Raw genomic sequence first — 51,466 nt, forward strand, 5'->3', positions numbered from 1 at the left:
TGGCTATGGCTTTGTTTGTCCGCCTTAGAGTGCAGAAGCTATGGCAGTTTGGGAGAAGACGCAGACGCAAATAACGAGGAAAGCAAAAAGTCTGTGATGGCCAATTAACCGTTTGGTAATTGACGGATTGAGACGCTGCCGGCTGTTTTATGAACTGGGTGATATACTGCATTTCCTGAACGTTACAATGGACTTGCTTCCTTTTGCCAGTTTTGGTATGTCAGTCTGCCTGCCTTGCGGATTTGTAATCCCTTGCCGCGTCTGCCGGTGTTGGTCTATCAGGATCGCCGCCCCGTTTGTTCGCTCGCTGTTCAGTGACCAGAACCCTTGTAAGGCGACGTAACTAGTGAATTTTGTTTCGTGAAACACACACATACACACACAAACAAACACACACACAGAGACTGTGGTCAGGACACGTCACCTTATTTTCTTATTTTCTTTAAATTATCCATACTGTTATCATTGTCGACATAATTATGCGCCTTGGCAAAATTATGATGTTTATAGAACGTCGGCCTAGCGGTCTTTGAAGTAAACGGACAAACCAGATAAAATGGTATAATGAATAGAAAATGGACGTGGTGCTCTGAGGCATTTTTACCTTGATCTAAGGAATGGTGAGAGTATTTCAATGTTTATTTTTGGAACGTTAGCAGTCTATCTGGCTCGGATTGCTGGTTACACTTTCGGTTTCATAGCCACATGCACACCGGCTATGTCCAACTTCTCTCCAACCCAGGAAAGCAAGACAAGAAAGGGAAATGAAGCTGTAGATTGAGACAGCCAGACAGACAGACAAACAAGAAAAAGAAAGAGGGTTGCTATATAATCCACCACTGAGAGTATCAATTGAAAATTCCTCACACGTCCTAGAGAAGGATGCCAACCCTGATTGCCAGACTCCCTTGCAACCAGACAGCTGCATAGACGGCTTCAATAGCAGGTCTTTAAACTTTCATGCATTTTCTCTATTCTCGGACCCAGAGGGCAGTAATTGTATAGACATTTTTTATGATTGGGGCCAACAGGGTGCCCATTCAAACTGGGGAGAAGCAGCGCGGTGTATCGATGTAGCAAGTGTGTGGAGAGAGGGATTCTATAGTTTATCAAACACGATTTGGTTTGGAGGTTGGAAAGTGGGGTGGTAAACTGTATGTAGGAAAAGTAGAAAAATGGGGGTTGTGTGTGTGTGTGTGTGTGTGTGTGTGTGTGTGTGTGTGTGTGTGTGTGTGTGTGTGTGTGTGTGTGTGTGTGTGTGTGTGTGTGTGTGTATGTGTGTGTCGATGTGTGTGTCGGTGTGTGTGTGTGTGTGTGTGTGTGTGTGTGTGTGAGTGTGTGTGCGTGCAAATGTCGGCCTTGATTTGTGAGCCTGACTGTATTGTATGCCAAAGGTCACAAGCATCATTTAACTGGAACATGTTTAACACGAGTCTTATCGTGAAAAAACGATGTACTATTTCCTTCAGTATTTTAATTGTATTTGTTGCCATAATTTTGCACTACGGGTTTCTTTTTCTCTCCCCGGGAAATGGTCTCATTCTCAACTGCTGTAAGCATCAGTTTTATTTTCAGTTTGTTTCGTAAATATGTTCTGTAATAACTATATATCTTTTGCAATTACAAGTAGAACTTTAGTATGTTATACGAAAGAGGAGATTTTAATGCAACACTCTGTGACACTGGTTCTCAAGGCTAGAACGCAACTTACGTCAGCGAAAGCGCTACATATAACCCCTAAAGTATAGAACTGTTTACAGGACTGAGGAAACAGTCCACAGCTTTCTAGCGGGTTGTATACAGTCTGTTCCCAATCCATAAACACCTTCGTTTCAAAGGATTGCGCCGTTTTTAAAGTATGGTTGTCGAGCTGCTCGTTGAAAAGTCACGATAAAAAACGAAAACGGCTTTTGTAATGTAAATTACCTTATGTATATCGGGTTCGGGTGGGTCTGTTACTCTTGTCGACAATAGAATTTTCAAATTGACTCAGCGGTTCAAAGCTATTACACACAGGAAAGGACGACACTGAGACACATGGCAACAACAGATTTGAAAAGGATATGACACAATGGTTTTTAAAAAAAAGCACGCATAAACATGGCAAACAAGAAAAGAAACACGGAAGAGAGAGAGAGAGAGAGAGAGAGAGAGAGAGCGAGAGAGAGAGAGGGAGAGAGTGAGAGAGAGAGAGTGAGAGAGAGAGGGGGAGAGAGAGGGAGAGAGAGGTAGAGAGAGAGGGAGAGAGAGAGAGAGAGGGGAGAGAGAGATAGGGAGAGAGAGAGAGAGGGAGAGGGGGAGAGAGAGAGATAGGGAGAGAGAGAGAGGGGGAGAGAGAAAGATAGGGAGAGAGAGATAGGGAGAGAGAGAGAGACAGACAGACAGACAGACATACAGACAGACAGACAGACACAGACAGACAGACAGACAGACAGACAGACAGAGAGAGCTGCCAGCAGCGTACATTTCATGCATACAGAAAAATACACTTTTATTCGTGTCATCGTCCGCGCCCAGTACAGGGAATACTTTTTTTTAACATGAATGTGAGCTAACAACTCTATGCCTAAAATGACATCCGCTGGCTGGGTCCACGTCTGCCATCATTGTGCCACTGCAAAGAAGTCTATTTCCTCTGAGACACAGAACGTGGACTCACTGAGTTCTGAGGATTTGTCATCTGCTCCGCTCTCCGGAAGAATCCCGGAAGCGAGAAGCTCAGAAAAACCAGGGCTTTGTGGGGCGGAGGAGACCATGCAACTTCAGAAAGTAAGGACCAATTATTGCGCGCTATGCTCTTGCTTGCATGGTGGTGGTTGTTATTGTTGTTGTTGTTGTTGTTGTTGTTGTTGTTGTTGTTGTTGTTGTTGTTGTTTGTTGTTGTTGTTGTTGTGGTTGTTGCTGCTGCTGCTGATGTTAATGTTAATTTCCTTTACTTTAACTTTCATAATGAATAAACCTTGTACATATCCGTGATTTCTGACGTTTTCTTGTTAAAGCATTTGCTATTTTCTTTGCTATTATTTTTTTTAAATGCGCGTTGAGGGCTTTTAGTGTTGAGCGGAACCGTAATACCTTACTCATGATCCTTACTCTCTCCTTTTTGTTCCGCGTCCAACTAATGGGTTTTTTTCTCCCAGGTTTTCCCGGTTTTCTCATCCATCATACTGTTGTCTGGATTGAATATAATAACTGATACTTTCAGTTTCAAGGTTAGACATCATGCCATCGGTGTATAGATGATATATATTACCTTCATTCAGCCTTAGCTCTCTTTTCTTTTCTTTCGTCCATCCGTTCTGAGGCTCAAACAAAAAGGATGAAGCTTTCACTTCAATTAATAAACTAGAAACCACCAATCACCAACATCGAGAATTTTGTCAGGAACGGGCGCTGTGACAACACCACACCAAGCTGGGACGACGACGAGTCGGGAAATCGAAAGTTCACCACACTTCGATGTTTTCCGCTCTTAGTCCGCTCTCAAAGGTTTTGCACATTTTGTGTATGTGTGTGAGCCTCATGCGTATGGGAATATGGTGCTAAAAACGATTTAGAACGCTTGAAACGGAGCGAATCAGCATTGCCAGGTTCCATGTGTCATATATAATAGTAGTAACAGTACCGTAAGGATAAAGGAGTAGGGTACGTAAATCGACCGGCGCTTTGATACAAGCTCCCGTGGTTCTATTTCACCTATTGAACACGCTTTCGATGCTGACGTTCTTTTCTCAAGTAACTAGTTCTGTTTGTCTGTCCCTTCCGCCTTCTTGAATCTATTCCGATCTTGACTCTTTGCGTCTCTTCATCTCTCTATGCATTCTATGGACCATTTGATGTGTCCAATTTCTCTCTCTCTCTCTCTCTCTCTCTCTCTCTCTCTCTCTCTCTCTCTCTCTCTCTCTCTCTCTCTCTCTCTCTCTCTCTCTCTCTTTCTGTATCTTCCCATAACGTATTTTTCTCTCCACACGTTGATGTGTGCATACGCGCTCTCTCTCTCTCTCTCTCTCTCTCTCTCTCTCTCTCTCTCTCTCTCTCTCTCTCTCTCTCTCTCTCTCTCTCTCTCTCTCTCTCTCTCTCTCTCTCTCTCTCTCTTCCGGGGCATTCGGCTTCTGTCCCCCAACCTACCTTTTGACCCAAAACACCCCTTCCTCAGTGATCAATGCATAGTATTCCAGACTTCCAGGCCTTTCCGCCTGTGTTTGTTGCCCCAGGCAAGCGCGACAATGAACACTACAGGTGGAGCATCCGGGAACCTTGGTCCTCTTCGGTGCGTCTAGGGTAGCATCGCATTCTTCTCTCCCTTTGTTCGTGTTTGATGTCTGACCTACTTACCTGCTTGCTTCTCTTCCCTTTGTGTGATCTCCCTTTTGTTTCGGAATTTGTCTTTGTAGGTCTTACAGTCAGCGGTATGGGAAGCTGCTGAGAAGGAAAGAAGAGAATGTTGTTGTGAAAACATCACAGCGTCGAGGAAGAGAGAGTGGGGGAGACATAACGAAGCCAAAAAAGAAGGGGTGTGTGTGTTTGTGGGGGGGGGGGGGGGGGGGGGGCAGGGAAGAAGAAAACGAAATAAGCAGAGGAGTGACATGAACAGGATAATACAAGTTTTAAAGATTACTATAAACGCGCCGAAAGGGCGTCATTCTTCCATCGCTTAAGATTGAATAACGGCATATCGGTAAAAAGTGTATTTTTATTTTTTGTCTATTTTGTTGTCTCTTTCTTTCCTTGAATGTAGGTCATTTTCGTTTGCTCCATCAGATTCCTTTGCCAAAATAGGAACTACGCGGAGTGGAAGAGGAAACTAGATCGCAAAGTCTGTCCTTCCAACGACTTGTATGGTCCTTGCTTTATCGTGATGTAGGGGTCTTACGAGGATGGTTATCGTCACTAATTGAAGTCTATTGGCTTTGAGTTGTTCACTGCATTACAGAAAATGTCTGTGAGCGAAAAGTGCGTCATGGCTGGAACTTGACCAATCTTTACTATTGAACTGAATGCAATCAGCCAATTCATATTTACCGTTATTTTAGCACACACACTAAACACAGAGACAGACACACAGACAAAGAGACAGACACGCGGACAAAGAGAGAAACACATAAAGACATAGGCAGACAGAACGAGAGCAAGAAGGAAACCAAAAAAAACGAAGACCCCGTAGTTTCAGGTCTCAGCCGTCGTCCATCACTCTGCTGTCACATAGCCTGGGCCAACGATCCAGACCGGAACATTTTCAATGCCAGAGATTTTTTCCGTATCTGACAGCTAAATGTTACCGCCGTCTGGCCAGGGGAGGTTAATCAGCCTGTTATCTGTCAAAGAGTAGTCTCCCGTCCGCCCCTGCCAATTAGGATTTGTCCATCTGTGTGATGGCCTTTGGGAGACATACACGGTTAATCTGCTTTTACCAGTCAACGCCTTGATGTCCTTTTGTCTTTTGCTGTCTACCCCAGGATTGGTCGTTTACGCCCGTCCATTATTTTGCAGTTCAAGGTGGAGAGATGGCTCAGGTGTTAGTGCGCTTGCTTTCAAACCAGTTAATCCGTATCGGCTTGGGTTTGACCTTGGGCTCGGTCAGGCATTTTTTTTTGGTTCCAGAATCAACTTTTTAAAGTCTCCCTTCGATGTTCCAACACCTCCGTGTGCACGCATGTGGAAAAATTAAGTTTTTAATGTCACAGCAAAAGACCAAGGACTTGGAAGACACGAACATAATTCATTGCGCGTCTCTAAACCGTAAAACAGACTAATCAGTCTCCCCGTAGTTCAACATTTAGTTACAGCTGAGATGACATTCGATGATTGACTGGTGGTTTTCATATCGAAGCCTCGGAACGTTGGCCTTTTTTTAATTTATTTTTTTATTGTACGACCTAAAGCCTGATTTGTCGTGTAAACCTCGTTTGAACAATCAAGTATCATTTATAGGCCTTCAATCTTTACTAGTTTACTTTGTTTCGCGTTTTATCATCTTCAAAAGAGAAGAACAGGTGAAAGCGAAAAGAAAGATTTGGAAGCACCATCAAGACAACAACAACAACAACAACAACAACAACAACAACAACAACAACAACAACAACAACAACTGTACAACAACATCATCACCAACAGCATGGCCTACCTAATGGTTTTAACAAATCAAGATCATTGTGTTCTTTGCTGGCATACGGCCAACGTGCAAGGGCAACGAACGAAAGGACTGCTGACGCAACGGCCAATACCGCTGGTTTTATGACCTGTGCATTGCTCTACATCATTGCTGATTATAAACCAGTCGTACGTGCTCGGTGTACCGAAATCATCGACCGTCTGTCTTGTGAAGGTCTGCAAGGCGCACTCACAACTTCCCGAGGGCAAATTAGCGGCGAGTACTTTTGACATTTACGACTGACGCACTTTTTCCGAGGCGTGAGCGTTTTGGCGCCAGCGTTATCGTTTGCACTGTCACCTGGTGAGGTCTGTGCTTGTCTGTTGTACAAAACACGGGTATTTCATCCTTCTGGAGTGGGAGGATTGTTGGCGTGCGTGCGTGTGTGTGCGTGATGGTGAGTGTCAAGGAGACAAACTGCTTCAACGGGGGAGTAGATTGTGTGAAATAAGTGCCGGGACACGATTCGACGAATGAGCTACAGAATTTGTCGAGGTTTCCTGCTCACTCTGGGCTGGATACTCGAGGTTTCCGGCTCACTCTGGGCTGGATACTCGAGGTTTCCGGCTCGCTCTGGGCTGGATACTCGAGGTTTCTGGCTCACTCTGGGCTGGATAATCGAGGTTTTCGGCTTACTCTGGGGTGGATACTCGAGGTTTTCGGCTCGCTCTGGGCCAGCTGGATACTCGAGGTTTCCGGTTCACTCTGGGCTGGATAATCGAGGTTTCCGGCTCACTCTGGGCTGAATAATCGAGGTTTCCGGCTCACTCTGGGGTGGATAATCGAGGTTTCCGTCTCACTCTGGGGTGGATAATCGAGGTTTTCGGCTTACTCTGGGGTGGATAATCAAGGTTGCCGGCTCACTCTGGACTAGATAATCGAGGTTTCCTGCTCACTCTTGGCTGATATTTCATCGCAATTTGTACTCACTCCGAAGAAAGTGAACAATGCATTGTACATGCGTATAAGGCTTTTCACACTCTCCGTCCACTTAGGCAGCTTTTAGCACACGTACAGCAGTGGAAATGTACAATTTTAAGTCAGTAATTACTAAAGAGTATTTTGTTTTCCAGAGACTTTTGTTGTAAATAGTTTTTGAAGGTAGTTAAAATCTCCGTTGAGACAAGGTGGTCAAAGACTACCTCACCTTGAACAAACGTTTCTCTGAACCCACACATAAATTGTTCCATATTTGAGATGGCGGCTTGAGTAAATTCTTACAACGGCTCCTTCCATAGTGGGACTTCCTGAATGAAGTTGGCTTTGGATTAAACCCAGACACTTTTTTGTGTAGATACATACGCCTCCTCAGTGTTCAGAGTACCCTGGCTCTTATTATCATGTGCTGTCACGCAGCCCCCAACAAACATTTATCCTCGTCTTTCATACGGTGTAAGGGGCGTATGTACATTCTCTGACATTTCCATAACATCTTCACTGCAGACAAAACTTTCCGGCTTGGCGCCGCTGGCATTGTTGCCTTTGTCATCCCGACCGCACTATAACAACGGGAGAGATGCAATCCTGTGGTAGAGCACTCGGAGAATAATAGATCTTATCCACAGTGCCAAGGTCTTGGTTATTAACGACACTAGACTAAACTGGATTAGAGACGGTCGTATGTGCGCCGCAGGACCTGGTGCGGGTGTGTGTGTGTGTGTGTGTGTGGTTTGGGGGAGGGAGTGTGTGTGGGTGCCTGTGTGTGTCACTGTGTGGTGTGTGTGTGGTAGGTGGGAGGGTGTGACTGTGTGGGGAGGGTGTGTGGATGTCTGTGTGTGTGTGTCACTATGTGTGTGTCATTGTGTGTGTGTGTGTGTGTGTGTGTGTGTGTGAATAGAATAGAATAGAATATAGAATAGAATAGAATAGAATAATGTTTATTGTCATGAACCAGTAAAGTTATTGACACAACAAACAACAAATAATGCATTATACAATGCTAAAACAATCCGTAACAAATTTGCCAAGACGAACTTGAACTTCGTCTTCTAAGAATAAGTTACTTGGATTTTTGTTAGCATATTTCATATTGATATGTGAAGCATCTTCTTTAAATTCATCCCTTAATTCGATGTGTGTAGGTGCGCGCGATTTCATCGGCTTGTTATTCTTCCGTTCACTTTTTTCTATAGATGATTTGTTATCCAAAATATACTTACACATGCATCCATCGTTGTGTGTTTTATGTGTTGGAATGCGTGTGGTCACATGTAATACGTCCGCTCAAACACATGCCTATTGACATCGAAGATGTGTCAGCCACTCATTCGCTGGCACGTGCAACATAAGTGTAGCTTAAACCTGCACCCATATTGAAAACACGCTAATCTAAAGCTCGTGGCAAATAAACAGAAAACAAGAGGCGAAGCCTTCAAGGCTCCCGTAAGAAATCAACAAACAGTAACATAACACAAACTCACTCACTCCGTAACACACACACACAAACACACACACACACACACACACACACACACACACACACACACACACACACACACACACACACACACACACGCACACGCACACACACACACAGTTAAAACTAACGCATCATATCAACTCCATGTATAATTTTCAAAAGAAGGCAAACAGATAAAATGACTAGGGTAATAGGTTAGGTACCTGCCATGTGGGCACTTTTTCCACTGCTGTCCTCAGTCCTATACTTTTCATCAAGACTTGTCACCATGCCGAGTAGATCTAAATTCGGAAGTCTTCATGTGGCTGAGGCATATATCTGACATAGCGTCGATCTTGTTGTAGGTTAACCTCCTTTCTGAAACAAATGGCAAAATGCGATTAGTTATGATGACTACAACCTACACAAATATAAACAGTGTTTTGAAACAGAATAGTCAGGTTATACAAGCCACTTTACCTATGCAGCATGGTAACCCTACAATATGCGAAACATGTCGACTGCAGCAGCCTGGTTCTTAAAATAATTCTGACGGTCAACACAGCCAGAAATGCCAACAAAGACAAGAAAGCTGTGGCAAGGTAAGCTTACCAAACGTTACATAGCGAATCATATGATAGTGCGTAAACAGCAAACAGTAGATCTACAATCAAAGAGAGGATCGAGTCTGGAATGAAACGCGATACAGATCTAGCATTCAAAACCTGTCTTTCACGTTCAAGGAAGTTGTTGCAAAGTACTTAAGACTTACTAAATTGTACAGACAAAACCATGACAGTGCATGTTTTGAATCTGAGGAAAAAATCGTGATCATTTTGACTTTGAGAACAGATTCATTCCGTTTCCTTATATCTGCATGTTCAAGTAAATGGTGGACAGTTTTTTTCGGGCAGAGTAAACTTAACTTGAGACTCTACTGCAAGTCTTGAAATTCACATAAATCGAACCACGAGCAAAGACATCCAAACATTACAGGCACTTTAGATCAACTCATTTCACTAGAGGTGACTGCCTAGCACTGTGTTTGACATCCGTGTCTGCTGAAATAAAAAGAAATTAAAACAAAACGGATTAACAGTAGGTGACACGTTATCAGAGTGGGAGACACTAGATCTGTCTCTGAACTTACCGGGATACGGCTGCAAGATCGACACTGACTGCCGCGCTTTCGACAGCTCTTCCTCGCGTGGACATTGGAAACACGCTGTGCAGATCAAATTGTAGGAAATTTCCCTTTGGTATCTTCTTTATTTACTTTTCTGGAGCTTAGAAACCGAACAACATGAAATCGTCTTCCCCGGCGAATCGGCGAGGTGAGAACTGGACCACAATCCTTCGCGCGACCCCTGACCTGATCTTGACACCTGACCTGCCGTCTACATGCCAAACACGACACAAATCAGTCAACTGCTTGTACCCCTTCAAAACCCCCCACCACCCGTTTTCTTTGGATACACGCTTTAACTACACACATGCCGACACAATGTTGATCATTGCTTCAATAATTTGAAGATGGTGCTTGAAAATTAACCACGTGAAATGAGTATTTCGGTGTTTAGCCAAAAATGTTAAAGTTTCTACCACAGACATACACACATACATACATACATACGCACGCACGCACGCACAGACAGACAAAGTTTACCATCGCATAGGCTACACTTACGTGAGCCAACAAAACTGTCATGTTTATGTGCTTGGAGCACATTGCAGTTCCTGGCGTATAATGTTAGCCCACACATGAACAAGTCGCAAAACAAAGCAAAAATTGCATATCCATTTTCGCCCCAAAGTGAAAGATGTTTTCATTTCCGCTCGTGTAAAACCATCTCGGATCTATGGAGGTTGTGGCATTGGATAAGCGTATATATACTTCCGCTTGGACGCATGCCAAACGTCAAAAGCATGACACCTTCCTGTGCAAAATGGGAATTTTTCGGAGCAGCTATATTCTACACACACACACACACACACACACATATACGGACACACACACACACGAATGCGCGCATACGCACGTAAACACACACACACACATACACTCACACACTCACACACACACACACATACACACACACACACACACACACACACACACACACGCACACACACGCATACACGCACACGCACAGACACACACACACACACACACGCACACACACACACGCACACACACATACACACACACACACACACACACACACACACACACACACACACACACACACACACACGCACACTGCTTCTCCTCCAGGCTGCTGATCTTTGGGTCGAAGGTGAACACTTCAGTGGTACTGGTAGCTTACATGACGCTGTACACTGGATGGAACCTGTCTCAACCTAATAAGGTCTATTTTCCATCACGTCATCTAGGTAGATTTGATTCTGCTATCAATCTCACATCTTTCACGTGGAAATCACGGGGGCAGAGCGGGAACATAAGATCATGACATCCGTTAATGTTTCCTTGCCGGCTTTTCTTCGGCGTGTAATCAATATTCATATCATGCTTTACCAAGGCGTTCCTTGTGTTGTTTGCATGACCTGATCTGAATCGCACGGAATCAGAATTGAACAATGGTGACTGCGCGAGAGCGATAAATAACAAGTCGCATGAAGTGAAATTAATACTTTTAGTCAATCTGTCAAACTCACAGAATGATACTGAACTCAGTGCATTTCTCGAAGATAATGCTTTGCCGATACCCCGCGACCTAGACTGAAAGCGCTGACATATTCACGTGAAACACGTAATCGCTTGAAGTGACAAGCCAGTATAGCGCACTAGCGTTCAGTGCGTCACGGGAAAGCGTGCTCTTTTTTTCCTTTTTTTTCTTTCCTAAGCTTGATTTTAATCCGAACATAACATATCTTATATTTTTTGGAATCAGAAAAATATAAAGAACAAGATGATATCATTTTTGGATCGAATTACTAAAATTTTAATTGAAATTAGAATGTTAAGATTTTTAATGACCAAATCCATCAATCAAGTTAATTAGTAGGCTTCCAAGCTGAAATTCAATCCCATAGTCTAATTTTCGTCGAAGATTGCTTGACCCACATTTCAATCAATGTGATCAAAAAATGAGGGCGTGCCAGTGCCGCCTCAACTATCACCAAAACCCGGATATGACGTCTATATAGGGATGTCATCCGCAGGATCTTTTATGTAAAGTTTCATGAAGATCGGTCCAGTAATTTTCTCGGAATCGCTTTTCGCCTACTACACACACACACACACACACATACACCACACACACACACACACACACACACACACACACACACACACACACACACACACACACACACACACACACAGACAATCACGTATACACACACACCACAACCCTCGTCTCGATTCCCAGTCTATGTTAAAACATTTCGCCAAAACTTGATTACATTTTAAAAAAAATTAAAAAAATAGAAAGGGCAAACAGTACTGTACGCACGGTTTGAGAAACCGAGACAGCATGGTGTTCACCGGTAAGTTATTATAATCACAGGGTCACAAGTAAAACCATCTCTGTCGTCAAAGCGTTTTACTCTTTTTTTCCAGAAAAGATAACGACAGTGTTGTTAAAATAACCTTACTAAGAGTTTTACGAGTAGCAAACTTTGCTTTTGTCACAGTGCTTCTCCACTGTATACAAGTGTACCATCCAGAATTATTTCACGGCGGGAACGTAAAGCGCATTCGCAGATCGAACGAAGAGCTACATGCGCAACATATACTTTCGTAAAAAGTTCATCATTGTAGACGTTCTTCTTTCTTGTGCGACTGTTTATCTGAATGTTGTTTGGCTTGAAAACTCCATGTTGTTGAAATTGCAGAGATGCTGGTAAGGTGCAAATTACATCTGCGCAGAGTCAGCGGCACAGACGACGCACTGCAGATTATTGAGGTAATTCTTCTTTTTTGTCCAGCCCGTTACACGTTGCGTGAAAAGAAAACAGGCCAAGTACTCGTCAAAATCCTTATCGCAGCATGCAGCACCGCTGACTCTGCGTAGGTATAATTTGCCCCAAAGGGACTCCGCTCACAAATGTAACTTCAGCAGGACCGACGACGCACTGCAGATTATCCCAGCCCGCTACACGTTGCATGAAAGGAAAACAGGCCTGGTACTCGTCATAATCCCTATCGCGGCATAAATAATATGCAGTGCGTCGTCTGTGCCGCCGAAACTGCGCAGGTATAATTTGCCCCAAATGATGATTGTTATTGTGAACAGAATACGTGCATTACCATGACTGAAAGAGAACACCCAAAACGTGGCATAAAATGTGGCAATAATCAACCTTACTATCACCAACCCAAAGCAAAACAGTCAAATACCATGAGTACACTACCTTCTCCCAACTCCCTCATCAAAGGCCGCAGAAAGGGGAATAACTCCGGTGGTCCTACAACGCCGGTTATTGTGTTGAGCAATGATCATGGGTCTCAAAGCGATTCCTTAGATCACTCCGCGCTTTTTCGCATTAAAAGATGTGAAGGTTAAAATAAGTCCCCCAAACACCGCGACTTTCGTTAGCTGCGGCGATTGTAAAGGTCGAAGCCAAAATAAACTGCGAAGAAAGTTTATTGCACCCAAGAAAAAGAAAAGAAACGGGAAGAGAGGAAATAGAGAAGAGAAAAAGGCAGGGTACATGTTTTCTTTTAGATAGATTAAACAAGAGCGATTCTCATGAAATATTCACGACGGTTTTCGGAATGTACGGTTTTAGTAGAGCAAAAAGCGAATCAATAGGGAAATCAGGAGATAAAAAGAGCCATTTCTGTTGGGAATTCCTGGGTGCTTCCCCGTGGTTTCAAAGGGTTGGACGGGAAAATCAACAAAGGTTGTTCAATTTGAAGAAAACATTAGTTTTCCAAATGAAATGGAAAAAAATGTAGGAGAAGAAGGTTTGGGCAATCAGTTCCGCGCACTGAAAATAAATGATTACATAAATTAATAAGACGAAATCACAAGTAAAACGGAGAATACAAGCACATACACGCATTCAGTTAAAACGAGACGTGAGAATAAATGTCAGATTCAAGTCCATACATTTCAGACACTTCTTGTGTGGTTTTCGCAAATATCCAAACACAAACGTTGCTCATATTCACAATTCAGGAACAAATATTCATAAAAAGCAAATTTCAACAAATGTTTGTATACAGAAAAACAAGAAAGGGAAATTAAAACATTTGTTCTTGCATTATTTCAACGAGAACAGTTTCTCTTAAAGTAAACGTTTCGTTATTTAAAACAAATGTTGATGGAGACTAAATGCAAATTTAGGTGTTACCATCGGAGAAAAAAAAATCCGAATATCAAAAAATAATAACGAACAAAAACACATTGGAGCTGGGCAGCTGAAAAAATAAATCTGAATCCTATTTTTACCACTGTCGTCATTGCTTTTAAACGATAACGTCTAATCTATAAAATAAAAAATAAATTAAAAAAATAAATCATAAAAAAGAACATATCTAGTGATCTGTACGCACGCCGGCTGAAGTACTAAGCGTATCGAGAGAACCGAAAAACACCACACCTTGAGATTCCAAGCTAAAAGCCCTATCTTTTCTGCACAAGGGTCATCGCACTAAAGTCTCCTTTAATTGACACCAGCATCCGCAAGGATGAATCCAGATGGCTTGCACGTGCCGAGACCATCACCTCTCACCTGCCTGTCCTTTCAAAAGCCACTAGAAGCTGTTGCTTTCAGATTTCCTTAATCGAGCTGCTTTGAAGTCCAGGAATTGTAGCGAAAGAGTGAGCCCCTATCGGTCTTGGGCGTTAAAGGCATGTGCAAGGGCAGGTGAACGGTAAGGAGGCTTGGCGATTGAGAGAAAGAGAGAGAGGGAGAGGGAGACGGGAAGAGACGCAGAGACAGAGATACAGAGAGAGAGAGAGAGAGAGAGAGAGAGAGAGAGAGAGAGAGAGAGAGAGAGAGAGAGAGAGAGAGAGAGAGAGAGAGAGAGAGAGAGAGAGAGAGAGAGAGAGAGAGAATGAGAGAATGAGAGAGGTTGAGAGAGAGAATAATATTATTACATAGACAGTGGGAAAATGTGTGAGTGTGTATGTATGTATGTGCGTTTGCGTGTGAGAGGGAAAGAGTGAGAGACACTGACAGACAAAGAGAGAGAGAGAGAGGGACAGAGAGAGAGAGAGATAGAGAGAGAGAGAGAGAGGGGGACAGAGAGAGAGAGAGAGAGAGAGAGAGAGAGAGAGAGAGAGAGAGAGAGAAAACATACTGAACTGGTCTTGAACCTCCAACGATGCGTAATGTTTTTAAAGAAAATGAAACGAATGGTTATCCTTATGATGTTTGATATTTTTTGTGTATACATATGTGCAAGCAAGAGCAGACTAAACAGATGCCTTCTATGTGCAACAGTCAAACCATTTTGTTTTCAGTTTACACACAATGAAAATTTGAATGTGCGACGAAAACTAGTAACAATAATGCAAAAATACTTAACACGAATTATAATTGAGTACTGTTTCCAGGTTTTCAAGGTTGGTCTTCATCGGAGTCTCATTAGTTTCAAAAACCTGGGACAGTAGGGGCGACCACCCCCAACCAGGCGCGTTCACAGGTGGCGGATAGTGAGATGGCCTTCAGATATGGTGGTTAGCTGCGAAATAAGCCAGGCTTGCCAGGACGAATAAGCAGTCGCGGACCAACTGGCGGTGCTTCCAACAGGATGGGGCGGGATAACAGGTGGCACTGTTACACTCAAGAAATACCCCAGGTCTCCAATGACGGGAGCATCATGCGATCAAGAGCCGCATCTTAAGTTCTAGCCCTGGGGAAGGTCACCTCAGATAAACAAACCAGCCAGCTATGGCCAAATAGCCGGGTAGACTGGACTCGACAGCCCTGTAAAGCCACCAGTCTAGGAGAAGGATCACTCCGATATAAAAACACGCTGAAGCCGGATGAGCTGGGCCATGTATGGCGCATAACGACAGCTCAACGCATCAACGCTCATATGACAGAGATTAGTTTCAATTAGAGAAAAAGCAAACTACTTTGACTTTAAATCGCACATTAATCACAAATGAAACACACACACACACACACACACACACACACACACACACACACACACACACACACACACACACACACACACACACACACACACACACAATATTTAAAGAAACTATTTACCCAAGTTACCAGCAAATAAACATTACTTCAAAGTATAAATAAACTATTATCGTTGCTAACGGTTAATAATTATAAGCCGCCCTGATATGGCCCTTCGTGGTCGGCTGGGCGTTAAGCAAACAAACAAACAAAAACAAACAAAATAATTATAAGATAAGGACAATGCTTGACAAAGGGCAATGAGCATTCTCAATATCAGAACTGAAAGCATCAACCACAACAATCAGAAAACATCTTCAAAACTTCTGGAATGCAAGCAGGATACCAAAGGGAACAGAAAGTACGAAAAACATGTCAGGACTGTCGACTGAAATACCACTCAGTACCGAAAAGGCCAATCAGAGAGAGAAATCATGACCTCAGTACTGGCTTTCGACGTGGGCTGCCACGGAGACTGTGCGTTTTCTGCAGTCTCTGGCCTGCCAACGTGTGCTAATTGCATAGATTTCTGTGCGAAGTGACGGTTGCCAAGGCAGAATGTCCTTGGTGTATGTATGCCCTGCGCTACCTTGTCCTGCCCAACGTGCCATGCAGGTCTGGGTGGCCGAGTGGTAACGCACTTGCGCTCGGAAGCGAGAGGTTGCGAGTTCGACCCTGGGTCAGGGCGTTAGCAATTTTCTCCCTCCTTTCCTAACCTAGGTGGTGGGTTCAAGTGCTAGTCTTTCGGATGAGACGAAAAACCGAGGTCCCTTCGTGTACACTACATTGGGGTGTGCACGTTAAAGATCCCACGATTGACAAAAAGGTCTTTCCTGGCAAAATTGTATAGGCATAGATAAAAATGTCCACCAAAATACCCGTGTGACTTGGAATAATAGGCCGTGAAAAGTAGGATATGCGCCGAAATGGCTGCGATATGCTGGTCGATGTGAATGCGTGATGTATTGTGTAAAAAAAATTCCCTCTCACACGGCATAAATAAATCCCTACGCCTTAATATGTGCGCGATATAAATTGCATAAAAAAAAATTAAAAAAAATAAATGACAGTGTATTTTTCGCGTGGCTATAAATTGATTCGACCTTTGCACTTTTACAGTGAGGATAATTTACGGGTCCAATTTACGTTCTGGACACTGCGGTGACCTTCTAAAAATAGTAACAGAACGCCGGGAATATCCGAAGATGCCCCCTCATACTATAGTGCACCATACGAAGGAAGGGAGGTAAACGCTGAAAACATGGAGAAGATAAGGAAGAGTTACTGGGAATGGTGAAATGAACAGAAAACCCAAAATCGGTTCAGCGCTGCGCGCTGAGAGCACGTGTTGAAATATCTCATCGATGATATTGTGTCCGGGGTGTAGCTGAATACGGTGTCCAAATTTGAAAAAGATCCACCGAGAACTTTGGCGTTGTGATGTGGTGTAGCGGCTTTGGTGTGTCGGTATGGGGGCCCGGGTAGCTGAGGTGGAACCAAATTCGGTTCAGCGCTGCGCGCTGAGAGCACGTGTTGAAATATCTCATCGATCAGGTTGTGTCCGGGGTCTCTGTGAATAAGCCCACCAAATTTGAAGCAGATCCATCGAGAACTTTGGCCGTGCATCGCGAAGACACAGACACACAGACACACAGACACAAGTCGTATATATATATATATATATATAGATAGATATACACTCACGTAAAACATTTACAAAAGATAAACATTAAAAAATAAAAATAAAAATAAAAATAAATAAATGAAAGGTTGGGGGGAGAGAGCGAGAGAGGGGGGGGAGAGAGAGAGAGAGTGTCACTTTGTACATATTAGAGTTAATTACCCTTTTCATTTGAACGGTTCTGTTCACAGCTTGAACGCCTCTTGAAACGTGTGATATAAGTCTGTTACGAGACTGCCTGAAACAATCCTAGCTGTAGAAACGTACGGGTTTCTTCTTCGTTTGAAGCACTCCCGAGTCAACACAACAACAACAATAACAACAATTGATATTTGAAGATAAAATAAAATTATTTGTATAAACTAAGCTGAAGTAAAATAAAATAAAATAAATAAAATAAAATAAGATAAAATGAAATGAAATGAAATAAAATACGACTAAACACAACTAAAACACACATCTAAAAAGTAAACGGAACCTGCAACCCCCAAAAATCTCATTCGCAAAACCAATGTTCCCGCGTTAAAATCGACAACAAAATTAAAATGTAAAGCGTATTGGAAAGAACAATCAAATTTGTATCGAAAACAGTCAGTTTTGTTCCCTTATCTTGTGTAAAAATTACGTTACATTTGATTGTTCTTTTCAATGATACGCAAAACTTGTTGCGTTTAAGCTTTTCAGATTGTTTGTTGATTTTAACGCGGGAACCTTGGTTATACGAATTTGATTTTTGTTTGTGTGGGGTGTCTGTGTTGTAGGTTCCACTGAATAGAAACTACCTTATGTAAAATCAATCTGTTGAAATATGGTAGGAGAATGAATGGGCTTTACAGTCTTATAACAGATTCTACAATAAACGGCCTTATCACACAAATCTGCACTTAAACGTATCTGCGTAGCTTTTTTTTGTTTGTTTTTTTGTTGACGGGTAGTATACAGAACGGACGGTATCAGTCATTCAGTCGGACGTCCAGCTACGTCCAGAATATTTCATTCGGATGATAAACGAAGATTAAGGTAGGCGTAAAGAGTACATGAACCGCCTAGAACCCCCGAAGAACAGTATGCTTCAGAAGAGATGCAATTAAAACTCTCTTCAGCGTAGCGACAGACCGATGGTTCAGGGACTGTCACGTGAATTGATCACTTATGTATGCTTTTTACATTTAGTCAAGTTTTGACTAAATGTTTTAACATAGAGGGGGGAATCGAGACGAGGGTCGTGGTGTATGTGTGTCTGTCTGTCTGTCTGTCTGTCTGTCTGTCTGTCTGTCTGTGTGTGTGTGTAAAGCGATTCAGACTAAACTACTGGGCCGATCTTTATGAAATTTGACATGAGAGTTCCTGGGTATGATATCCTCCGACGTTTTTTCATTTTTTTGATAAATGTCTTTGATGACGTCATATCCGGCTTTTCGTGAAAGTTGAGGCGGCACTGTCACGCCCTCATTTTTCAACCAAATTGATTGAAATTTTGGCCAAGCAATCTTCGACGAAGGCCGGACTTCGGTATTGCATTTCAGCTTGGTGGCTTAAAAATTAATTAATGACTTTGGTCATTAAAAATCTGAAAATTGTAAAAAAAAATAATTTATAAAACGATCCAAATTTACGTTCATCTTATTCTTCATCATTTTCTGATTCCAAAAACATATAAATATGTTATATTTGGATTAAAAGCAAGCTCTGAAAATTAAAAATATAAAAATTAAGATCAAAGTTAAATTTTCGAAATCAACTTAAAAACACGTTCATCTTATTCCTTGTCGGTTTCTGATTCCAAAAACATATAGATATGATATGTTTGGATTAAAAACACGCTCAGAAAGTTAAAACGAAGAGAGGTACAGAAAAGCGTGCTATCCTTCTCAGCGCAACTACTACCCCGCTCTTCTTGTCAATTTCACTGCCTTTCAGATTGTTAATGACCAAAGTCATTAATTAATTTTTAAGCCACCAAGCTGAAATGCAATACCGAAGTCCGGCCTTCGTCGAAGATTGCTTGGCCAAAATTTCAATCAATTTGATTGAAAAATGAGGGTGTGACAGTGCCGCCTCAACTTTTACAAAAAGCCGGATATGACGTCATCAAAGGTATTTATCGAAAAAAAAATGTCCGAGGATATCATTCCCAGGAACTCTCATGTAAAATTTCATAAAGATCGGTCCAGTAGTTTGGTCTGAATCGCTCTACACACACACAGGCACAGGCAGACACACACACACACACACATACACCACGACCCTCGTCTCGATTCCCCCTCTATGTTAAAACATTTAGTCAAAACTTGACTAAATGTAACAAAAAAGAGAAAAGGTGATTGCCCTTGGTGTTATCACTGCAATGCCATCGTACTCTGTTCACCAGCCACTGCTTCCAACACATTGACAAAACCATCGTCTCTTCCAACTTAACGTAAACGGTCATATAGTGAAACGCATTCCCCACGGCTGTACTAACTATACCTGACGGTGTCAAATGTGACCACTTTTGTACCCTGTGTACGATACCGCGCGCAATGAGAGACCACAGAGTGGGCGACGCTAAGGGACTCCGCTCAAATGATATATACCTCAGCAGGACCGACGACGCACTGCAGCTTATCCCAGCCCGCTGCACGTTGCACTGCCTATTATTTTTGCCGCGATAGGGATTATGACGACTACTTGGCCTGTTTTCCTTTTATGCAACGTGTGGCGGGCTGGGATAATCTGCAGTGCGTCATTGGTCCTGCTGAAGTTACATAATTATGTGAGCGGAGCCCCTAAACGTCTCTCATACGATACGTGCGAAGCAAGTTGGGCGGTCGCTGTTAATAATTTACCAAATTTAGCAAATAAACTGTTAGCAATTTCAAAAAATGGAAATCAATACTAAAAATCCCATATTGCTTTAACATAACAAAAAGTGCTTTACTAAATGTAGTAATCGCTAAAGCAAGCAAGCTTTGACAGTTATGGAGTCCTTTATTGCGGATTCGGTCAGAAAGGATAGAAGTGGTCACAATCGACCCTTTAAACCTTACTATTTCACACCTTTCACCCTGTAGACATCACCTCTCAATACCTCTTATCTTTCTGACCTCTCACAAACCCCAACCATTTCTCCACAGACAGGACCTGTGGGGGAACTTTATCTCATTTTGCCCAGGAGGGGGAAAGATGTCAGCGCAGCACCTTTCAGCTCCAGCATCTTTTGATATGCCGCCTCAGGTGAGGTCCAGGCCTCAGGTAAGTACAGGTGACGATGTAGCGTCTGGACATCAAAGGAGAAGTGGCGGCGCGTTTGTGAAGTGTATTCAGGTGTACTTTTTTCCTGTAGAAGATGTTCGGTGGATGTTGTTTTTTGTGTGTTTGGGTTCTTGTTGGTGCTTCCCCACGACTCCTAAACAGAGACAAAGACAGGATAACCGACAGAGTGACGGATAGACAGACAGACAGACAGTCAGGCAGGCAGGCAGGCAGGCAGCCAGGCAGGCAGACAGACATACATACAGACAGAGATTTAGAGTACAAATATGTTTTGAGTGATTAAACCGAACAGACAATTTTTTTTAAGTTTTTTGGGTTTGTTTTTTTAGCAAATTTGAAACTATCACAAAATACAAAAGGATACCATAATAATAGGAGCGCCTTCTTATCTTGCCCTCGTTCTGCACCCTTTTGCATTGTTTACAAAAACGTCTGTATCTCCAAAGCTATTTGTTTTCTCTCACAAGGCTTTTTTTTTTACCTCCCGTATGCTGTGAAGAAAGTGCCCTGAGTGCAGTCTGAGACATGCCCAAGCCTCCCAGGTTCCTCATTCCAGACTGCATACCAAGAATCCTCTGGCATTGCCAGGCACGCATGCTGGGGGTTGAAGGGCTGATATGACAACGTCTCCCAGGTTATGTAGAGGTTACATGCCGAGTCTCAGTGATTATCAAAAATAATGGTCGAAGTTAGCGGATCATGAAAAATGCGAGCTTTAGCGAGCTTTTTCATGACCGCGAACTGAGACCATTATTTTTGATAATCACTGAGACGAGGTGTGTAACCTCTTTATTCCTCCTTTCTTCAGTTATTCAAAGAAAAGAGGAGTTTTTTTGCGAAAGTTTGATCGAATCCTATTCACTCAACCAGTCAACCTGCGCAGGCGATCGATTAATGCGCGGTTGTATAGTTCCGTGCAAATCATTCCATTCTGTTAACACTTCTTGTCAGTTTTCCTATTTTGGACTAAAATCAAGTACACAGATATGCTGTTATTCTGCTGTGGCGGCAAAGGCAGATATTGTGTGTTCTGTATATGTTTTGGTATCGGTTAGGATAATGTTCTTTCGTCAAATGGGACTAGCAGACGAACTTTTGCACCCGTGTTCCAACGTTAAAAACTGTATGAAGTTAAGTTTTTTGGGGAAAATAGTGTATGAAACCGCTTTATGTTGTTTAAATTGATGAGATGTGTGCATTTGGTTGCGTGTGATCTGTTTATTAAATGAAATATTGTTGAAAACTGACCGTCGGATTGCAGTCTGTTGTCGAAGAAACTGAGTGAAAAGAAGGGGAACTACTCTTGTCGCTAGACAAAGTATGAGTTACTTGCCTTGGGAAATTGCTTGTGATGAACGTCTGATCTAGATTCAGAAAACAACCGAACTCATGGATTTTATATGAAGATTCATGTGTTCAGGCCTGTAGTTGTTAATTTAAATGCGGTATGTTTGTATTGTTTGCTCCAGAGATGTATACTTCGTACGTTAGAGCGTTCGGAACTTTTCAGTCGCAAAAAGTAGTACCGAAACGGAACAACTTCTCAACCCATTGCACTATCGAGGATTCAGGCTGTTGCTGGGTCGTTATTTGTTTGGTTGCTGGGTCATTATCGAAAAATAACTACCCCTACAAGTTTACAGAGGTAAAGAAGCAGAGGGGGGAATAAATAACAATAATCATGATTCTTTTCTTGACAAAATGTTTTGGTGTTGCATCTCTCAGACAGTGTGGAATGTTCTGTTGGTTTGTGTGTGTGTGTGTGTGCGTGTGTGTTGTGTGTGTGTACGTGTGTGTTGTTGTGCTTTTTGGGGTGTGTGGGTGTTTTTGTGTGTTGTTGTTGTTGGGGGGGGTGGGAGGGGGGCTGAGGGGTCGATAAACACCTTCTCCCAGGTTTACATCATCATGATCACGATTCTTTTCTCGATAGTAATATATTTAATATCGGATTGATATAAAATAGAAACATTAAAACATCCAGCATGCATCCCCCGGAATAGACGAATTCCGAAAATAACTCCGTCGGGTTTGCATGGGTTTTGGGAGAGTGACCTTTTCTTTCAAAACCTCCAACAAACAAAGGATGGACCAATCACTAGCGAGAGGTCTATCGGAAACCCGTGTTCCGGTCCACTGACGTGTTTCCGACAGACCCCTTGTTAGTGATTGGTCCATCCTTTGTTTCTCGGAGGTTTTGCAAGAAAAGGAGTTATTTCTAAAAATCGTCTATTGCCATATGACAGCCTTAAATGGCGGGAAAAAGGGCCACACACTCAAAAACCCACTCGTGTTTACGACTGAGTGCACGTGGCAGTGGCAGCCCATGTACGTACAAGAAAATGAATGATGGTTTTCTCCACTGTAGATGCCAATGCAAAGTCGCATGCTGTGTTCCGATCTCTCAGTAGCTTTAAGAAAGGTGAGCTTAGCGAAGTAAAGGATTGATCTTGCCTCGTGTCAGCATAAATGTGAACGATTGTGTTGAGTGAATTCAACGAATGAGTGCCGCCATTAACACAAGCAAATTCAAATCTTTCACTCACACAAATACCTTCATGGTAATGCGGACAACAAAATTATTCCCTTCGATGTGCAGTCATTTGAAACACTGTGCTCGATTTTATTACCGGAGTTTGTTTTGGTTAAGTTCAGTTACGACTGAAGTATTCAGACACAACAAACCTGCACGCTATATGGCTTATGTTTTATGTGAAAGCACTTTATCTTGTCTCTGTGTTGATGGCAGATGCACTGCGCGGCTGCAGGTGAAACAACAGAGATAACGGGCCATAATTTGGCATCGTATTGCAAGTTGCAACATGGGGAGGGAATCTCCGCATTGCTGGTGCATTACTAGTTTTGCTCTTGACTGCAGAACAATAAACAAACATTGCTGACATGATAGGTAAGGTAATAACACGCTGATGTTAGGATATCACAAATTCTCAGAGTTTTTCACATGCAGCCCCGTTTTCTGTAACCCTATAGAAACACTAAGCCAAAATAAACGTGACAATCATTGTGACATGATAGAAGAGGTAACACAGCCAATCTTAGCAGGTGGGCAGTTCTAAGGGCTTCCCTAACCCCATTTTCCGTAACCCTAAAGAAACACAAAAAGGCAAGGAGAAAAAAAGAAGAAAAAATGACAAAAGAAAACAAGCAAACATTGGTCGGGAGACAAGTGCTAAACGTCTATTACCTGGCAGAAAGATGATTATACACTGAAAGTGTTATGTTCATCAATAAATGATAAACTTAATCCTGAAATGCCTGTTAGATGAGTTGGGAAATGCGTGGTAAGCATTGTTATTTTATTAGATCTGAAAATCATGCAATCTGGACAAAGACAAATTGTTGTTCTTCTTTTTTTTTTTACCTGAAAATAAATATATAATTGTACTATTTTAAGGGTATAATCCTTCTTATATTAACTTTATCGAGAAGTTGAGGATGTGAGGACGAGCACTTCTTGCTCGGATTTACACATGATGTCAGCTCTGCTATAAACATTCTGAAAACTCTTGCAAACTCCAGAAAGGATCGCTTCATTTAGAAGTGTATTGTCCAGCACACTTGGCAACAGTGAACGCCAGCAATCGACTCTGGTAGACATTACAGAAAGACAGACAGGACGGACGGACAGACAGGAGGGCCGCGGGAACACACACACACACATACACACACACACACACACACACATACACACGCACCGACACACACACACACTCACACACACACACACACACACACACACACACACACACACGCACACACACACACCGTTCCACGAAAATGAACAGAATCAGCACCAACAAATGTAAATCTGCTGTCTAAAGCATTATCCAATGACAGTGAAAACATTCGTCACGAGCAGCGCACTCAGCGTTTTTTGACTCACTGGATCATGTTGATGGGTAAATCATTTGGTGATAATGATGATTCCTGTGGCGAAGATTCTGACGGTAACCCTAATGATGATGAATGAAAGAAGGAAACTGTCTGTGCATGTGAACATCTGACTATGGAAAAAAAAAGGACTGTTGCCAAAGGGTGTGTTTTGTCGGCTGTGGAGATATGCATCATGCATGGGAAAGAATGATAACGATAACCCAAACAGACAAATGCCTGAAGTGTTCCTAGCGTAGCTGTAGTGCCAACAGTATAGCAGACACTGGGATATATACTGTAAAGCTATTACCTGCGGAGTGCCAGGAATCCAGAGTCATCGCATTGTCTCGTCTTCTCGCTGACACTTGTATTTTTCCGTCTTTATTTCTGTGTTTTTCCTGATCACACACACACACACACACACACACACACACACACACACACACACACACACACACACACACACACGCACACACACACACACACACACATATACCTGTATATATACACACACACAAATACACACACACACACACACACACACACACACACAAACACACACACACACATACACATATATATATATACACTAGATGATTACCCGCTTCGCCGGGAAGAAGTAGAGCCGAATACCCGGCCGTCGCCGGGGACCCGGCTTTGCCGGGTGTACGCCGGCATCGCCGGCGCACGAAGGAAGGGAGATCTAAAAATAGTAACGTGCAGTGACCTTCTAAATATAGTAACGTACAAACGGGAATATTGATTGACGCCGGCGCACGAAAGTGTAACTAAACAGACATTTTGAAGTGTCAGCTTTACTGAATTGCTTTATGTTTTGTCCAAGTATAGACCTGTAGAAGCGATACTGGACGATTTTTCCAACGTTTACTGTGTTTTCTGATTTACTACGATTTTTTAAAAGTGCTGAACCCATTTCAGATTTACCTGCTTATCTGTTCTTGATTTGATACTTCCAAAGAACAAGTGGTACTTTGAGTTCCGGTTTTATGTTTTAACCAATCAGAATTTGGTTCCTAAATAAAATCGTCTGCTGCCTGTCCCAGCAGAGTCGGCAACAAGCACTGCTTGCCACATGTGTGATGTTACCAACAGAAATAGCCATAAATTGGGCAAGGTAGCAATGTAAATGAATTGGATCTAACTAATGTGCTTGTACTGCATCTCTGGCCTTTGAATTCACTCCAAATGTACTGGCTCAGCGTGAGAGGCAACATCCTGTCGAAGTCGTAAGCACGAGGCTGACTGGAAGATTATTATTCGAAGAGCATGCTGAAACAGATTGTAAGTACAATATTTTACATGTTCTCGACATTTCTGTTGATCTTTCCTTAACTTTAATTGTTTCCTTGATTTAAAACCCTAGGGCTTGTATTTTCATTTGTGATACTAAGCACGTATCTTTACCACAGTATCTGATCACTTCACACTTGAATTTTGGAATGATGAAGTGGAATTATTTCTGGATCTAATTTATTCCTTGTTCCCCCCCTCTCGATTCCTTTTTTCGCCACATATGTATTGTCGTGTAAGGGGGTAGATGCGTGTACTGGCTGATTTTTTTATTTTTTTTACTTCGGTCAGATACAGATGATTGAAAAAAAACTTGTCAAGGATTTCAGAATTTAATAGATCTGTTCGAAGTTTTTACGGGATGGGTCCTGTTACAATATAGACTGAATGTGCGCAAGATGAACTTTTGATTAAACATACACACACAAATGAATCTCTTGATTTTGTAATACGGCGAATGTCCAGTACCCACCACCACGTCTGTGGTATGTTTTTATACTGTTTGATTGAATAGACTGACGTGCATTCTCTCGCAAATGTGCGCGCGTGTGTGTTTGTCTGTGCCTCAGACTTATTAATCAAAGATGATGTTGCACATTGCAGATCTATGCGACAGGAGCAAGTGGACAAGACAGCTACATTTGTCTGAGCGAAGATCCAACGGTAAGCTCTTTTAGCCGAAGACAGCGAGCCTGGGTGCATGCATGCAAGCTTCTATCATGTTCGTGTGAGTGCTGCAGGGCTATTAGACGCCTTTTCATTATTCTTGATTTGGAGATCCATGCAGGGTATTAGAAAGTGCAGAATATACACGTTTGAACAAATACGATGTGTGTTTGCTCTGAAAAAAAGAAAAAACGCAACAAACAAACATTGTATTTGTTTAAAGTATCACAAATATTTATTGCCTGTATCTGCATGTTTTGATAATGATGAAGGGTAAATTACTTTGACGTGTGCTTTTTTTTTTAACCACACTGATAACGAATGATAGAAACACAGACACACTTAATAACATATCCACAAAAATTGTAACAATAAATGTAAGCTGAACAATGCCTGCAACACATTTCAGGCCTCAGAAGTAAGTAATTATGAGATTCAGACAGAGAGAGAAAGCCCAACACGAAACCAGTTGTGACATTTTTTATTTCATTATGTAATATTAAAAACACGACAACAACGTATTTCCTGTACTTAGTTTCGTGCAATTATGGATTGCAAAGTATGTCTAATTGAGTGGCATAAAGAGGCACAGTTGCATGAAAAACCAACTCGGATCTTGACTAGGATCAGGATTTTACATGGACACAACTTAGAATTTAACATCCTGGGGGGAGGGGGGTACTGCGCCTTTCACATCAAGATGTAAAGATCTATTTTAAATAATACTTATTAGAAGGGAACAAAATCAAACAAACTACAACAATCGTTCTGAGGGGAGAGAATTACCTCTTCCGAAGAAATTACCTCCCTTGCTTTTCTTGTCGTGACTTATGTAGAGTAAAGTGAATAGAAAGTGAATCAGTCAGTAACAAAAAAAAACACAACATTTCTTAAGATCAATGAGGAGTCTTGAAGTATTTGTCAATGTTAATCTTGTATGCATAACAAACAATATATTACGGATTGATAATTAAAGAAAATCGTCTCTTCTACAGGGTTGACCCCCCTAAAAAGGACACCCACAACCATACAAATTACTTCTGCATCTGTTGAACCAATTATTTTATATATGGTATTCATTATCTTCAGTTTATGTTCTGCCTTTCCAGTAAGTGGCAATTTTGTAAATTGAATGGTCTGACTTTTGTGCAATTTTAATTTTTTTCTCCAAATTCGGGGGTCGACTAAACAGAACGAGTTTTGACATTGAGCGGTAGCCATTTTTACCTAATTTAAACCCTTCAGGCTTTTACCTTTTTGATTATTTTGAATGTCTGAGTATGTAAAAACATCCCCTTCAACCCCCAGGCTATCGATGACCTGAAGAAAGCATGCAGTTACAGCTAGGTTCAGGGCAATCCTCAGACACGAAAGCGTTGGTGTCATTGGTGATGCAAAAGTTAGATAATTTAACCTAAAAATTTGCCACTTTGTGAACTGCACATGCATAAAATCAAGTTTAAGTATGCTGAATATGAAGTTATCCAGTCAATTGGTGTAGAAGTTATAGCATTTCTGTCAGTTAACAGTATTTAAAATCTCTAAAGTAAAATCTGACATATTCGAAAGTTTTGCATAAACACCCAGACAATTTTTACGATATTCTCCAAAGCTTCTCCACTTCTCAGCCCTGTCTTGGAAATGAATTCGAATAAGGCAGTCAAAATAACTTAGTTTGGAGCACCCATCAATCAGAATAAGCATTAACTTTTGACACAGGAAATATCTTCTACCGAAAGCTCTCCTGGTTTTATTCTACATTTTTCCTGCATAATGGTAACAAATTTAATGATAAATCTAAACAACGAAGTGACTGTGGTAAGATGAACAAAGTTAAAAAACAAAGGATTACTGTAAATGGTTTACGAATCGAAATCTAAACAAGTTTTAATGATAAGTAAAATGATAAAAAAAATAAAATAAAAAAAAGCTAACGTCCTCGCATTTGTCCAGAATTATACCATGTTTAACATGGAAACAGAGGTATGATTGGTCTAAAGAATTTATCTGTATGCAATGCCCGCTATAGGTGAAAGACTTTTGTGGAAGCCATGGAAGAATGCATCGCTGTTGTGCTGGTTCAGCTTGAGGTCCTGTCCTAGCGAATATCCTGCACACACAAAAACACGACTTTTTAAGCCACTTATGTTGCATTCCGTGACATAGCTTTGTTAAAACCGTGTGCCTGATAATAATGACAGATTTTGTTGATATACATTTTTTTTTAAGACACCCCATATAATATTGTTTGACAATCTCTTTCAACATAGTTTACGAATCACCAATGTGTATACAAACGCAAATAACCCACAGGTCAATAAATTACTTTCCAGAGAGAGAGAGAGAGAGAGAGAGAGAGAGAGAGAGAGAGAGAGAGAGAGAGAGAGAGAGAGAGAGAGAGAGAGAGAGAGAGAGAGAGAGAGAGAGAGAGAGAGATCAAAACTAGAAAATGTGTGCTATATAAAACAAGGATAATCACTGTCAAATCTTTGCTTGTACCTGCATGGTGTTTACTGCGCTATATACACAACCTGTTTTATTTCATTTATTTATTTAATTTTTGTTTTTGTTTTTTTTGGGGGGGGATGTTTTGTGATGAGTGTTTTTTCAAAGCCTTTACTGCTTTAGTCATTGAATCCACCCGACTTCGATTTATTGTTCAGTGATGGGTAATTGTGTGACCAACTATGTAAGTTAGTGATTGTTCTGGCTTCATACAATGACATTGCATTAATTTTATAAGTGTATGTGTGTGTGTTTCAGGCAAAAGCTGATATTACAGTCCTAGTTGTATGCAGTACCTCTGCTTCTTCGTTCAGGAATCAAAGTATACAATCTAAACCGATTATTTTGTTCAATAATGTTCAGCTTACCATCCCGAAGAAGGCAGTAACGTGCCGAGATATTGATTATAGATATTAACGTACCTAACCTGGTTACTGGTGTGTTTTCTTTTTATTTCAATAATGTAAATGCGTGACACCTTGCAGGGTACTTGATGTTCAGAGCAATTTTTCTGGCAAAAGACCTTTTATGGATCAAAGAAAACTTTTGTCATGGTGCACAAGTCAATCAATTTGGTTGATAAATAATTTGTGCTGCATTTTCCCTGGTTCCAAAACGTAGTATGTATTACCACATGTCCTTACCTGTCATTGGCATCACATGATTCTCTGCAAGCAGTCTTTTGTGGAAATACCAGGCATGAAAACTGAAAAAAAAAAAAAATACTGAAAAAAAAATTCGAAGGCGCATAGCGCCAAGTTTCGCCGGCGCGTAGCGCCAAGTTTCGCAGGCGCGAAGCGCCAAGACTTCTAGGGGGGTCCGGGGGCATGCCCCCCCCCCGGAATTTTTTTTTTCAAGGGTGCAATTTGGTGCAATCTGGGGCTATCTGAGCCTTAAAATTGGATTCAAACATGGCCCCAAAACTATTTTACTATAACTATGACTAGGAAAAAAAATAATAAATAAATAAAAAAATTAAAACAAAATTAAAAAAAAAAGGAATAATACGGAAAATAAAAAAAATACGGTTTATTCTTTTCAGAAATACGGAAAATACGGAAAATACGGAGAATTTTCATGCCTGAATACGTCATTTAACACTTGCACTTATAGTAGGGCTGATGGGGTCTATGTCGACCAAAAGAGTGGTATTCTCTGTAGGTCGAGTTCCTGTAGGTGGATTCCCTGTATACCTAAGACTTTAAAATTGGCAATCTAGTATACAGGGAATCCCACAGGGTGCAGTTTTTCAATAAAACTTGCAAACCATACTCGAATTTCTAAGAAATATCAAAAAAAAGATCGAAAAACATCAAATTCTAACGATGTCGCTAAGCATCACGTGACTTTCATTTATATTAGCAAAACGCTACAGGAACTACACCCTGTGGTATTCCCTGTATACAAGATTGTCAATTTTAAAGTCTTAGGTATACAGAGAATCCACCTACAGGAACTCGACCTACAGTGAATCCCATTCTTTTGGTCGACATAGACCCCATCAGCTATAGTAGGTGGCTGTGGAACGGTAGACATGCAACGACAACGAACAACAAAAGACAAAGTGTGGAGAACACTCATTTTTCTTAACATACGCTAAGTTTCTTTGAGAATGCTCCAAGTGAAAATCAGGGGTTCCTAGGCCTGATATCACAATTAAACAGCTTCTTCTCAGAATCAGGAGGGAAAAAAACGAGATGTCGTGACAAGAACAGACAGCAGCAGCAGCAACAACAACATTGCTAAATCGTCGCTTTAACAAAATTTCATGTTTAGTATCGCAGACAAAGCACGGCTACTGATCCGACCAAAGCCACACTTCATGCACGATGGGCACATTGTTATGGCCAGCTTGTTAACTTGAGCATTGTGTATGTTTTACATAGAATTGAATGTGTTTGTCGTTGTGTCTGTCATCTATCCTAGTCGTTTGATTTAGAATAAAGCAAACTTATTACAATGACGATTTTCTTCGGTTTTTGATGAAGGATTGGCATCTTTTCCTATTTTCCAACTCTGCCACCATACACTGGCCGTTCAGGTCTGCATGTCGACCACATGGTGTGTGATCAGATTTTTCGGACATGTTCACAATGCTTACATGACCACCAAATGGAAAATCAGTTTGTATTTGTTATGTTTTTGTGTAAGCACAATCTTCATACAAGTAAACAGAAACAGTTTTGTTGCAAACAGAGCCTTCATAAGAAAAAATGCTTCTAAGTCAAAATACATACCCCCTTGTTCGTATTGCGTAAAATATACCCATAAATTCTGGACATCATATTTTTATTTTTTTTCACAACAATGAAACCAAACTTTGGCATATGTTTTAGCAATATATTCACAATAAAACCTATGAGTTTGAAGGCTGCATCTTGTTTTGTTTATTTTTGAGAATTTGTTTGCAAACCCATGCAAATGGCCAGTTTCTGGGGAGAGACTAGAGAGATAATGGCCAGTATAGAAAGAGTTAATAAGTAAACTAATGTCAGAAGTAGGTATTTACCTTGTTTGCCTTCGCGTTCTTGATAGCCCGCTGCAGCATTTGTATCACTTCCCTTGACATTCAAAACGCCAATGTATTTCTGAAAGGAAAATAAAGATATATATTGACCGAAACATCACACAAGTGGTATATCATGCTAGGTTTTGTTTACAGTGCCTGTTCTACGACCACATCTGATTGTAATTTAAATAAAGAAAAACTGTATCCATTTATTACTTCTCTATTTGTGTGTGTTTGTGTGTGTGCAGGGGCGGATCACATCATTTTTAAGGGGGAGATTCCAAATTTCTTTTAGGGACAATTTGACGACGCGAAGCGTTTAGTTGAAGACGCGAAGCGTTCAACCTCCTTGGGGGGGGGGGGGGGGGGTGTCCGACAAATGTTGATAAAAACAAGGAAAATGGATCAATCCGAGCCAAGAAACATCCCCTAATACACCTTCCAAAAAAGTAAATATATTAAGAAGAAAAATTTGAATCACAACAAGGACAACTGATAGATCTGGCGCAACCTGAGCAAACTAATTAGCCAACTTCTTTCCAAAATCGTCACTTCGAATACAAAGGCCGGATCCGCCCAGTGTGTGTGTGTGTGACCGATGACCTTCTCTAAATTCTTATCGTTGCGTTTGCATGGTAATAAAGTTTTAATACTGGATATGCCCATGAAAAAATATCATTTCTTGTTCATGTCATTGTGTGTGTGTGGCCAGGACCGTGACTTCTGCTTGCCTCGACGTCTTCAGAAAAGACACAAAATGCCAGCAGGCGTATGTTCTTGGAGCACTCAGTATGCCGTCATCTGCAAACAAATAAATACAAATTATTCAATTGTGTAAATAAAGAACAATCATTTTAATATTACAACAAAAAAATTCATATAACTGTAGTCTTCACCAGAGACATCCACTACACTATCTTTAAATAAAACTGCCGTAAAAAATTGAAATACTATAAAACTTACCCCCACTCAGATCTATTTGGGATTATTCAAGTTTCAACCATGAAACGATGCCGGTTTGGACAGATCTGCTAGTTTGCCGCTGAAACTGAAATCAAAGGCGATCTTCAGAACTATTTCTAATCTTGTATTTGTGATTAATATAAAATACTGATCTTCCCAATAGAAGCTGATGTGTATACACATGACCAGGACAAGGTATTTTGTTACAGGGCATTTACGCAGACGTCGCAGTTCAAAATATCGTTTTAGATCTGATTTTGTACAGCAGCCTGTGTGATTCAGAATCGTCTGCCCTTTTTCGGTTTAACATTTTATGGACGATTCCTATGAGACTGCTCAATCATAACTGATGACAAATTCAGAAACAGATGATGGTTTCAAGTAGGCTACAGTAATGATTCGTTAAAAATGTCAAGCCACTCGTCGATCATTCACACTCAAAGAACCCAAGCCAAATCTGCTCTGGTTCCGAGCAGCTTTTTCCAACTGAGACCCTAATTGTTACGCATCTGCCGCGAAAAGATAGACCACAAACAAGCGGCACTGTACCATGCTTTCGTTTATGTTGCTAAACAGATTAAATGTGCATTGTAAATGTGCTTACAGCAAAGAAATGCATCCTTACTTACCACAAAAATACTGGTACCACATTCATCGCACTTGTGTCTTCTTACCAAAACCAATCGATATGTTTGTTTACGATGTATTGGTAATTACTAACCGTTAACTATTTTTCAAAAATCTGAAATGACTTTTAAGAATCAAAGAAAGATTCGCTAAAACGGTTGACTTCAGAAAATAAGCAATATTTTTCTGAACCATGAAATAAAAATCGAAAACTCCGTTTGATCTTTTATTTTGGTAGATTGATGACAACAGCCGGAACTGAAAGTACCAGAACCAAAAATTAAGGGCATTAATCAGGTAAACTAAGAAGATTGTCGTTCCTGGCGCGCACTTCACATGTCCGTCAAACAGTGTCCGAGTGAGAGAAATTTTTTTTTTTTTCGCAGTTCGACAGTATATGAGGCCCTTCTTCATATCAAAGTGTAAAGGTTGCTGAACGATGTTTTTCCTTTTTGCTTGTTTAGTTACACTTTAAGGAAGGGAGATCTAAAAATAGTAACGTGCAGTGAAAAACGAACATCGGTTCAGCGCTGCGCGCTGAGAGCACGTGTTGAAATATCTCATCGATCAGGTTGTGTCCGGGCTGCGAAATTTTTTTTCACACGTCAGTTGCGGGCTTTCAATCCCGAAGGCTGGTTCCGAGTAACTACGAACGTAATCGGAAGTTCCGATGTTTACCAAGTCAAAGAGCCGAGTCGAACACTATCCTTGCGTCATGCAGGGAGATACTGTACATATCTCTGCGTCATCTTTGACTTTGCAAGCAGCTTCGGAGATTTCAAAACAACGTTTTTGCCCCAAAAAAGATTGTGGGCTCTTTTTGTTCCTCCTCGAGTTATTTTGGACATTGAGCGTGGTTTGTCAGACCATCTATGGTCAGACCTATAGCGTTTCGGTTTTTAGTCAAGTTACAAAATGGCAGGCAAGGAGCGAAGGTGATCAATGCGGAAAGAATCTCCAATGATGTTTGCTAATGCGAGAGAATTGGGACGGGCGAACCATTGCATATTAACCAGAGGTAAGTTTCCATGTTTCGTTTTATACTTAGAGTGGGTCTTTGCGAGTATGTGTTGCAACATGTGTCACTCCGCTCACTGTCACTGACAGTCACTGAGTGTCAGTCTCTGACAACAACATTGGATGCATGTACCTGTACGTGTATGTATGTATCCTTGCCTTACGTCAGGTACGAAGATAGTTGCCCTGTACAGGGATTTCCTCATTAATGTGGAGAAGAAGAAGAGTACCACTGCCATGTTTTTGCAACCTCTTTTTGACCCAATTCGAGATGCATGAGACATAATAAATCCTTTTTTTTAAGATTGAATCCAACTTCCAAGACAGTGAATAAAAAATCAAAGCTAGTGCTGGTCAAATGTTTTAATGCTAGAATTAAAAATAGATAACATTCTCGGAATATAATTGCAAGCAGGTTGGAGGCTAGTTCAAGAATCAAATTGCTGACTTACCCTTGCTGGCTGGTTACAGTGCGTTTCTTTGAAAGGCAATCAATGGTTCTACTGCTCTGCTAGTACTCACCATTTTGAAAGTGATGTTCCCATGATTGGTACTTCATCTATTATTTTATTGCAGGTCTCCTCTCAGCTGAAAAAGCCAACCGATTGCTGCATGGCCAGCGACGAATCAGGTAAAAGGTTTTATTATGTACAACTGTCAGTGTCAGTGTTATGACATACAGTGTGTTTTTTCCTTCCCCTCTCTCTCATTCTCAAGTTCTGGTCAGAATAACTCATGTGGAGGTGTGCGTGTGTGACTGTGAGAGAGTGGTGTTTTTTTTTATAATTCAGGTTCAGGGATAATAATAAAATAATGAACACCTACTGACTTAGACTCCAAACCGCAAGCTCTTAGCCTTATTTCACCAGTATGGTGATCACTTCCTCCCGTATTGGAACCATTACTAATATACTAGAAGCGCATGACTTTCAGTGTGTATGTTTGATTAAAACAAAATGCATTGCAGTAAACACTGTCACTGTCAGGATATAATTATCTCAATGAAACTGTGTGTCAAGTTCTATTATTATTTTCCTTTTTTGAGTATGTATAACATACATGTATATTATGCATGTGTGTAGAGCACAGAGAGCGTAAAACTTGAAAAGGAAAATAATAATAGAACTTGACACACATGATTCCTATGATAATGTAGGACAGTGGCATTGATATCTTTCTAGAATAATATGTCGTTTTACATTCAGTGAAATTTTGACTGAATTAGTGAACTGAATGTATTCAAATATGGTGACAGACATGTATACAATGTAGACAAGTTAAAGTTGTATGTGTGTACATCACTACATGTTCTGTAGCTTACAAGTTACATTGAAAACAGCCTTGACTATAATGGAAATCCACTTAATCACTGTCTTTGGGGTTCCAACAAAAATCAGAGCAGCAGGGGGGGGGGGGGGGGGGGGGGAGTCGGGGGATTTTATTTGAACTTGTCTACCAGGGAAAAAGAATGTTTAAGCTCTTGGCATTTATGTGGGTTTAGTGTGTGTATGTGTGTCAGTTACAAACAGTACACAACTTATTCCTTTATACTCACAGGGATGTTGCTACAAATTCATACCTATAGGACAAATGTCCTGAGTTCTTCAGCATCAATAGGACATTTGACCGCTTTCAGAAAGTTTAATAGGACATTATGAATTTGCGCCAAACAGCTTTATAACATTCCATGGAATTGTTCCAAAGTCATGCGCCCACACACACACACACACACCCACACGCGCACGCTGTAGAACACACACATAATATAGTAAATACATCAACACAGTGTGCGTATAATGTTGTATTTGTTTAGTTTCAAAGAAACCACAAAAAAGAAACCAACATGAACAACTTCAGAGCCGCTGGAGTTGTCTCCCGTACTCCTGTAGCATGCACTGATCTATTCTAAAAATTATCCACTATTTTTAGATCAGTGCGCTGCACCGAGACGGTTATAAATACCCAAACGGCCCATACCGCAAACGGTTCGGGAATTCCCGACAAAAGAAAAGATCCGCACGCGGCACTGGCAACTTCAGTGTCAGCTGAACACGAGAGCGTTCGGTCTTTTAGAAGATTTGTATCTTGAAATGAAAATTAACGAATATCGCGCTGTCCGAAGGAATGGAGTACATATCGGACAATGACCACGCTCAGGCTAAAACGATAAGACATCTGACCGACATGCGGCAATGTGAATCGGACATTTGGGGATTTTCATCAATAAATGTCCGATGTCCGACGCCTAACGACATCCCTGTACTCATACTTAGACTTGTTCTTGTCGTTGTGTTTAAGATCCGTTCCTTTCTCATTCATTTGTCAGTAGTGACTGAAGATGACGAAGACCTGGCCAGTGAATGTGGATGAAAAGCAGTGCTATCCAAGTCCAGCTATGATCGATGGGGAAACTACAGCAACAGCCGCAGAGGATCACCGGACAAAAAGAACTGTTTCCCAGTATTGTAAATGTCCACTCAGTATTGGTTGTATTGAGCATTACAACTTGTTGCTATTGTACATTTTTGTCAATGTTTTAAAGGCCCGCTACGCCTCACAGGGCCGGACTAGGCTAAGTGGGGGGGGGGGGGGGTTGCCAGTGGTGGTCCAGGGGTATGTTCCCCTTGGCGGGGTCAAGGGGCAGAGCCCCTATATTGTGGATGGGTAGGTCATATTCTGAGATAGGAAAATGGTCGCTCCTTGCATGAAACGGCATAAAATAAACAATCATAAAAAATGTTTTAAATAAGTGAGGTACATGTTTAGGGGGGGGGGGGGGGGTTGCGCAACCCCCATAACCCCCCCCCCCCCCCCCCCCCCTGGTAGTCCGGCCCTGCCTCATTTAAAAAGTTGTCCTATCGTTTTGAACTCAGCGCTGTCATTGTCCCATAAGAACTCCATTCCTTTGGACGGTGCAATATTCTATATTTTTCTCTCAAGATACAGATTTTCAAAAAGAGACCGAGCGCTGAACTGAAGTTCTGCAGTGCGGATCTTGCGTTTTTGGGAATTCCAAACCGTTTGTGATATGAGCTGTTTGGGTACACCTGTCTGCAGCACATTCAAGTTAGGAGTACGGGAGACAACTCCAACTGACCATAAGTCTTGCGTCTGCTTTTGTTTTCAGTTCAAGACATTTTGACGAAGCGCATTGAATTATGCCACCGAAATAAAACTAAGGCCTGTCCACTTACAAAAACTGCTGGGTCAAAGTTCAGTAAATCTTACATTTTCTTAAAGGTACTGAACTTGTCAAATCCAGGTGCACAGAGCCCCTGGGGCTTTTAGTCATACCTCAGGCAGCTATCCGTTAGAAGAACTACCAAGTTTCATTGACTTGCACCCAAAGAGTCAAGAACTGCTATTTTTTTACGAATTAATTTCGTACTCAGACCCGGCTGGTCTTGACCTATTTTTGGATCTAAACTTAGATCAGGTAGATCACCACATCATGCACAAAAAGACACGTAGGAGGATTTTTGAACTGTAAATGCACTCAGCTGCAACAAAAACGAAGGCTGTGAGCTGCACTGTGCCTTTAAGGAAATGTGCGGCAGTAAAATTGAATTCGGAAAATACATGGAATAACCTGGTTTTCTGCATAAAAATAAATAAAACAATTGTGAATACTTCTTCTGCGTTCGTGGGCTGAAACTCCCATGTACACTCGTGTTTTTGCACGAGTGGATTTTTACGTGTATGATCCTTTTTACCCCGCCATTTAGGCAGCCATACGCCGCTTTCGGAGAATTGTGAATACTGATCGACGTAGAGTGCCGTTGGAAACAGTCGTTACATTGGATTTCTAGGAAACTGTTTAACAGCGACATCATACATCAGAAATTCCTAATATTTGGCACAAAGATACACATGTATCAATCTACAATCATATAGAACGATTTTTGACAACAGACTACAGTTGAATTTTGATATCTTTTGTCATGAGGATGAACGAATTTCTTACTGCATATTCATTACAATAATTAATTTAAATTCAACTGTAGTTTTTAACAAAAAACACGTTCTTTATGATTGTAGATATAATACATGTGTATCCTTAAATATTATGAATTTCTGATGTATGATGTTGCTGTAAAACTGTTTTCTAGAAATCCCATATGGCGCTGTTAATGCTAGATTCCATAGCAACAGCAGTCTATATCCATCCACAATGTTTTCATTCATTTAAATAAGTCACTTCAAGAATTAACCAGAAAACCAAGTTATTCCTTGACTATTCTTTAAGTTTAAAGGCACAATGCAGCTCACAGCCTTAGTTTTGCGTTTTTGTTGCAGCTGAGTGCATTTACAGTTCAAAAATCCTCCTATGGTAGTAAAACAAACCCAAAACTACCCAACGACGACATCTGTGAAGCTCGACAGTTTCTTGTTCACGCGAGTGCATAAATTAACCTAGTTATTACGTGGTGTTTGGTCTGAGTTCGATTCAAATGAGTGATTCCGGCCTCCATTTTGTTTTACACAAACTCATGATGATGTCTGACATAGTTTGCAGTGACGTGTCTTTTTGTGCATGATGTGGTGATCTACCTGATCTAAATTTAGATCCAAAAATAGGTCAAAACCAGCCGGGTCTGAGTCCGAAATTAATTCGTAAAAAATCGCAGTTCTTGACTCTTTGGGTGCAAGTCAATGAAACTTGGTAGTTCTTCTAACGGATAGCTGCCTGAGGTATGACTAAAAGCCCCAGGGGATCCGTGCACCTGGATTTGACAAGTTCAGTACCTTTAAGTTTGGTAATTTTACTGCGGCACATTGCCTTAAGTCATAAATAAAGGGTTCCAGTAACATACCATTCTTCTTTATTGATTATGAACTTTGGAAGGTTAGATTTTGGAATCAGTTTTTTTTTAAAATATTTCCTTGATGTGTTGTAATAAGATCAACCGTCTGCTTGGACATATACTAAAGATCCACTACCTGGCTGCTGTCTGCGGAAAATCGATTAATTCATAGACAAATATGCCTTACAGGGAAGCAGCTAGCCAGTTGACTGTACGTGTGTTTGTGTAGAGGTGTTCTTATTGCATGTTCAAGCCAGGACAGATGGTGACCTGAAACATTTACACATTACACATGTATGCAGGACTGCTACTTTAAGCTTAGGTGCAAGTGTGATGATATAATTATTTGTTTGACTGATTATGAGCATTAAAATAAAACTGCAAAAAGAATACTTACACTTGAGATCTGATTTTGTGCGTGTCTGTGTGTGTGTGCGCATGAGGGTGTGTGTGGGCCATTTGACATACTTGCAGAAGAAACCAACAGAGGTAACTGATAAACTGCATTTATTAACACAAAGAGGTAAACAAAGTGAGTTCACACATTTCACAAAAGTAAGAAAAGGCAGTCTCACATACATGTGTGATAGTCTAGGAATACCAATGCATTCACAATATTTAGTACTCACATGAATGGCCCAAGAAAACTATAGGCTGAGAATGCAAGTTCTAATTTGGCACATTTGTACATGTAGCTGCATCCACTAGACATATATCCATCTTACAATAAAAAAAAAACTAGTGGTTAGGACATGGGCCTGAAAATCTCAAGGTCCTAGGTTCGAATCTCTGCAGAGGCATTTACTTTTTCCCCTTTAATAGTTAAAATAAAAATGCTCAATCGAGAGAGAGCAACCGTAAAGTTACCAGCGTAAAAGTAAAGTGTTGAATGCAGCTGTAAAGGTCATGCCAGCAGTGTGGGTCAGTTCTGGTAGCTCTGTCAGCACAGAATGGACTGAATCTGATCATCATCCTCAGCAAAGCCAGGCACCACTCTGCAAGCTGCCTGCACGTCATATCTCGGCACCTCACTTCCTGGAAAATAAAGAAAATGTATTACTGAGCACATTCAGACTTTGCTGTGCGCTGATGGGGATATGTTTTTGGTATTGAGAAGAGGGTGTGTGGTGGGGGTGCCGGAAGGTAGGTAGGAAGTAATACATGTACTTGTTCTTCACACAATCAGTGGGATGGAGAATGGTGTGGGTGATACTGACAGTGACAACTATTAACTAAACTGTAAACATTGTTCTGTAATATTACAGGTGCCATCATTCCTTCCTGTGAAAACCATTTATTTATACTTTCATCATTAAAATTAAAAAGAATCTTTCATCATTAAAATTAAAAAGACTTCCTCACAAGAACCTTTCTAACAACATGATATCTTGTTATGCTGCTGATGTGAGCAGTTTTTCTGGAATGTGATGGAAATTTACTATTTTTTAAATTGACAGCATGAGCCCTCATCCCACACACATTCCCTATTTAGCGTTGACACCTTACATTTTTGTTGAGAAATGTGACGTGAAGTCATTCAGAAAATGCTAACACAGCGCAGGGGCAGTCAGGGTGTTGATATGTTTTACTATATTATATAACTCTTATTCCATGTAAAAACTAAAAAAAAAACTATAAAAAAACTGGCCAGATCTGTGATTGTGAGCCAAGGAAAGGACTGACTGTATTTAAAATAATTCCAGTAATGAGTAAATCTTTCATTCTAGCTATTTCATGTTTTACTTTCTTGCATCACAATAGTTCAAATCAATGTTCATACAAACAGCATAATGCACTTTATGAGTATAGGGTTGCAACAAACTTTAAGATGGGAAGGAGAGAGAAAATAAAGATATTTGTACCATTATGTATACAAAGTACATCATACCAATTAGTGAATTACCATGCACAGTATTACTATGCATCTTCAAATGTATGAATAATTTCATCTACAAAGTACTTGTAAATGTAATACAATTTACAAAGAACAAAAGACTGCTGAATGATCTACATCAGTACATGCATGTTTATAGCTACAGACTACCATCACCAATACCTTATAAATGTGTAACTTACTCTTCAGGGGTAGTCTGTAATGTAAAGCACCATGCCAAGTCATCCTGATACCTCTCCAGTACATGTATCCATGTTTAAAGGTAAACTGTTGGAACTGAAAGACAGGAGCTGTATGAATGATGCACATCACCTCTGGTTTCTCGGGAGGCCTGAAAAAAACCATAACAATATTAACATAACTATTAACATGTCTTGAAAATGAAATAAGTACTATTTCAACTTCACTATCAGAGCCAAATCACTCACTAATTCAGTAATTGTTTTGTTTATTCTTTTACAACCATAGTTCATACACTGATACAGCAACATTTGATTCTGTGCATATAGATTAAAGATCAAGCATTTTCTAAACTTGAGTAAAAAAAATAAGAACACAACAAGCACACACTCTGTGACTCACAGTCACACCCAGTTACTCAGTAACACACACATGACATACACAACAGATGAATCTTGCTCAGTTCTACAAAGGCCACGTTTGCAATGGTCATGTCTTGGATTTTAAAAACAATAACTTACCTGCTGGTTGATCCAAACCGATGATTGACAATCAGTGAGAGGAAAATGTCCGAGGCTGAGGATACTGCCTGTGGTGGGAGGGCGTTCCATTCGCCAATGGTGCGAGGAAAGAAAGACTGCTGTCTGTATGATGTTCTGCAGGCTGGGAGTTTATGAGCCTCAGCATGGATTGAGCGAGTACTGAGTGCATTCTTTTCGCTCTATCCTATTAATTCACACATTGACCCTGCAGCAGTGACGATCATTTCTAGATTGCAATCGGCAAAGTTCGTAGCTCGGATTGCACTCATTCCAGCGCTACCGTGTAGGCTTACTGGGTCAGCGAGACACGAACGACAACTCAAATCATCGATAAGCATCCGAACACATCGGAACTTCCGTTTACGTTCGTAGCTACTCGGAAATAGCCTTCGGGGTTGAAAGCCCGCAACTGACGTGTGAAAAAAAATTCGCGTCCGGGGTCTCTGTGAATAAGCCCACCAAATTTGAAGCAGATCCATCGAGAACTTTGGCCGTGCATCGCGAAGACACAGACAGACAGATACACACACAGACACAAGTCGTATATATATATACTAGAATGAATACCCGCTTCGCCGGGTAGCCGGCTTTGCCGGGAAGAAGTACTTAGAGCCGTACGCCGGCTTCGCCGGGTCCGAACAATGGACCCGCCAAGCTTAGGTCCCTCCCAGATTCGTGGAATGGGAACAGCACGAAAATGATTCAGTGGCCATAATGCCATTCCTGACCATATCGAGTCCCATCCTTGTCGACGAATGTAACCGTGTTAATCACCTTTGGAGGCGAACTCCACTCAAACAGGATTGAGCAATTTAGAGCTTATCTCTAAGCCCTTTTGAACTGTTATGGCTTCTGAAAGGAAGGCCAGTACATAAAATTACACAAAAGCCGCCAGACCACATCACAAACAGAACTGAACAATGCACAGGTGTTGCTCACATAAAAACACACACACACACACACACACACACACACAAACACAGAGAAGCCATATCTATAGAGAGATAGATGACAGTGTATTTTTCGCGTGGCTATAAATTGATTCGACCTTTGCACTTTTACAGTGAGGATAATTTACGGGTCCAATTTACGTTCTGGACACTGCGGTGACCTTCTAAAAATAGTAACAGAACGGGAATATCCGAAGATGCCTCCCTCAAACTATAGTGCACCATACGAAGGAAGGGAGGTAAACGCTGAAAACCTGGAGAAGATGAGAAGATAAGGAAGAGTTACTTATAATGGTGAAATGAACACAAAAACCAAAATCAGTTCAGCGCTGCGCGCTGAGAGCACGTGTTGAAATATCTCATCGATGATATTGTGTCCGGGGTGTAGCTGAATACGGTGTCCAAATTTGAAAAAGATCCACCGAGAACTTTGGCTATGGTGTGTCGGTATGGGGGCCCGGGTAGCTGAGGTGGAACCAAAATCGGTTCAGCGCTGCGCGCTGAGAGCACGTGTTGAAATATCGACCAGGTTGTGTCCTGTACCGGGTCAACCTGAATATGCCCACCAAATTTGAAGCAGATCCATCGAGAACTTTGGCCGTGCATGGCGAATACACAAATACACAAATACACAAATACACAGATACACAAACACACAGACACACACACAGACACAAGTCGTATATATATATATATACACGCACACACACCAGAAAGTGTTAGATTTAATTGTGCTTCGGTTCTTGTCAAATGCTGAATTTTCAGGTACATTATCTTACAGTGCGGTAAGCAAACGACTGATGACAGGTTTTCATTTGTGTTTACGTTACGTAGTTATAATTTACTGTACACATAAGTAATGGACTGCTTTTCTGGTGGGTTTAGATATTTAAGCCAACGCAGCTCTGCTCATCCTCAATTAATGGATTTTCAGGTCTCTGTAAATATTATTCTTTTTAGCCTATCATTTTTATCAAGCCAGGATCGATTTCGCTGCTCAGAGCTTTGGCACTGAATGTTTGATAATCAGACATCGCGAAGTCACCCTCGGTTTCAATTATGGGCAACCTTCAGGAATAAAAGGTATTTTCCTTCAAGTTCGAACGATCACGTTAACCACCACATGTGTCCAGGACTGTACATGGACAAAGAACATCCTCCCACTCGGACACTCATACCAAACGTCAACACCCTGCTTGCTTCCTGTGTGCGGTAGGAACTGTTTGCTGGAGAAACTACACAGGTTGGTACACGTCTGAGATACTAAATTAATTCAGTCAAATTAAATTCTCATTCTGCGCACAAACCAGCTAGGCTGTTCATTTTCTATATAATTATGCCGAAGTGGAAGAGTGATCTTATTCAGTATGGAAGCCTGGACGGATGAATCGTGTTTTAAAATATTATTCCCAGTGAGAATAAGGTGATTTAAAGGCGTTTCCTACTTGGATTAATTCAAAAGCCATTCGTAATTTACGGATTGAAGCTAGCCATTAACTGCCCCATAAATCAATCAATGTAATACTGGTGGCGCCCATCCGGCTCAGACTGGTGCTAGCGCGTAGACCGGAAGTGCACACATGGTGGTTGGGTGAATGTGAAAACTGTATGCTGATGCACGGAGTCTTTCTGATCATTTGTTCCTTACACTATGAGCGTTTTTAACTAGTTAATTGGCCTTGCATTTTGATAGGATGAGAACCAATTTCATAGATTCATCAAAACAAAGAACGACAATGCAGTGCACAGATTGGTTCGTTTCGGTTACACTGCTGATTGAACGTGATGCGTAGCTACGCATGCGTATTTGACTTATCGTGAGATTTTTCGTGAATGAGATGATGTTGTTGCTTTTTAACAAATTTAGTCCTGTTGTAATTTGTCAAATCTCAGTCATGCTCAATCTCACGATAATTCAGTGACGTATGTTTTTGCTTACGTCCTACATTCAGTCTGCAGTGCAGCCGAAGCAAACCAATTTGTGCACTTTTTTTGTATAACTCCAAAGTGACGAGGTCGGAAGATAAATAATTGTTGTCTGCTTCCGAACTGCTTTTTGAACGGCGTTGATAGTTCCGCTTAGTTGTACTTTTTCCTAGGTTATCCGAATTACTGGCAGTTAAAATCGTTACGGCCACGACAAGTTTGTTTGTTTGTTCGTTCATGGGCTGACACTCCCACGGCTTTTACGTGTATGGCCGTTTTTACCCCGCCATTTAGGCAGCCATACGCCGCTTTCGGAGGAAGCATGCTGGGTATTTTCGTGTTTCTATAACCCACCAAACTCTGACATGGATTACAGGATCTTTTTCGTGTGCACTTGGTCTTGTGCTTGCGTGTACACACGGGGGTGTTCGGACACCGAGGAGAGTCTGCACACAAAGTTGACTCTGAAAAATAAATCTCTCGCCGAACGTGGGGACGAACTCACGCTGACAGCGGCCAACTGGATACAAATCCAGCGCGCTACCGACTGAGCTACATCCCCGCCCGGCCACGACAAGTAACATCGAATGCAAGTCGGTCGATCAATAAGATAGACCCCGTCTCAGTCGGTCATCTGAAATGTCGTAAGGTCCTTGACCAAAGGTCGATTCTCTTGCCGTTCGCTGAACTCTAGCTACCAAAAAACGTAACGTAGTTTGTTTACATAACAAATTATGTTATGCGTCGAGAAAAAAATGAATGTAAATATTTGTTGGAAGATATGTTTGTTTGTGTGTTTGTTTGATTGTTTATTCATATGATTGTTTGTTTGTATGATTGTGACTTTGTATGTTTGTGACTTTGTTTTGTTTGTGTGTGTGTGCTCGTTTGTTTGTTTGTCCGTTCGTCCATTTGTTTGTTAAATATGCGTGAATAATCATCAAACATAAAAGCAGAGAAGGCTTATATCTGTCATAATTCATACTGCAGTTATAGTGGTCAGTCTCACTCCTAAATGGACGACACCTATTTTTTTCGAACATTAAAACGAACAAAATAATTATGACCAAGACTTTCGCCCGATGACTTACGACTGCGCCAGAAAGCAGCTCCCTGGAAAGACTGTTATCCAGACGGATGCTCCCGCCTAACTCGTCTTACGTTTCCTTTGTTTTCATCCTTTCCCCTTTTCGTACTTACCTGCCTGCTTACCTTTTCTTTTCCCTTCCCTCTGCATACCTTTCTTCTCTCAATGAGATGACTGGCATACTTAGCAAGTTGACTTAGTCTGCAGCCCTTGAGAAATGAAAGAGAGACTGAGGATGAAACGGGGCAAGAGCTGCAGAATTAGGTCTTGCCATCTGATTCTGATGATTCAGTTCTGAACACTGCCTGTCCTTTGTCGGTCTATTGCGTAGGCAGAGAAAATAAATTGCAAATTCACAGAACACTTTTCTTTGCATTACGAGTTCCTGTGTGCATTTGCAAACAGAAATGAGAATTGAAAGAGAGTGAGAGAGAGAAAGAGAGACAGACAGAGACAGAGACAGAGAGAGAGAAACAGAGACATAGAAAGACAGAGACAAACACAGAGACAGAGTCAGAAAGAGAGAGAGAGAGAGAGAGAGAGAGAGAGAGAGAGAGAGAGAGAGAGAGAGAGAGAGAGAGAGAGAGAGAGAGAGAGAGAGAGAGAGAGAGAGAGAGAGAACGAGATACGGGGCAACACCCTTGTTTTCATTCTGATGAATCAGTGTGAACACCATCTATCTTTCTTTGGGTCATTGCGTGGGCGAAAGTAAAGCAAATTCACAGACCTCTCCCCTTTGTTTTAGGAGTTCCTGGGCGGGTGTCTGCCAACTCTCAGAGAAGAAATAAGCTTGTCATCACCCTGTTTGATTGTTCATATGATTGGTGGCATGCCGACAACTGCTGCCTTCCAGGTTATTTAGTGAGTTCGCCTTGACAAGAACTGAAATTATTTCTTAGGGGCAAATTATACCTTCACAGAGTCAGCGGTGCTGCATGCTGCGATAGGGGTTATGACGAGTACTTGGCCTGTTTTCTTTTCACGCAACGTGTAGCGGAGCGGGCTGGGGGGAAAAAAGAATTACCTCAATAATCTGCAGTGCGTCGTATGTGCCGCTGACTTTGTGCAGGTATAATTAGACCCTTAGGAGAGGAGGAGCATGTAAGGGCATATAGTCTCAAATAATTTCCTTTATTACTTACGTTCCAGTCAGTGATATGGCTTGCCATTGGCTCGATCATTACGCCAGCATAAACTCAGTGAAGAAATAACGAAAGAAATCAGTATTGAACAATGACGGAACACGCGCAAAAGTACAAACCAAATAGACGATAGGACTTTACTATTCAGTCACTATAAATTAGATGAAACACGTGAAAATGAAAAAGTTGGACAGAACATTGGACTATGTTCATTCCGTAACTTAACAGTTCTCGGAAGACACCCCTCAATTATTAAAGTAATGGTAAAATAGGAGCAGCACATTCGCTGTTAAGAATTTCACAAGCTGCAAGCACGGCCAAAAATTGCGATCCACCGTGTTCGTGACATTCCCTTGACTTGTCGCGTACGGAACACTTAACAGCGTTGGCAGTACCAGCCAGAATCATGGCGCTTCTACTAGTTACAAAATATGGATGCAACACCGTAACACGTACCTGGCATTCTTGGGGGATAGAAAGGTCGCTACAGAGTCGTGGGTAAGACAGGTGGCATTTCTGTCAAGTATCCCACGAGCGATCGCAATACGGCACCACCGCAAAGATTGCGTTTTGTCTACGAAGGAATTTGCACCGACGACTGACTCGGAGTCCGCACAGAACAAAGGCTAGTGAACTGAGAGTGCGTGGGCCGTTTAAAGACACTGTACATGTCCTTCCCGTGTGAACGATTCTTATTCTCATTTGCTGAACTTAAAACTGCCAAAAGGACCCAGTTCATGATTTGGAAGAAGATGACGTGGAAGAAGATGACGTGGAAGAAGATTCTGCTCACCATCTCAGATCGTGTCAGGCCGTTTACATGAATTAAGGCCATATCCCTTCTAATTGACACATAAGCTTACAACAAAATCAACAGGGTGGGTGTGTTCTGTCTCGCATAGATTGAATTATTTCACAAATTAGTTTCTTAATTGGCACGAGTGTCAATCTGGGTGCGTGTGTGTGTGTGTGGGGGGAGGGGGGGGGGGGGCGGCGGGGGGGGGGGGGGGGGGTGTCAATCTGCAAAATTAATTCATGAAAGAATCTCCACTCTGCATAGGGAAACGTCAGGATGTTGGTTTTGAGTACTGGTCCAAGTGGAGAGATAGTGTTATCCTATGTCAAATCCAGTCCAGATCTGTGACAAAAAGCAAGGGCTCCCGTAACTGTGCGTCCCTGCGTCGTATGCTATATATACGTACCAGTAGCCTAAAGACGTATCAGACATTCGTGGAAAGGGGTCCAGTGACGCACTACACAAGAAAAGAGCTGGTTCTGGAACGCACTATACATATCCTTCAGAATCGTACCGCCGGTACTGTTTTCAGAAAATGCTCTGCTAGATCTGTACAGACGCATTTATGGAGATAATACAGTATAACCTATTTCACCATATATTTTGTGAATGGCTCAGGGAACTTCCGAAAGTCGGCGAAACGTTGAAATGAGCGGTCCAAAGATCATGCTTTGATGAGCCATGTTTCTTCCGAAAGTCGGCGAAACGTTGAAATGAGCGGTCCAAAGATCATGCTTTGATGAGCCATGTTTCTTCCGAAAGTCGGCGAAACGTTGAAATGAGCGGTCCAAAGATCATGCTTTGATGAGCCATGTTTCTTCCGAAAGTCGGCGAAACGTTGAAATGAGCGGTCCAAAGATCATGCTTTGATGAGCCATGTTTCTTCCGAAAGTCGGCGAAACGTTGAAATGAGTGATCCAAAGATCATGCTTTGATGAGCCATGTTTCTTCCGAAAGTCGGCGAAACGTTGAAATGAGCGGTCCAAAGATCATGCTTTGATGAGCCATGTTTCTTCGGAAAGTCGGCGAAACGTTGAAATGAGCGGTCCAAAGATCATGCTTTGATGAGCCATGTTTCTTCCGAAAGTCGGCGAAACGTTGAAATGAGCGGTCCAAAGATCATGCTTTGATGAGCCATGTTTCTTCCGAAAGTCGGCAAAACGTTGAAATGAGCGATCCAAAGATCATGCTTTGATGAGCCATGTTTCTTCCGAAAGTCGGCGAAACGTTGAAATGAGCGGTCCAAAGATCATGCTTTGATGAGCCATGTTTCTTCCAAAAGTCGGCAAAACGTTGAAATGAGCGGTCCAAAGATCATGCTTTGATGAGCCATGTTTCTTCGGAAAGTCGGCGAAACGTTGAAATGAACGGTACAAAGATCATGCTTTGATGAGCCATGTTTCTTCCGAAAGTCGGCGAAACGTTGAAATGAGCGGTCCAAAGATCATGCTTTGATGAGCCATGTTTCTTCCGAAAGTCGGCGAAACGTTGAAATGAGCGGTCCAAAGATCATGCTTTGATGAGCCATGTTTCTTCCGAAAGTCGGCGAAACGTTGAAATGAGCGGTCCAAAGATCATGCTTTGATGAGCCATGTTTCTTCCGAAAGTCGGCGAAACGTTGAAATGAGCGGTCCAAAGATCATGCTTTGATGAGCCATGTTTCTTCCGAAAGTCGGCAAAACGTTGAAATGAGCGGTCCAAAGATCATGCTTTGATGAGCCATGTTTCTTCCGAAAGTCGGCAAAACGTTGAAATGAGCGGTCCAAAGATCATGCTTTGATGAGCCATGTTTCTTCCGAAAGTCGGCAAAACGTTGAAATGAGCGGTCCAAAGATCATGCTTTGATGAGCCATGTTTCTTCCGAAAGTCGGCAAAACGTTGAAATGAGCGGTCCAAAGATCATGCTTTGATGAGCCATGTTTCTTCCGAAAGTCGGCAAAACGTTGAAATGAGCGGTCCAAAGATCATGCTTTGATGAGCCATGTTTCTTCCGAAAGCAAGAATATAAGCCGCCTGATCTTTTGACCCTCGAAAGTCCCACTAAAGGAGACTATGGACCCCATTTATATTAATTAAATTGGGGTTACGTCCTGCGACTCTCCGGGTGGAGTGTCTGTGGGGAACCACAAAGAGTAAGATTCGAACATATCCATATTTGAAAATAGTGCTATTTTTGTTGTTGTCCAAAGCTATATTGAGAAATCAAACCGCTTTGGGACACCTTAGTTCGATGTTGTTGTTGTGTGTGTGTGTGTTTTAGATATATTAATTGTGGCCCATCTACTTCTTGATCATTATTTTGTTGTGTTTTTCGTTCTCGTTTTTTTTTTAATTTGTTTTCGTTTGTGGTATTGACACAGATTGTGTAATGAAAACAAAGTTTTACTAATTGTTTTACTCTTGGGTTTTTTCTTTTTCTTTTCTGTTCAATAAGATTTCTCGCCATAATTATCTTGTTGGTCATATCCCGCCATGAAATAACAGGTATGATTATGTGAGCACGTATTATAAGTTTTATAAGTGTTGTGCTTCTTTGTAAACAAGTTGTTATATTATCATGTGTGTGTTTATGAATGATATACTGACGGGCGCTGTGGCGGGGTGGTAAGACGTCGGCCTCTTAATCGGAAGGTCGAGGGTTCGAATCCCGGCCGCGGCCGCCTAGTGGATTAAGTGTGGAGATTTTTCCGATCTCCCAGGTCAACTTATGTGCAGACCTGCTAGTGGCTTATCCCCCTTCGTGTGTACACGCAAGCACAAGACCAAGTGCGCACGGAAAAGATCCTGTAATCCATGTCAGAGTTCGGTGGGTTATAGAAACACGAAAATACCCAGCATGCTTCCTCCGAAAGCGGCGTATGGCTGCCTAAATGGCGGGGTAAAAACGGTCATACACGTAAAATTCCACTCGTGCAAAAACACGAGTGTACGTGGGAGTTTCACCCCACGAACGCAGAAGAAGAAGAAGAAGAAGAAGAAGAAGAAGAAGAAGAAGAAGAAGAAGAAGAAGAAGAAGAAGAAGAAGAAGAAGAATAAAATACTGTTTAAACCACAGATTAAGATTGTGGTCACGGGAAGCACTGTGCCTTTAAAGTATCTGGAGCGGTGGCCGTCAGTCAGAGTATGTAGAGAATGGTGATGATGGCAAGTATGCAGAATTTGGCAGCCTGAAAATTGAACGAGCTTCCAAGGACACATTCCAAAGACAATGCAGTAATAAAAGTTGACGGGTTTTGTGATTGTTTTCAAGTCTGAAGAATATTTAGGGAAAAAATGTGCATATGCAGAAGTCTTATATATATACTCTGAACCACTGCACGTGTGTATCTCTCTTTCTCTCCACCCGCCAGCCCCCCCCCCCCTCCCCCCTTCTTCTCCCCGCCCCCCCCCCCCCCAATAAAATCAAACGCCGATCAGCAGTTGCTGCTGGCACAGCTAAACATTACTCTGATAGCGTCTTCACATTTTGCTTACACAGGTAATACACACCCCCATCCGCTCGGGGAATAGACTACGGAACTAGCCTGTCAATACTTATCACTGTGTGAGGTCTGTCAGCCTAAACTAGCATTCATCCCCCCCCCCCTACCTTACACTCGCACACACACACTCACACGTCTACACCCCCACCCCGCCCCAACCCCTCCTCTCCGCCGCTCCCTCGCCAGGTAAACAGAAAGCTGCAGGTAGAAGAACAAGCAGCGGTTTTTCCCCCCCGCCCAGACCAGCAAACAGATCCCACCAGGTATCCAGGTATAATGTCTTTTCCCACCCCTTGGGAACAGCAAGATCTGGACCCGCAGGGTAAAAAGCGTGTGTGCCTCTCTGCCCTTTATTTCATGGCTGTGCCCGTGTGCCCGTGTGCCCGTAATGGCAAGACAAGTACAGCTGACGAGGAATGAACACGACATTCCCCTGGTGTACACGCATAAAACGAGAGTTTCCGGCAGCGGAAGTGTCAGTATTAAAAAATGGTGGAAAAAAGGAGGCGGCAGGGTATAGACCACAGCTGTACACACAGACAGTCCCACAACGCACAGATTTTGGATAGTGC

The 51,466-nt window shown here is 41.7% G+C and overlaps 4 long non-coding RNA genes across 4 annotated transcripts; 2 read left to right on the forward strand and 2 right to left on the reverse strand.

The window, feature by feature from the left end:
- The first annotated feature begins 2,498 nt into the window (after positions 1-2,498).
- LOC138956690 (uncharacterized) lies at positions 2,499-21,237 on the forward strand. Its single transcript, XR_011452755.1, has 3 exons — positions 2,499-2,769; positions 12,408-12,478; positions 20,463-21,237. It is a non-coding gene; the product is annotated as an uncharacterized lncRNA (long non-coding RNA).
- A 7,221-nt stretch (positions 21,238-28,458) lies between these two features.
- LOC138959747 (uncharacterized) lies at positions 28,459-33,550 on the reverse strand. The gene is made up of 3 exons (XR_011453791.1): positions 31,484-33,550; positions 29,619-29,680; positions 28,459-28,579 (listed from the first exon to the last, which is right to left on the reverse strand). It is a non-coding gene; the product is annotated as an uncharacterized lncRNA (long non-coding RNA).
- Positions 33,551-33,659: 109 nt separating this feature from the next.
- LOC138956696 (uncharacterized) lies at positions 33,660-36,856 on the forward strand. The gene is made up of 3 exons (XR_011452761.1): positions 33,660-34,091; positions 34,667-34,721; positions 36,417-36,856. It is a non-coding gene; the product is annotated as an uncharacterized lncRNA (long non-coding RNA).
- Positions 36,857-39,741: 2,885 nt separating this feature from the next.
- On the reverse strand, positions 39,742-41,768 carry LOC138959748 (uncharacterized). Its single transcript, XR_011453792.1, has 3 exons — positions 41,491-41,768; positions 40,972-41,120; positions 39,742-39,930 (listed from the first exon to the last, which is right to left on the reverse strand). It is a non-coding gene; the product is annotated as an uncharacterized lncRNA (long non-coding RNA).
- Positions 41,769-51,466: the final 9,698 nt, after the last annotated feature.

This window comes from Littorina saxatilis, linkage group LG2 (assembly GCF_037325665.1).
Source record: "Littorina saxatilis isolate snail1 linkage group LG2, US_GU_Lsax_2.0, whole genome shotgun sequence".
Taxonomy (NCBI): domain Eukaryota; kingdom Metazoa; phylum Mollusca; class Gastropoda; order Littorinimorpha; family Littorinidae; genus Littorina; species Littorina saxatilis.